Source organism: Lathyrus oleraceus, chromosome 1 (genome assembly GCF_024323335.1).
Source record: "Lathyrus oleraceus cultivar Zhongwan6 chromosome 1, CAAS_Psat_ZW6_1.0, whole genome shotgun sequence".
Taxonomy (NCBI): domain Eukaryota; kingdom Viridiplantae; phylum Streptophyta; class Magnoliopsida; order Fabales; family Fabaceae; genus Lathyrus; species Lathyrus oleraceus.
Window position 1 is genome coordinate 330,411,360 of NC_066579.1, and position 72,089 is coordinate 330,483,448.

Genomic DNA, 72,089 nt, shown 5'->3' on the forward strand with positions numbered 1-72,089 from the left:
TTAGTGATTTATTTTGTGAGGGATTTGCTATAACGATTTTGTAAGTTCTCCGTGAAATTATAAGGATTGGACCATTCTCACAAGGTATCATACATCAACAAGAGAGGATAAGGGGATTCTAATACACAACCTAACCATCTTAATACTTCTGTTTTAAAATCGTAATTTGTTTTCTGTTCTAAAACCACACCCCCCCCCCCCACCCACACACACATTTTTTGTTTTTCCTTTATATTGCATAATTTTTGACTTGTTCGAACAAAATCCATGTGGATTCGATCTTTTATTACTGCCACAATATCAGTACACTTGCCGAGAAGTCATAAGCATGCATCACACAATATGTTATTTTCAAAATTTAAGTATGGTTGATCGTCTATGAGATCTTTTCGAACCAACTTATTTAAGTGATCCGTGTGAATGTGAGTTATTATCCTATGTCATAGCCAAGCTTCATCATCGATACTCAGGAGGCATACATCATTTGAAGGAATTTTATTAAAATTTACTGTGTATGTATCTCCAATTTTTGAACTTCTAAATAGAGTTTCATTTAATTTAGATTTTATGATCCTACAATTAGAATTGTCAAAATTTATAATTTTAACCTTCGTCACATAATTGACTTGTGCTAAGTAAATTATGCTTTAGATTTTTAATCACGACAACTTCCCCAAAAGTTGGACTGGGGGGCTTACGAATGTTGCCAACCCCTAGATCATTTCCCTTATTATTATTTCCATAAGAGACGAATTCTCCTTCTTTAGGAAAGAACATGGAGAATAGAGTTTTCTCACCTGTCATATGCTTTAAATAACTGCTATCAAGATACCATTTATGTTTGAGACTATAAATTATTGATGCAAGTAAAGAGTTAGTTCTTAAATTTAGGTACCCGTATAGTCTTGGGTCCTCTGTTGTTAGTTTCATAAAAATTATCTTATGTGTCTTAGTGATGTAGGTATTTATAAGGGTGTAGCGATAAATTCATGATCATCAAGCTATGGATAAGCAAGACGTCAAATAGCAAGAGTCGTCACCGCACTTTTATTGTTTCCAAGGGAAAAGGGAAAAAGAACAAACAAAATCCAAAAGTAAGAAGTTTTCAAATCAAAACTAATAAAATGTCAGAGATTACAGGTAAGGGGGTTGGTTACACAGAGGGAAGGTGTTAGCACCCAAAGTGTCCTAGGTACTCCTAGGGGCCCTTTTTTGTGTGCATGTGTATTTTGTACAAAGTGATGTTTACAAACAAATAGAATGGGGGGATCGAAACCTCGTAGTTCGTGATACAAATTCCAAAGTGGATGCATTCCTTTTTAAAAAATTAAGTTTGAAAGGCACAAAGGCCTGAAAATGGTTTGAATGAGTTTGTTCTTTTTGGCTTTTGAAATTTTAGGTCAAGTATAATTAAGTTCATTTACAAGTTTGATTAAGAAAAGAAGTTTGGAAATGCAATGGCATAAGGCCAAAGTTTCTAGTTTGCAAAGTGGTCAAAGTTTAGAACAAAATGAGTTCAATCAAAGAAGATTTTTAAAAAAATGAGGGAGAGATTTTGAAATTAAAGAAATGGGGAGGAGATGAAGAGATTAATCCTATGCACAAAATTAAAAGTTAAGGGTTGAAAAGATCTGACCAATGGATAGCAATCCAATAGACAAGAATGTCAGTATAAACCCAAATTCCCTTGGACATTTAGAATCAAGTAACACACAAATGTACAATTATATCAATCTTGAAGAGCAAGACATCAAATAAAGATAGTCACATCAAAGCTTAGCCACTCCATGATCTTCTTCAAATTAGCCCAGGTAACAGATGAATTCCACAAGTCACAGGTTCAAAATAACAGCTTCACAGTGATCATGTTGCAGATGAACTCAAAGGGATCTTGAATGATGTATTAGATGAAGTTTCAAATTGAAAGCACTTGGTTTCATAGAAAGTTGGCATGGCCAAGTCCTTTAGCATAGGAAGGTTGCCTAAATTCTAAGTCCAATTGGTCCAAAATCAAGTCAACAGTCCACACAAAAGTCTTTTAGGATTTTTGTTCTTATTATGTACATTAATGGTCAAAGACCACACAAACAAACAAAATATACACAAACAAGATATATCACACAATATGATCCAAGTGGACAAAGTGGAAATTGCATTAACATAAACAATTAGAATGGCATAAATAATGGAAAATGAATAGAACTTCAAAAAAATAGTGCATTAAGATAAAGGACATGAAATTAAATGTTAGTTGTTAATGAGTTAGAAGTTAGTATTGTTTTTCTTTTGCTTTTTATTTGAAGTCATTCTTTGGAGAACACTCAACCCACTTATCACAAACATGGATCCTTGAACCAAGACATCTTCCAAAGGAAGGAAAAAAGACCAAGTTTCCACACAATACCATGAAAGAGGGGAGACTTACAATCTCACTAACTAGAATGCTATGCCTTTTTGTGGCACAAATTTAGCGCTATGTTAAATAATCGTAATTGGACTTATGTAGAAGTCACTACTATTTGAGGTCGGGCAATAGAATTTTGGTGTTAATGCATGTTAGAGACATAGTATAATGGATTATGCTCATGAAACATACCACACAAAAAAAGAATATGCAAAAGAGGTGGCCTAATCTCATCCATACTTATGTTGATTTTGCAACCAACTAGCCTTAGGACTTAGAGATATCATAGGCCGAATGAGATGAATGCATAAAGAATGGGAATGAGATGAAGATGGAGGGGAATGGATCAAAACTCAAATTGGTCAAAGGAGGACTTTTACCAAATTAATATCATCCATTTATTTTGGGAGATGGAATGTAAATTCCATCAATCCCCTAAATCCAGTGATATTAACTTGACAAAGTCAAATCAACCTTGACCAAGGCCCAACAACAAGAGTTAAACTTATACAAATCATCACAATAGGTCAACACAATTAATTGGTATTTATTCAAATTAAAAATACTAAAATAATACATTTAAATTAAATATGGTTTGTCAAATTCCTAAAACCTCTTCAAAACACCAAAGAAATGGCCATGATATTTATCATAGGTCAAACAAGGTCAAAGGTCCTTGGAGAAAAAATTTCAGAATTTTTAAAGACTTAAAAGTATTTTTTAAACAATTAAAAACAATCATAAAATCAATTAAATCATGAAAAATATTAATAATAATCCAAAAAATAATTTTAATTCAAAATATGAAAGAGGAAATTATTTGAATTTTTTTGGTGAAACTCTCATATTTTTTGGATCAATATTAAAATTAATATGAATTAATGAAAATAAGCTAATTAAAATAAAAATCAGAAAATAGCAAAAAACGTGGACCACTTGATCTCCCTCATTAATTGAGGTGGCAGATCAAGTGGATCAGCTCGCGCGTTCCATGGTGCACTACAGTCAACGCGGCATAGGCTTGGTATTTAAAAGCATCGCACGAGATTAAGATATTTCAAACTCATCTAATGGCTCTGAACACTTCCAGCTCATCGCCGGAGCCAAAGGCCGCTCATCTGAAGGTAGAGAAAAACAAGAAAGGGGGGTTTGAATTGTTTTGGAAATAAAAGTTTTTTCAGAAATCAAAACACACAGAATTTTATACTGGTTCGCTTGAAATTCGAAGCTACTCCAGTCCACCCGGCCAAGGTGATTTCGCCTTCAAAAAGGACTTAATCCACTAATCTTGAAAGATTATACAACCAATCGTCTAAGAGAATAATCTCTTAGCCCTCTCAAGTATTCAGACTGCGCAGAGTCACTTGAGGAAATAGTTTAAGCAAAAAAATAGATTGTAATGTACAGTGCTTCTAACAACAAGCAAGAATTACAGAAAAATATGAGAGCAAATGCTTTTCACGTAAGAACAGTAACTCGTGAAAATAAGAGAGAGAGTGAATGATATTTCTGTGTGTCTCAGGTGTGTCTCTCTAGAGAAGTAATCTGTCCTTTATATAGTAGTTGTGAAGGGCCGTTGGAGTGATGACAGAATCTTGGTCATTGAAGAATAATTAATGTCATTACTTCTGTTGTTTCTTTCTAAAAACCATTTTGTCCGCCTTTTTAATCCTTTATTTAAATACTTTCTTTCCATAATGAGATTCTTTTTGGTTACGCGTTCTGTACTTGTGAATCTGCATCAGAGTCTTGATGTACCAGAGTTAGTCTTCAGAGGATGATTAAGTCTGACTTCATCAGAGCTTCTCAGTGCTCTAGACTTCTTAAGTATCAAAGTCAAAATCCAGTAGTCTTGTTGGAGCTTCTGACTTCTTGTTGTCTCTCTTTGATCAGAATCAGAACCTTCTGGTCGTATTCCTTTCTGAGTGGCATCTGATCATCTAATACTTTATATCTAACATAAGTTTGTATCTGATGTATGGTCAAAATCCTGCGTAAATGTTCAGAATCCTGCACACTAAGAAAAAATCTCATTAGGGTGCCATTTTGGGTTTCATCCTTTGTTATCATCAAAATCTTAGAAATATATTGTAGAGCCAACTTTGTTCTTATAATCTCCCCCTTTTTGATGATGACAAAACAGTTCAGATTAAAGATGAAACATTTAAAGAAACTCTTAGATCAGATATTAATGTGAGCTCCCCTTAGTTAGATCTTGGATAGTTCAGAAGTTCTTACTGGATCTTCCATGGTTTGGTGCTTTTAGCTATTTTCCTGCATATCTTAAGTCATTTTAAAGAAAATGTTTGCAGTGTTTTGAAAGGAGTTAAATATGTTTTCATCAGAGCTGTTTTAGTTCTCCCCCTTTTTGTCAGAATCAAAAAGACTTAGCAAACAGACTTAGCAAAAAGTTGATATTAATAGATAAGCATTTACATAAGCCAGAAAGCAGAAAGCAAGAAACAGACATTGAAACACAGAAAGCAACAAGCAAATCGGGGAAAACAACAAGCAAATCAAAAAGTAACAAGCAGAAATAGCCTAGGTGCCTAAGGGTTTGGAGGAGGAGGCATCCTCTGGAGCAGCTGGGACAACATGTTCTAAATATTTACATTGACAGAGTCTTGTTGATCCAATCTGGCTCGAACTACCTGTTGTTCTTTCTGCAGCTCTTCAAGAGTCTTCAGGACCAGAGGGACGAATCTAGAGTTGGAGGACTCCCCCTGAGTCAGTGCATCATTTCTGGCTTTGGCAGCAGACTCTTCAGCAAGGTGTGATGCTTCTTCAACATCAGCTTTGGCTTTTGCCTCAGCTTCAGCAGCAGCAGCATCAACAAGATATTTGGCTTCAGCTTCTCTGATTCTCTGAAGTTCTTCTTGTCTTGCTTTCTCTTCAGCTTCCTATCTTGCCCGCTCCTCAGCTTCTCTGGCTAGACGCTCTTGGAGTCTGATCTCAGCGTCTCTGATGAAGTCATTGCGGACTTGTTCAGAGAGGCCTTTCAGCTTGAAGGCTTAGAGGTCATCCAACTTATCACTTTGTTCCAGTGAGTCCTTATAGCGGAGGGATCATCACTGATGCCAGAGTTGATGGTCAGAGACTTGACCTTTTCAACTGAAGACTCTGCAAAAACCGTAATTGCTTCTTCAAGGGTCGGAAGGGTGGTTGTTGGTTCGTTGGCAGAGGTTTGGGAGGATGAGGTGGGGGCACTTAGGTTAAGTGTGGGAGTTGTTGGGTCAGCGGAGGTAATGGGTTGGGGTATTTCAGAGTGTGGTGGTTCAGATGGTTGTGAGTCATAGTGGATTGGTTCTGATGGTGGGGGTTCAAAGGTGGTTGTGTTAGGGTTTTCTGGAAGTGGGGAAGTGACTTCAGGTTCAGGGTTAGAGTGTGATGGATTTTGAGAAGCCAGAGCACGGTCTTAGATCTGAGCCAGAGTTGGAGAGTGAGGGTCAGAAGGTTCAGTGTCAGATGAGAGGTCATAGTAAGGTGGGGATTGTGGAGATGGTGATGAAGATGGTGAAATGGTTTCATTTAGCATTTCTGCTTCTGAAACAGGTAGAGTTGTGGTGGCAAGGTTGAATTTTTGGGATGGTAGGTTAGAGGGTCTGGTGGTTGATGGAGGAGTATCAGCAATTGTGTATATAGGGTTTGATTGAGGAAGTGAAGAAGCAACATGTTTAATTTTTACAGAGGGAGGGAGAGATACAAACTTACCAGGAGATCCAACCAGAGGCACTGGGGGTCTTGATCCAGATGTTTCTCCCAGCTTCGCTCTCTTTGCCTGCTTGGTCTTCTCAGAGGGCTCTTGTGTCCTCTTCTGGAAGTCTGGTGGAAACTCGGGCAGCCAGTCCACCTGGAATTCTGTGATATCCACTCCTTGTTTGTACAAATCCTCTAGATAGTACGCGACTACCTCTAGAGGATCGACCTTGAAGAATAGGTAGAGTCCATTTGGAATCTCCCTCTGATCTTTAAGTGCTTCCTAGGAGGTGTCGAGTGTTGGTTTGACCCTCACTTGATCAATGATTCCCATGCTCTTCAGATTGCGAGCATTCAGAGGTCTATCAGTATCTATCATAACGTCTTCCATGAGTCTGAACTGAATCAGATGGTCCACGAGGCCGCTTTCAAACAACACATCAGAGATCAGTCTCCCTAGAGGGATGTAGTTTCTTATCTTCATATTGTTTCTGGTATCTTTCACGGAGTCTCTGAGATACTTGAATAGAAGTGCAGGAAGGCAAAGCTTCAGACCCTTGTGAATGCAGTAGAGGATGCATTTCTGGTCTGTGATGATGTAGTCTGAGGAGTTAGAGGCTAGACGTTGATGGATAGTGCCTAAGATAATCTTCAGCCATACCCAGAGGTTCTGATGCAGTTCCTTGTTCTTGGAATGCTTGTCTTCAGCATTCTGTTGGAATATTGTAGGGTTTATCTCCTGGGATAGATACTTTGCCCTAGGGTTAATGTTGTATATGCATATTCCTCCAGTCTTCTCCATGTTTAGAAGAGAAGCAATCGATTTATCTATGATAACTATCTTGACTCCTAGAACATATGAGACAATGTAGTGATCATCAGAGTCAGCGAAATTCCAGAACTCCTTCACCAGATTCATGTATACTAGGCCATAGAGTCGTTGAAAATAATTTTCCCACCCTTGCTTCTTCAGTTCATCAGTGAGGTCGACGCCATTTCTTTTCATGTTGTCAAAGTCCACCAAGGTTTCACACAGAACTTCCAAATTCTCAAACGGAGTTGCAAGATGAATGTGAGGCTCAGGATCAAGAATGTGAGGTTCTTTGTAGATGGGAGTGGAAACGACGTCGGTGACTGTAGGGTTTTGTTGACTAGAACTTAGGGCTTGCTCAGTTGAGTTCATCTATGGAGAGAGGTTGTACACTGACTGTTGCTGAGAATCCATGAAGAATGTTGAAGATGAGATGAATGTTGAAGAACTTTAGTAAGAACTGCAGAAAGGCCTTTGAGAGAGAGAGAGGAGAGAACTGAGAGAGAGGGTTAGGTGAGTTCGTGAGTGTAAAAGTGTGCAATTGTAAAATGTGAAAAGTATATATACCCAAATTAGGGTGCATGCAAAATGACACATAAGTGAGAGTTTAACAGATAACACATAAACCAAGTACACACGCTAGAGAGGAGAATGATTACAGCTCATAAATGATGTCTAATCCCAAAATCAGCACACTGCTCGAGGAGATATCAAGAGTCTGTTTCTTGATTACTGCTAGACAACTATCTAGAAGTTCCAAGGTCAGACGCATGTTGTTCCACGTGTTACTTTATCTGATCTTCAGGAATACCAAAGGGTAGGTTCCTGGAGATTTCTAACTCATATGACTTCTAACTGGTAGTAGCATCAGAGTCAGATACAGAATCCAGCTGTTTACTTCAGAGTCTTATTTTGCTATCTCAGAGGCACATTTCATTCAGGACAATTTTGAATGTTTATATTTTTTAAGATAAAAGAGAATCTATCTTCAGCAAGGGGTTTGGTAAAAATATCAACCCATTGATGGTATGTATCAATAAATTTTAACGTTACTACCCCTTTCTGAACATAGTCTCTAATGAAATGATGTTTTATTTCTATGTGCTTAGCTCTGGAATGCAAAATAGGATTCTTACTTAAACAGATGGCAGCAGTATTATCACCGAAGATATGAATGTTACTCTCAAATATTTGAAGATCTTCTAGTTGATTCTTCATCTAAAGCATCTGAGTAGTACATAGTGATGCTGAAATATATTCTGCTTTTGCAGTGGACAGAGCTATGGTTGATTGCCTTTTGCTGGCCCAGAATATCAGATTCTTTCCCAAGACCTGGAAATTCCCAGATGTACTTTTACGTTCCATTTTGTCCCCTGCGTAATCTACATCACAGTAACCAGAAAGTCTATACTCTGATGTTTTCTCATACATCAGGCCTATGTTAGAAGTTCCTTTTAGATACCTGAGTATTCTTTTAACAGTTGTTAAATGAGATTCTCTAGGATCTGATTGGAATCTGGAACAGAGACATACACTAAATAGAATATCAGGACGTGTAGCATTCAGATAGAGAAGAGAGCCTATCATACCACGATAGAGCTTCTGGCAAACCTTCTGGCTAACTTCTTCTTTTTCCAGAATGTAAGTTGGATGCATAGGTGTCTTAGCAGGTTTGCATTCCGCCATTTCGAATTTCTTCAGAATGTCTTTAATGTATTTACTTTGATGAACATAGGTGGCTTCTGAAGCTTGATTGATTTGAATTCCTAGAAATAACTTTAGTTCTTCCATTAAGCTCATTTCAAATTCTGCCTGCATTAGCTCAGAGAATTCTTGACATACAGAAGGGTTAGCTGAACCAAAAATAATGTCATCAACATATATCTGACATATCATGAGGTCATTATTAATTTTTTTACAAAAGAGTGTAGAGTCAACTTTTCCTCTAATAAAGTCATGTTCCAGAAGAAAATATCTTAGTCTTTCATACCAAGCTCTAGGAGCTTGTTTTAAGCCGTATAATGATTTCTTAAGCTTAAAAATATGTTCTAGACAATTTGAGTTTTCAAAACCTGAAGGTTGATTGACATACACTTCTTCTGATATATAGCCATTAAGAAATGCACTCTTGACGTCCATTTGATATAGTTTGATTGAATGATTTACAGCAAATGAAACAAGTAAGCGAATAGATTCTAACTTGGCAACTGGGGCAAAGGTTTCGTTGTAGTCAATGCCTTCTTGTTGACTATACCCTTGTGCCACTAGTCGAGCTTTATTTCTGACAACTTTGCCTTTTTCATTTAGCTTGTTTCTGAACACCCATCTGGTTCCAATAATGCGAGTGCCTTTGGGCTTAGGAATAATATCCCAGACGTCATTCTTTGAGAATTGATCTAGCTCTTCTTGCATGGCTTGAATGTTGACCTAGTTCGGATAGGTTCATCCTTGTTTCCCAGAATCAAATCTTCAGAGATGTTGGGGTGATTTTTTTATTTCTTTTGGATCGCTGGGGCTTTAGTTCCATCTGGACTTTGTTTATCAGATACTTCTGGTGCTTTGATCTTTTCGTCAGAACCAACAAGAGTAATCTCCAGATCTGCAAGTTTCTCAACTAGCTTTGACTTTTCAAGGTCAAGCTTATCATCAAATCTAACATGAATTGATTCTTCCACAATTTTTGTTTCTGTGTTGTATACTCTGTAGCCTTTAGAGCGTTCTGAGTATCCTAACATAATACCTTTTTGTGCTTTTGAATCAAACTTGTTCAGATGTTCTTTAGTATTCAAAATAAAGCAAGAGCATCCAAAAGGATGAAAATAAGAAATGTTGGGTTTTCTTCCCTTACACAGTTCATAGGGAGTCTTCTCCAGAATAGGTCTTATAGAGATTCTATTCTGAATATAACACCTTGTATTTACTGCTTCAGCCCAAAAGTTCTTAGCCATATTTGTTTCATGGATCATGGTTCTGGCCATCTCTTGGAGCGTCCTATTCTTCCTTTCTACAACTCCATTTTGTTGTGGAGTTCTAGGGAAAGAGAAATCATGGGATATTCCATTAGAATAAAATAGTTCCTCAAAAAATTTATTTTCAAATTCTCCACCATGATCACTTCTGACTCTGATGATTTTAGAGTCAAATTCGTTTTGCACTTTGGAACAGAAGCTAGTGAGTATAGGATGAGACTCACATTGTGCTTTAGGAATTATACCCATGTCCAGCGACTAAAATCATCAACAATAACTAGTACCATTACCAATAGTTTCCGAGCCTCTAATCCTTCCTTTCTGATTTCCTCCTAAACCTATAAAGCCAACATCTTTAAGTTCCAGTCTTTGGAACATAGACTTTCTTCCTGTCATGTGTCGCGAGCATCCAGAGTCCAGGTACCATGACTGGTGTCTTAACTCTGCTGCATAAGATATCTGCAACATAAACAATCTTATCCTTGGGTACCCATAATCTTTTGGGTCCTTTATGATTAGTTTTCCCATAGTTTCTTAGAACTTTTGGTTTTCTAGCATTATTAAAACGTTGTGCTTGTGTATGTGTGAAGTGATAAGAAAACGGAGATTTAGGCTTGTCATTAGTGGAAGATTTATCTTCACTAGGGTCATACCCAATTCCTCTTCTATTATTCTGACTAACCCCATAAATCATGGATGTCATTCTACTTCTCTCTATCCCATTCTTCAGAAACTTTTGAAAAGATTTTTCATATTCATAAATTATTGTGTTTGAAGTTTGTGGAGCTTGAGATAACGCTTCTTCAAGTTTTAAACATTGTTTATTTGTGGAATCTCTTTCTAATGTCAAAATTATATTTTCATCTTTTAGATCTGAAACTGTTATCTCAAGTTTACCACATTCTTCGTAAATGTTCAAAGTCATGCACACTAAGAAAAAATCTCGTTAGGGTGCCATTTTGGGTTTCATCCTTTGTTATCATCAAAATCTTAGAAATATATTGTAGAACCAACTTTGTTCTTACATCATCTTCTCCTATGACCCTGGCCGGACTGGTTCAGTCATCAAATGAGAAAGGTGTCTTCATCAACGTTGTAGATCTTTCAAATACCTAAAAAATGGTCACTAATTTCATGTCATTTGGATTTAGAATGATAGAGTTATGTATTTTTGAAGTTTGGAAAAATCACTTGTTCAATGCTATAGGTAAAAAATGACCTATAATGTATCCTCATATCACATGCTCACAAAAGTTTAATTAGCTCTTAATAAAAACATAAAAGTTGAAGTAGACACCTTGAATTGGATTGTGCAAATTGGGAATCTTTCATCTCATAAAGATTGAGCAAGTTATGGCCTTGGGAAGTTGACTTTCAAATTAGGGTTTAGACAAAATGACCTATAATCTTTCCACATAGAAAATGATTTTCCAAGCAAAACTAGCTCTAGGTCTCGACATGAAAGTTGTTTGGAATGTAATTTAGAGTAACGTTGCTCTTGGAGTCATTTTCATATGGTGAACATTGTAGGATATAGGGTCTAGTGAGACCCAGTTTCGATCAGATGAATTCATCTAGCCAACCACCATCAACCAACTTGCTAACTTTTAATTCTCTTGACTTTCCAGGAGCGTGGTAGATAATATATGCATAAGATGATGAATTTTGAAGTGTCCCTTGAAAAATTTGATCAATTGGTGAGATATCTTGTTGGAGAAGTTACTCAAGATACCCAGTCAAACTAGGGATTCCAAGGCAAATCACCCTCAAACTCTTGAAGAAAACTTGATCAATATGACATGTAGGAATCATTGGGACTCATATATGATGCTCATAACCATTCTTGGATCAATTCATGGTTGTGCTCTTTGTTATGAGGGTCCCAAACCCTAGATATGAACTTGATAGATCAATGGTGATCATGCCCTACCTACAAAAGAGTTAGGCAAATACAAAGACATATTTTTGGTATCACGCGCGCGACTGTCACTTTCCTGGGCCCTTTTCTAACGCATTTAGATCCATTTCGATGCCTTTAAAAGGGGAAATTATGCACTTTCAGAAGGGTTACAAAATTTGGCACTGAGAGCACGATTTTATAGCATCAAAGGGTGATTTTGAGAATATTGGAAGCCATTTGAGGCCAACCCTTCAAGGGAACTCATATTTTATTCTTATTTATTCAATTGTTATTGTAATTTTGACTATGAGTAACTAAGCTTCTCTAGGTTAGGTTGTGTGATGATGACCCTTATTCAATCTTATTGGCATTATATGTTGGTTTGACTATGTATGAATCCTTTGAATTATAATCTTATCCAGTTGTTTCTTAATCTTAATACTTTTTTTTAGATACTATGTTAATATGATATTAGACACATAGGGATTATTGACTCTTAGCCTATGTGTTGGACCTATGGCAACTGTTCTACTTACACTAGTTGAATAGGGATAGAAGACCCCGAGTAATGGCATAGGGAATTAATGTTTTGTACATCGCTTAAACCTTCTTACGCTGAAGGACTAGAGATAGAAAGCTCTGAGTAATGGTTAGTGATTTATTTCGTGAAGGAATGGCTATAACGATTTTGTAAGTTCGACGTGAGATTATAAGGATTAGACCACTCTCACAAGGCATCATACATCAACAAGAGAGGATAAGGGGATTCTAATACACAACCTAACCATCTTAATAATTCTGCTTTAAAATCGTAATTTGTTTTCCGTTCTAAAACCAGAACCCCCCCCCCCCCCACCCCATTTTTTATTTTTCCTTTATATTGCAGAATTCTTGGCTTGTTCGAACACAATCCATGTGGATTCGATCTTTTATTACTGGCACAATATTAGTACACTTTCCGAGAAGTCATAAGCATGCATCACACAATATGTTTTTTCAAAATTTAAGTATGGTTGATCGTCTATGAGATCTTTTCGAACCAACTTATTTAAGTGATCCATGTGGATGTGAGTTATTATCCTATGTCATAGCCAAGATTCATCGTCGTTACTCATGAGGCATACATCATTTAAAGGAATTTTACTTAAATTCACTGTGTATGTATCTCCAGTTTTTGAACTTGTAAATAGAGTTTCATTTGATTTAGATTTTATGACCCTGCAACCAGAAGTGTCAAAATTTACAATTTTAACCTTTATCACATAATTGACTTATGCTAAGTAAATTATGCTCAAAACTTTTAACCACGAGAACTTCCCTAAATGTTGGACTGGGGGGCTTACGAATGTTTCCAACCCCTAGAACTTTTCCCTTATTATTTTTTCCATAAGAGACGAATTCTCCATCTTTAGGAAAGAAGGCGGAGAATAGGGTTTTCTCACCTGTCATATGCTTTAAATAATTGCTATCAAAATACCATTTAGTGTTTAAGACTATAAATTACTCATGCAAGTAAAGAGTTACTTCTTAAATTTAGGTACCCATATAGTCTTGGGTCCTCTGTTGTTAGTTTCATAAAAATTATCTTATTTGTCTTAGTGATGTAGGTATTTACAGGGGCTGATACAGTTTTTGCTTCGTGTTCAGAGTGATTTTTGTAAAAAATTGAAGGAGGATGTTCTAATTTTCTTTCATGACTCTTGTAAATGAAACAGAACATAACAATGTGCCCTTCTTTACTACAACAATTATATTTTAAGGTTTTACAATGAGAAGTGGCTTTGAAATTACAAATGTTATCAAAGTTCTTACTATTATTATTCGGTTCTAAGCCAAGTCCATCTCTGTTGTAAGAGTCTCTTTGATTTCCTAACAAAATATTTAAGTTATCTCTGCCTTTGGTGAACTTGACAAGTGTTTTTTGGAGATTGCAAATTTCATTTTTCAAATCATCACATTCATTGCATTTGTCAAATTCATCGTCTTTATTTGAAGTGGAAGAACATTGAACTAGATCATTTTGTCTTTCTCTAAGGATTTCAATTTCTCTTTCAAGGTTTTTATTTTTAATTTTAAAAGAAGAAATAGTATTCTTAGGTGTGGAGATAATTTGTTCCAGTTTGCTTGGTTCTTTCTGACATATACGACAAAGATCATGATAAGAGAAGTAAGAGATTACCTCATCATCTTGATGATTTATCATGAGGAAAATATTGGATTCTTCTTCTTCATCATCTGAGGATTCCAAATCATTTTCTTCGCATGAAACAAATACTTTTCCCTTTTTTCGAGGCTTATTGACTTTCTCTCGATGTGTCTTTTAGGCTATGGGACAGTATGTCTAGATGTGTCCTTTATTTCCACAATTGTAGCATATTGGGATAGATGTTATGTTTTCTTCATTTTTCCCATGCTCTTCCTTTTTCTTCTTCTCATTCTTAATGAGTTACTTCCTTACTTTTACAAAAGTCTAGTCATTCAGACAGACACGACATGATGAGCTTTCACACTTTCTCTCTTTCACACATTGAAGCTTCAAAACTTTCCATATGACCAATTGCATAAGAATTTTCTTGAACTTTGGATATGAGGATTAAGATAACTTCAGGTTGAATGGCATTATCTGAGAGATAAAGTTTATTTCCACAGACTTTACATTGTTGTCGTCATCAAAACTCCAGAGAGGATCTTTTGTAGGATTATCAATTTTATACCTCCAAACACATAGATCCACATAGTGTATTTTTCAAATCAGTCACGGGGCCCGCCCTTACTTTTTTCTTTGCGCATGTTAGATTCCTTTCCTGATGATCAGTTGGATCCTACGTCATTTGATGCCTGTTTCCCAAGGGCAAGGAGCTTCTCCTCATAATTAATAAATGATTGAGCCTTATTCAACAGATCTTTCATGTTGTGGTATTCCATATGGCCTAGATTCTCAATAAAAATATTGCCCTACCTCAAGCCATTTTAAAAAATATAGGAGGCACTCATCGGAGCCTCTTTACAACTACTTTTATAAAGAAGTTGATATACACATGCAAACTCTCCTTCTTCCCCTAGGTGATCCCGCCGAGCACGACTATTGTTGTAGGCTATCTCTTCCGGACGGTGATATTCTTGCACAAGTCGGTCCATGACTCTATGTTTCCTTCAGGGAGCCTGTTTCAACTAAATCATAGTCAGTATGATTAAAGATAGTGTGAAGAGATTACACTTTGCATTATCATCAACATGATAGTTATCTAAACAATCATCGACATGTTGTACATGCTCATTCGGATATTCAGTTCCATCATAACTCTAGAGTTTTGGAGGTTGCTTAAATGACTTCGAGATTCATAATCTCGAATACAAGCAGAGAGATAATTCTTCTTTTGCGCTTTGATAGGAGGTCATTCCTCCTACTCTTCCTCCCTCCTAGGGTGACGAACCTTGGGAGGAATGTAACTTCCTCGTCCTCCTTCAGAACTGGGAGATTTTGGAATTGTTTCCCAGTGAGATGTTATCAGTTCGGGGAGGGAAGTTTGATTCCTCTGGGAAATGGCCTATTATACTATGTTACCCTTCGGATTTGTATGGTGCAAGCTTTCTTCAATGCAAAGTAATCTTTCTGCTAAGGCTTGCGAATTCTATTGTTGGACCATATTATAAACAATATTCAACATTTTGCTAGCACCTTGTATGCCGATGTTAGCTTGCAACATCTAAAAACCAGATAACGCTTTCAATCTATGTACCATTGGCGACACTAGAGGCTTGAGCGATGGTTCTCCTGGCTGAAGTTGTAGAGAGAATCCTAAGAACATGAGAGATTGAAAGACTCATTGATATGTCCTATGTTGGGCATGATCTTGAGGTGGCGGTGCAAATGGAGAATCAACGAGAACTTAATCGCTACCGCTTTGCGGGAGAGGCAGTGGATCCTTGTAAGCTCGAGCAGTTGCAGTCGCCGCTGCTTCACGATGTGTAGCATATCGAATAGACCTGGAACCACTCATCATTAATGGATCTAGAATGAGATTTGAGAAACGATACTAATCTTCAATTAGAGAGGATAAAAAACATAGACCTACATTTAAGATTCAAGAGATTTAAATTTCTAGGTCGAAGAAGCTTTAATTCACTGATCCGAAGGATGAATGTTTGAATGTGAAAAACGTGAGAAATAAATGTTAATTCCCATATACGACATCATTGTTCTACGCTAGAACCAAAATTGATCGATGAACGATTGATGTGGATCGCTACAGTGACTCGAGTTTCCAATGCGACAAAGAAGGGACTGACAGACATGCAACATTAACACTCCAACACCTAAGTCATTATGAGAGTGACACGAAACAGATTTGAATTCAATGTACTTATGAAATTTCACATTCTCCCTTTTATATAATAGAGGTTATAACGTCTTGTTAATCTAACGAAGGAAGATGTGAGAATTCGTCAAATTATTTTTTAATTAGGATTGTCTACTTCCTCCTTCAAGATAGTATCTATATAGTACATATGTCCGCACGTAGTCTATTGAGTACGGATGACAATTGTACCCATCTCCAGTGGGTACCTGTAAAAATTGCCCACAACGGATACGAATAAAATCCGTAATATGGGTACGGGCAATTACCTACTACAATAAGCGAGTATGAGTGCGGGTACGGATGCCTTAGTATCCAATCCGCCTCATACTCACACTATATATGTTTATTTATTTTTGTTTTCATTATTATGTACACATGTTAATCTAATTTTTTTTATTAAATACATCATTATTAAATTTCTACGCATTTTAAAATAAATATTTGTTTATTTCTTATCTCAACAATAACATCCATCCTCAATTTTTTTAAAGGTTATTAAAAAATTATAATGACATAATAAATTATAATTGATCGAAATTTTTTTATTAGAAATGTGGATAAACGAATACGAGGATGTGTATTTAGATATCCATAGGATATGAGTACGAGTATAAACCTTAATGTCCATACAAATATAGATTCGAGTACAAGTCTTTATTTAAATTGCAAGTTTGAAAACATTATAGTATCTTATCCAAACTCTACTCGTTAACATCCCGAATATCCATTTCGCTTAAAAATAATAATAATAATTATTGAACTTTCTGAATAGGCAGAAGGAATATTACTACTATAAAGCAAATAAAAAAATCTTACATGATATGGAGAACTAATGATCATGTTTCGCTTTGTTGTGTCCAAATAACATGATATCGACGGTGTCGGCGGCCTATTATTACTACGTGCTTTAGATTTACCGAACTGATTCATTTTGTCTCTTCCAAAGTTTGTTGTCACCACAACATTAGAAACAATAAGTTATCCATCTTGCACAATTATTGTCTTTTTAGTCTATTTAGTGGACTTGTCCCTCAACAAATACATGTTCAGACTATTGCTGTCAAGCTCTTCTACATATCAATAGTATACAGGGAGAATTTAATAAATGAGATGCCAAGTTATTTCTCGTTCTAGAATAATACTTTTCGTGATTAGTAAGCTCTAAGTTTCTCATTGAATAAAATATGACTTATAAAATATACTAATCTCTATGTTTTAAACTTTGTAGCAAACTTTTTTTTAATTGTCCTTTTTCATATAAATATTTTTTAAAAACAAATATCATTCATATTTTTTTCCAAAATCCATGTTTTTTAAACTGAAAATTCAAAAGAATTTTGTTAAAATTTTGCAGGAAAATCCATAAAAATAAATTTCTACAAATAAACTAAAAGATAACTAAAAAATATAATTACACCGATTGCCGTGGCGCCACCCACGATAAATTGCAATGGACGTCAATTGACGATCCCTTTTTTAATTTATGTGTAAAATATTAAATAAATTTAATTTTATAAAATCGTATTTTGTATTAGAATAGAGAATAAATGGTAGATTAAAGATAACGATATTAGAAGAACTTTGGTTAGGATGTTAAAAATTTCTGGTGATAAGAGAGAATAATATCTACAAAGTTAATACTAAGCATTCAAATGTGTAAGAAAGTAATACTTAGATGAAGTATTGTTCGTGCTGCTCATTTAATTTCGAAGCAGAAACTCATTTGATCTCAAGAAAATTACTCGGGATCTGATTAGGATATCAATGATTAGTTAAAAATATTTGATTCAACCTATTGCGATTTAATTGTGATTTAATTGCGATTTAATTGTGATTTAATTGCGATCGGTATTTGGATATCCAAATTACAATCTATGCAATTTTCATAAAAGAGGATCCAAATATATCTAGAAATATTTGTTTGTTTATAAGTTTTCGTTGTTTTTTAATTGAATTGTGATTTTAATGTAGACCCGTCTGTATTTAAACATCTTACTTATATGTAACTCAAGATCACGCTTGTATACATTAAACAATAAGAATTGTTCCTGATTGGCCGGGTGTGAATTTCAAATGGTCGTTGGATGTGAACCAACAATGGAGATGAGAATAAGAGGTGTACGTTTATGTGATGTCTTAGAGAAATGATACACATGTTTGTCATCAGGAGTGGAAATAGGTCTCGTCAGGCTTGAATTTGACATACGATAAATTTTTAAGGCTTGAGTCTGGCATATGGTCTATTAGAGGCTTTTTTTCATGGTCAGACTTATTAAAAGTCTGGTCTGACCTTAAAAAGCCTATGGTGGTATAAATGAAAGAGTCTGGAGGGCGGGGCGAAAGGCACACACTTATCTCCTTTCAAGTCTCCCTTTTATTAGTTTGAACACCTCTATATCGGATCGAGCACCCCTTGTTCAAAAATGTCGCCATAATCCTTAACATCTCTGCTCATAGCGCGCAATCATGCGTGAAATGTGTATTGAGCCATCAGAATTTAATTAAGGGATATTGGGATTCAACCTCACCTCCTAGATTTTAGAGAATCAACAATCCATTCCTGGGGTGGTTGCTAAATTATAGGAAGACTCAATCTTAGGCTCTCATGTTATAAGTACATTAGTATCATGATACTAAAAGGGAGTGAATCTAACAACAATGCATAATTACACATATGCAATAGCTTTTCATCTTACGTGAGCTAACTCTCAACACTCTAACAATCCTAAAGCCTCTGAAAGCTCTTATCCACTAGGGGTTGCCAAACATTTATACTTTAAACCAGTACAGTTGATGTTAAAACAAGATTTGATTATGCATTTAGCCTATAGTTTTGATGATAATAATGTATTGTTTCTTAGAGAACAATTTTGTACACTAATGATTTTGTTGTCTAATATGTAGCTTTTGCTAACAGGTTCTAGATTTGAAGTAATGACGTATGATGTCATCAGATTCTGCAATCAACAGACTCTGACTCTGAGGAGATATAAGTGTTTTACAAGATGTTGTCAAGTTCTAGAAATCTCTTAGACAACGGTTCTGATGAACATTCATGCTAAGGGTTTTGAATGTGACTCTGATTGTTAGAGCCTCTGAAGGTTTGTCTGCCTTCAAAATTCTGCGCTTAAGTTCTGAAGATTCTGGAGAATAAGATCTGAAGTCTCTGAAGATCAGGTTATGAGGAACTGTGACAAGACTCTGAAGATCAAGGTTCTGAAGATTCTGTCAACTTGTCTCTTGATCCTTCTAAGCATGATTCAATATCATTTTATCAGAAGCCTCTAAAGATTAAAAGATAAGATCAAAAGGTTTTGCATCAGGAAAATAGTACACAGTACAAGATCACCCTGTCCTCCACTACCTTGATTTTATGGGTTGTGGGCAGTACTATTGTACCATTTTTCCTCCCATACACAAACTGTTATGAAAGACACAACTGCAATTTAATAATCTAATTCTATCCTCCAACGGCTCTTTTATATGCCTATGTAGAGGATACTTGAAGATTGGAAGAAGTTGTCAATTCATTGCACTCATAACTTTTCTATTACACATGCTCTTGCTGAAAACATATTATTTTTGTGTATAGCTTTTGTAAACGCACATGATTTCTTGCACGTTGCTGTGTGAGAAATATTTGTTGTATTAACTTGTGTTAATCTATTTTTTAGAAGCATTCTCTTAAACACAACTTGTAAATCTCAAATATGTTTGAGTGGTTTCCTTGAGTGACTAGGTTTTAGTCAGATAGACTCAAGAAGACAAAGACAATTTGTCTTTGTGGTGTCGGTAATTAGGTTTTGATTATAATGGATTAAGTCCTTCTAGAGAAAGTTAAATCACCTTGTTAGGATGTACTGGAGGTAGCTTCGTTAACAGTGAACCAGTATAAAAATAACCTTGTTATTTTTCTTGTTCGTATTGTTGCTTTGTTGAGTTAGTTTGAAAATGCTTTTGTTTTTAGAAACCCAATTCAAACACTATTTCTTGTAATCTTGCCACCTTCAATTGGCCCTCACCGTGGTGTCTCGATAAAATTGACTTGGGCCACCCTCATATCATTCAAATGAAGTATTTTCTTTGTGCTCATCACACATCATGGTGAACAAGAATACAACCATATTGGCCAACAAGGAATTTGACGGCGAGGAAAGTTTCATAGTGGAGATACGCGATGCTATTGACGACCTTCATCGCTAGAACCAAACCTTGGAGGATAATATACTTCATATTTAGCAGCACCAACAAGAAACAGATATGGTGGATGAATTGGAATTATTGGATCCCTAACCTCTATCATATGAGATATTTGAGGCACCTATCCCAGAAAACCTGAAGCCACCATAATTAGTTATTTTTAATGGCGTAGTGATTTGTATGAGTACTTAGCCCCCATCAACACTCTGATGGCCATCATTGGGGAACTTGACTCCTTAAAGTGCAATCTCTTATCTAACACATTTAAGGATGCAACCACAAAGATGGTATATAGGCCTCCCCAGGATCCCTGTCACTAGCTATCAAGACCCGGTGAATAAGCTAGTCCACTAATTCGGCACAAGCATGCAACAGAAGCTTAGTGCCACCAATCAATTCAATACATCTGGGTCTAAAAGAGCCATTGAGGGAGTATTCCGCTCGTATCAATGAAGAAACAATCAAAGTATTCTATTTGAACCAATAAATTTTCTTAGGAGCATTTCAAAACAGTCTTAATGCGGGGAACTTCAACGAGTCTCTCGCCCAATGACCAGCGGCGTCCTTAGATGAAGTAGAGACATGAGCAGAATGTTATATCACGAGCAAGGAATGTAATGTTGGGAAGAAGGCCCATGATGCAAAGTGAAATTCTAGTTATCAGACTTTGGATGTCACACGGGTTGTTATGACATCCAATTCTGCACAGACAGGAATTATGCAGAACTTAACAGTAAGTGCAGTAAACAACACAAGTAATTGTTTACCCAGTTCAGTCCAACATGACCTACATCTGGGGGCTACCAAGCCAGGGAGGAAATCCACTATTAGTATTATCAATTCAAAGCTAAACTCACCCGTTTACAACTTATCACTTAATCCCTACCCAATGCAATTTCAATCTTAACCTAAGATCAGAGTTCCTACTCACTCCCCCTCAATCACCTCAGTGATTACTATCTTTAAACAATATTAAAGACAAGTTGAAGTCACACTTCAAACAACTCTTGATTGTGCTTCACAGCTTTAATCAAGATACACAGCACTCACGCTTAAAAGCTTTGAGCGACACAACACTTACAACTCAATGAACACCCTATGCCACAGCTATCATCTACTTGATAATGGCTTGGCTTACAAGATACGTCTAATACAAGACTCACAAAAATACAGCAGTGAAGTATGATGGACACACAAAATCTTCACGCCTCAAAATCCCTGAAACTGAATGAAGGAACGCCTTCCTTTTATATTACAGTACCCTGGGCTTTTGCACCTGTATTCTCCTGAATTTAAGGTCACGCGAGTTCCCATAAATTCAACATTTAGGTTACTAACAAATAGGCTATTTGTTAGGTTCATTGAATGTAGCTTGGTTGTTGATTTCCTGGATTTTCTCTCAGCTGTTGAATCCCTGAAGAATAGCCTGAGAAAAAGCTGAAACAGAAAACTGAACAACCTACAATATAGCATATGCTGTCAGGAATGAATGTCACGACATTCAGCTTGACATCAAGTCCATATGCTGAGTCTGTTTTTCCAGAAAACAGACTGTACAATTTTGCTGACCTGTACATGATCAAAATGACCATACTACAGTAACATCTTACATTAATAAATGTCAAAGTGTCCAACTTAACATTTACACATTTGGCCTTACGTTAGTTCTGTTATTCTCTTGAAGAACAAACTACGTTACATGCTGAAGTATAGCAGAACACCACTCTGTCTAATGTTCAGTAGCTGCTGTCAATGATGAATGTCATAACATCCAGTTTGACCTTCAGTCAGTAGGCCTTATGCCAGGTCTGGTCTTTCCTTGATAACCAGACTGGAAATAAATACTAAGTTCTAACAGAACACCTGCTGTTCTATTCCTTAGTATCTGTTGACAGGTATGAATGTCACAGCATCCAGTTTGACATTCAATAAATCCTGTGTTAGCTAGTCATGCAGTAACTACAATGTAGTCACACATACATGTCATGACATCAGTCAAGACATTAGTAACCATCTAGTGTTTTACCATATAATGCAGCCAATTAAACACCTACAAACTCCCCCTTTGGCAAATTTTTGGCTAAAACACTTTGATCCCCATAACAGAGTTCATAGCAGCGGAATCACACACCTAGCAGGAATTAATACTAGCTAATACACTCAGAGTGGCAGCACACTCACACACATGGAAGTTAAATAAAAACTTCACACAGCAACACACTTCAACACACAGCAGCTGCGGGGAGGAATCTGTCATGAGAGTCTGTTGTAGAGACCCACTCTGTTTGTCAGGGGTTACTCCCCCTTTTTGTCAAAAATGTTGCCAAAGCCAACAACATAACCAGAGAATAATGACAGAGTTACAGACTTGGTTTTACTTCACAGTTTCAACCAAGTTACCATCCACTTGATCTTGCTTCACAGCTTTGATCAAGTAATCACCCACTTTTGCTTTACAGTAGGTACCACCATATCAGATGCCATGATTTTGTTTCTGACATCCAGAACCACTCCTGCATGAACAACATCCTTGAACTCCTGCAGGTACATTGGCCTTCTCACAGTAGGGTGTCTCCTTACCCTCTTGTATCCACCCTTGTTGCAAGTAGCATAGCTATGATCTGTTGACCAATCATGGCCTAGTACAAATTGTTTAATAGGCAGAGATATTAAACAATTTATCCCAACCATCAGTGGTTGCTATAAGGTCTCAGAGAGACATATTCCCAGTTTTCTCCTTAAGTTTTCAAACTGAGTAGCATCCAGAGCCTTTGTAAATATGTCAGCCAGTTGAAGATCCGTGGCTACATGTTCCAAAGTGATCACCTTGTCTTCCACCAGATCTCTGATGAAGTGGTGCCTAATGTCAATATGTTTGGTCCTGCTGTGTTGGATGGGATTCTTGGAGATATTGATGGCACTGAGATTATCACAGAACAATGTCATGACATTTTGAGTGACATTGTACTCAGTGAGCATCTGTTTCATCCAAACCAGTTGGGAACAACTGCTTCCAGCAGCTATGTATTCAGCCTCTGCAGTGGACAGAGAAACACAATTCTGCTTCTTGCTGAACCAAGATATGAGGTTGTCTCCTAAGAAGAAGCATCCACCTGATGTGCTTTTTCTGTCATCAGCACTCCCAGCCCAGTCAGCATCACAGTACCCAGATAGGACAGGCTCAGACCCATGTGAATACAGCATCCCATAGTCACAGGTCCCATTGATGTACTTGAGAATCCGTTTGACTTGATTCAAGTGGCTCACCTTAGGCTCTGCTTGATATCTGGCACACACTCCAACTACATAAGAAATGTCAGGTCTACTTGCAGTTAGGTACAGCAGACTACCTATCATGCTTCTATACAGGCATTGATCAACACTAGGCCCTTCATCATCTTTGGTCAACTTCAGATGAGTGGAAGCAGGAGTCCTCTTGTGCCTAGCATTATCCATACCAAACTTCTTAACTATGTTCTTGGCATACTTGTTTTAGGAGAGAAACATAGAGTCCTCCATTTGGTTTACTTGCATTCCAAGGAAATAGGTCAGTTCTCCCACTAGACTCATTTCAAACTCAGACTGCATCTGGTGAACAAATTTTTGAACCATTTGTTCTGACATTCCACCAAAGACTATATCATCAACATAGAGTTGAGCTATCATGATTTTGCCTTCTTCATCCTTCACAGACAAGGTTTTATCTATGCCACCCTTTCTGTATCCATTTGAGGTCAGAAATTCGGTTAACCTTTCATACCATGCTCTAGGTGCTTGTTTCAACCCATACAAGGCTTTCCTCAACTTGTATACATGCTCAGGTTGGTTAGGATCACAGAACCCTTTAGGTTGTTCCACATAGACTTCCTCATTCAGATAGCCATTCAAGAATGCACTCTTCACATCCATTTGGAATAGCTTAAACTTCAGGATGCATGCTACCCCCAACAGCAATCTGATGGACTCAAGCCTAGCCACAGGAGCAAATGTCTCATCAAAATCTACCCCTTCAACTTGAGTGTATCCTTGAGCTACTAGTCTTGCTTTATTCCTAGTAATTACTCCTTTCTCATCAGATTTGTTTTTGTAGATCCACTTGGTATCTTGGTACCAATGATGTTGGTCCCTTCAGGTCTTGGAACTAGCTCCCAGACTTCATTCCTTTTGAACTGCTCAAGTTCCTCTTGCATGGCAGTGATCCAGTATTCATCAGTCAGGGCTTCTTTCACATTCTTTGGTTCAACCTTGGATACAAAGTAGGAATTTGAGTTTATTCCTCTTGACCTGGTAGTTACACCACTGGTGGGATCCCCTATGATAAGATCCTTAGGGTGGTCTTTCTGAATTCTGATAGATGGCACTTTGGTGATTGCATCTACTTCACATTCAGGAGGAGGTTCCTGTACTTCTTCAGACTTGACTGGACTGTCAGTTGAACTGTCAAGGAATGTTTCAACATCCTCCATGACATCGGTTCCTTCCTCTTTATCGTCCACAATGACATTTATGGATTCCATCAGGACATTGGTCCTGTAGTTGAACACTATGTAGGCTCTGCTGTTAGTGGAGTATCCCAGAAATATACCTTCATCACTTTTGGGATCTAGCTTCCTTCTCTGTTCACGATCTGTGAGAATGTAGCATTTACTTCCAAAGATATGAAAGTACTTCACAGTGGGTTTTCTTCCTCTCCATATTTCATATAGAGTGGAGGAGGTTCCTTTTCTCAAGGTGACTCTGTTGTGAACATAGCATGCGGTATTCATTGCTTCAGCCCAGAAGTGCATGGGAAGCTTCTTTGCATGAATCATTGCTCTGGCAGATTCTTGAATAGTTCTATTTTTTCTTTCAACTATTCCATTCTGCTGAGGAGTTATAGGGGAGGAGAACTCATGACTTATTCCTTCAGACGAGCAAAACTCATCAAACTTGGAATTCTTGAACTCCGTACCATGATCACTTCTAATCCGGACCACACAACTGTCCTTTTCCCTTTGAAGTCTTATGCACAGGTCTTTGAAGACATCAAATGTATCTGACTTCTCTCTGATGAAGCTTATCCACGTGTATCTGGAATGGTCATCCACCACCACGTATGCATATTTCTTCCCACCAAGACTTTCAACCTGCATAGGTCCCATTAGGTCCATGTGCAACAGTTCCAGAACTCTGGACGTTGTGGGATGTCCCAGCTTCGGATGTGACATCTTGGTTTGCTTGCCCACATGGCATTCTCCACAGACTCTTCCTTCATCAATCAGAAGCTTTGGAATTCCTCTGACTGCTTCCTTGGATATAATCTTCTTCATTCCCCGTAAGTGGAGATGTCCAAGACGTCTATGCCACAGCTTCACATCCTGTTCTTCCTTGGCTGAGGAGCATGTTGTGGAAAAGTTAGAGACTTCAGGTTCCCACAGGTAGCAGTTATCTTTGGTCCTGGTTCCTCTCATAACTTCCTAATTGTCACCATTTGTCACAATGCATAGCTCCTTAGTAAACTGAACATGAAACCCTTGATCACACAGCTGACTTATGCTGATGAGGTTTGCAGTTAGTCCTCTTACTAACATCACATTATTCAGTTTTGGCACTCCAGAACAGTCCAGTTTGCCCACACCTTTTATTTTTCCTTTGGCACCATCACCAAAGGTCACATAGCTGGAAGTATGAGGTTGAATATCTACCAGTAGATTTTCCATACCAGTCATATGTCTTGAGCATCCACTGTCAAAGTACCAGTCTTCTCTGGTAGAAGCCCTTAGAGCAGTGTGTGCTATCCTAGCATACCATTGTTGCTTCTTATAGCGCTTATGTGTTTTATGCTTAGGCCTAACATGCAAGGCTTGGTTAGGGCAACGGCGCCATTTTGTTGAAATGTATTTTTCGTGTCGGGTTTTTGTTATCGTATCCATAGGGATTGTAAGATATCACCGCCGTTCGATGGTTGTATTAATCGTAGCTCAATGTAACAATAGGGTTTTGTTTTTAATCAAGTTATCTTGCATAAAAAGTAATAAATTGCGGTAAAAGTTATGGTTTGATTAAATGAGAAATATTGTCAAAGTTAGGTTTCAATGATCACTTTGCATGTATTTGCTTGGTCAACAATCTTATAAACTCCTTTAGATGATAAATAATTTCACAAAGTCCTCTCAATATGTTGCTCTCGAACACACATTGTGAGTTTTGCCATTTTGATCCATTGTTTCTCTCGAACACAATCTATCAAAATGACAACTTTTTGGTTCAACCTTATGGTGAACAAAATCATTCATTACTATCTCTAGCTAACAAACAAGTTTGGATGAAAACCTAGGTCAAGAGTCGGTAAACATCTCTCGATCATAAACCAACACAAAGAGTTTTAAATAGAAACAAAGTTTTCATCATATATTTACCATTAAAGAGTTTACATATGAGGATCCTTACATTTACACACAAAGCTAGTAATCACCTACATCTAACCTTGACAAATGGATGACTTAGCTACTCATTTTCATGGTAGCTTGGTCGGCAAGTAAGGAAAGAAGGTTGATCAACATCCAAGTCGGATAATCGAAGTTGGATGGGAATCCACCTTCTTTTCGTAGAAGATGGTTCTAAGATGAAGAGAAATGAAAATTAGGGCATAAAAGCTCCCAAGAACAATGCTGCAAAAATATCTAGAAGAAAGTACAAAAGTGGAAAAATGAGGTAAAACTAAGGTATGGTGCTCAAAAGTGGCACCTGCTACTTATAGACCACTGCTGGGCTGTCATGTTCGCTAGGCGAGCAGAATGGCTCGCCTAGCGAGGGTCTAAAATGGGCACATAAGGCCCCTGCGCCCAGAGAAAATAGGGCCTGTTGAACTGTCATGTTCGCCTAGCGAACATACCTTCGCCTAGCGAAGGACACGCTTCAACCTTCGCCCCAGCGAGGTTGAGAGGTTTTGCTACTGGAATGCTCGCTGGGGACTCGCTAGAGCTTCGCCTAGCGAGTGAGTGTTGGCTGCGTTTTTCACCAAAACAGAACGAACTCGCTACCACCTTCGCCTTCAGCTCGCCTGGCGAATTAATTTGACAATTTACTGGAGCTTTTCGCCAGGAACTCGCCTAGCGAACCAATGCTTCGCCACAGCCTCGCCTAGCGAGCAGGCTGATGAAATGCTTGTATTCTTTGGTTCCTTTGCCAATTTTCTTGTGTCTTCATTTTCAATTAGTTCATGTCTTTCCTGCACAATAACACACAAATCAAAGGCACCAAGCTTGTTTATCAATGTAATGCATTCCATGTAAAACAAATGTGGTTTTGACAATTTTAGCAAGGAAAAAGAGTGAAAGATGCCCACATATGATAGCTCAAATAAGCACTTTTGGGCATCTAACAACTCTCCCCAACTAGATTCTTGCTTGTCCTCAAGCAAAGTATGCCTCTTGAAGGACAAGAGGATTTGCTTTAAGAAACTGGTTTCTCCGAAGTTGGATAAACGGCTCAAACACAAGCGAAATCAGCAAATACAAGTTTCCAACGGTTCGAATAAAATAATACATAAGAACTAAAACTTAAATAGCAATGCAAAATATTTATCTATCTACAACAATACTATTCTGAATGAATCATCCTATCTCTCCTCTTCGAATAAGGAATGAAGATTTTGCGCGTTTGCAACCGCGGGACTAATCTCACTCTCTAACAAATAATGAAGAAATCAAATAGATTCATACAATGTCTAACAATTAAAAATGGTACTGTGGAAGCATAAAGATCACTAAGGGCTTTTCGGTTGAAGCTTGGTTAGGTTAACAAACAAGGTCATTTCTAAGGCCATTGAAACGAAAGTGCCGATGCAAAAGAGACATTCACAGTATTATTCACACTACTCGACTTTGTTTCATTTGTTTCTTATTTGAAACCTTCACAACACATATTCCACAACTCAATTTTTATTTTTCACTATTTTTCTTCCAAGCAAGCATTCATTTTCATTTTTTCTATTTTTGTTCTTTTCTTTCACATCAAATATACAAAACAGATGTTTCTTTTCTATATTTTCTATACATATATTTTTCTATGCTTGCTCGGTTTTTCTTTTCTTTTTCAAGAGTTGTGGTACTTACCAATTCTTTTTCGTTCTCCCCAACTTATTTCTTCCACACCCTAAGTGAATGCTCTTAACTTTTTACGGCAAAAGAACAATAATCAAGATTTTTCGGGTTGTTAAAAAAAAAGATTTTTGAGATCTCGCTTTATTTCAAGCCGAGATTCAACTGTTTAGGCTCAAAGGGGTTAACAAATACTCTCTCTGCTCACAGGTAAGTTGTTTTTGGATGTAGTTGTGCTCGAAAGAAAACAAGTGCCTTGATCATTTCTAATTGCTTCCACAATTTCACAATAATAAAAGACAAAGAATGAATCACATGAATCAATAAAACTTATTAGAATCCAGCATTTAAGTGAACAATGGAGGTTTCCTCACAATTTCTGGTTTTAAGTTCTAGATGAAGCATTCATTCAATTATGTTGCAAAAAGACAATATTCAATTTACCAAAAAGAGTAAAGTTCCTAATGCATTCTAAAATTCTAGCCGACGGTAACCATGTACCTTAGCCTTATTCACTTGTTTATTCTTATCATTGCCATCCAAGCTCGGATGCACCTTCATTGGGTACTTCTTGAGGAGCAACCAATCTAGAAGGGTTTACCACTCAATCAACCAAAAATTTATTAAACACACAAAATTAAAAACATAATTAAATAACATTAACTGAAAATATAAATTTGTTCATGGGGGACAAAACACCCCAATAGTACAACACCAAAATCAAGATACAAAATCCGAAAATACAAATAGAAATAACATAAAAACTGAAAACACACAAAAACTTAACCCACTAAGGGCTCAGGACTCCTCCTCGCTACCGGCCTCAGAACCGGTAGCCTCATCATCAACATCATCATCAACATCATCAGCATCAGCGCCCACCCCCTCACCATAGACAGGCCTGTCCACAGGCCAGTTAGCGTTAAGCATAAACTGCTCACGCGCCAACACTGCTCGAGCACCGGAGGGGTCATTACCTTGCAGTTCCAACCTCTGCATACTGTTGTGCATATCAATCATAGCTCTCTGGGATTCCGCCATCCACTCAAAACTGTAGTCACACACCGCTCGGAGGTAGGGATCAAGTCCGGGAGTAGAAGCACTAGGACCATCAGAAGCCCGAGTACTTCCTGAGGCTGCACTGCCACCGGTAGTCTTTGCTCTACAGTATTTAGCCACATACCGATCATCGATAGGTGACGGGATCCTTACCTGCCCACGAGACGGAAGTCTCACCCTTGCCTGAACGCATAAGCTCATGATCAAACACGGGAAAGCCAGGGGACAATTAACACGAGCCCCCGACTTAAGTCCGCTCTCGACCACGGACTTCAGCTCATTTGCGATTATCCTTGCCACATCTATCTCGACATTGGTGAGGATGGAATGGACCAAATGTGCCACTGGGATCGGCACAGTAGAGGTGTGGGATTTTGGCTGTATGTTGGTCAAAACCAAGAGCAGTAACAGTTGAGCCATGGGAGTCATGTCCTCCCGGTGATACCTCACTGGAACCCCAGATGGGTTCGGCTCAACAGATTTCCCAGGTAAAAGCAAGGCGGCGGTAATGGCAGGAACATCTCGGTGAAGCCTTAGGTCGGTGTGGTATTGGTCTCTCTGGTCAGCTCCCAGCTGGAGCGGTTCCCCAAGGATTCGGTTGATAGCATCCTGGTCAAATGGAATTGGACGCCCGGCCACTTTAGAAACCCAAGTAAAGGGCTCGTCTTCGTTGGGCAGTGCGTTAGCATAAAACTCCCGCATTGTCGCAATGTCGTAATGCTCTAAGGGACTAATCAACCTATCCCACTTCTTTGCGTCTATCAACCCGGCGAAATTTCTGTAGGTGCCCTGTGGGTTGATCAGAAAGCGCTTCTCTGGAAGTATCTTCCGCTTCTCCAGAGCGATGTATCTGGCGGCCTGCTTCGGGCCGACAAACTTGTCTTGGTCAAACTGGATAGGAACTGTCCGAGATGTAGTTGCTCCCTTTCTTTTCTTACCCGCTCCAGATCTTGACTCCATCTGCAAAATATACAAAGAAACAACACACACCAACAAACAGATTAGCCATCAAAGCATAATTCAAAAGACTGCCTTGCTCGCTGCTGCTTCGCCTAGCGAAGTGGCAGCGAACGCTCGCCCCAGGTTCGCCTAGCGAGTGCTAGCGAACCTTACGGGTTTTGGGGTTTTCTGCATTTTCAAAGATTTTTCCCCCAATACCCATACTCTAAGGGTTCCCACATCAAACCTAATGATTTCTCAAGCAATTAATCGTTCTATGCTATTGGGGATTGCCTAATTGCATGCAAAACCTAAAATAAAACTAAATCCCCAATTTGAAAACCTAAATCTCCAAAAATTGCAAATTCCACAATACCACATGCAACCTCAATGTTCCCATACCACACTCATCCTAATTGCAATTCATATTTGGAAATTAAGAGTTCAAACAAAAAGAAAAATGTAGTAGGGCAAACCTTAGTTACACGGATTTGGAAATGTGAAGTGAGAAGAGTTTGCAATCGACCGAAAAGAGCAAGTGTTGGTGATAAAGATGCAAATGAGAGAGTTTGAGAAGCCTAGCACAAATTCCTCAGCAGAGCCGTTCAGAAAATTTTTTGAAGGTTTGGGGCAAAATGGCCCTGCTGAGATTTAAATAGTAAACAGTACTGCAGCGCTCGCTGCTGCCTCGCCTAGCGAGCAGCTAGCGAGCGTGACAGCAAGTTCATTGGCAAATGCAGCACTTGCAAGTCATCCAACATGGGTTTAGCACAGTGTACTCAATACAACATAAAACAGTAAATACTTACAATGTTGGGGTGCCTCCCAACTAGCGCTTGTTTAACGTCGGCTAAGCTCGACGGTGCGATGCTCACAGAGGAGCATCGAGCGGCTGAGCACAACTCTCGCGATCCACATGACCGCCGAGATACACTTTCAATCGTTGGCCATTCACGGTCCAACTATCTTTCTTGTCCATGTCTTCAATGACAATGGCCCCGTACTCTTTTACTTCTTTCACCCGAAATGGCCCGGACCATTTTGATTTCAACTTCTCGGGAAACAACTTCAACCGGGAGTTGAACAATAGGACCAATTGTCCGGGCACAAATTCTTTGTTACGGATCTTCTTGTCGTGATACTTCTTTGCTTTTTCCTTGTACAACCAACTTGAGTGGTATGCGGCATTGCGCATCTCCTCCAACTCAAGTAGTTGTACTTTCCTTTTGTTACCGGCCAACTCATGTTCAAAATTTAAAAACTTTAGGGCCCACAAGGCCTTGTGCTCCAATTCAACCGGCAAATGGCAAGTTTTACCAAATACCAATTGAAAGGGAGTTAGGCCAATTGGAGCTTTAAAGGCCGTACGGTAGGCCCATAATGCTTCGTCCAATTTTTGGGACCACTCTTTTTTAGAATTAGACACGGTTTTTTCTAGGATTCTCTTAATCTCTCGATTAGAGACCTCCGCTTGCCCGTTAGCCTGAGGGTGGTACGGAGTTGTCACCCTATGCGATACACCATAATGTTTTAGAATTGTTTCCAAAGGTGCATTGCAAAAGTGTGACCCTCCGTCACTTATCAACACTCGGGGGGTTCCAAAACGGGAAAATATGTTTTTCTTTAAAAATTTTATCACCGTTTTGGCATCCGCCCGAGGTGAGGCAATCGCCTCAACCCACTTAGAGACATAATCGACAGCAACAAGCATGTACTCATTCCCATAAGAGGGTGTCCTACGAAATCTATGCCCCAACAATCGAACACTTCCACTTCTTGGATATTTTGGAGAGGCATCTCATCTCTCTTACCAATCCCACCACTTCTTTGGCAACTGTCACAACTTTGTGCATGGGTATGTGCGTCTTTGAAAATAGTTGGCCAATAAAATCCCGATTGAATAATTTTAGTGGCCGTTCTAACCCCATTATAATGTCCGCCATAAGGCGAGTTGTGACAATGCCAAAGGATGCTCTGGGCTTCATCACCAGTTACGCATCTCCTTAACAGGTTATCGCTACCCAACTTAAACAAGTATGGGTCATCCCAAACATAATACTTCGCATCCGAAAGGAACTTCCTCTTTTGGTTCGAAGTTAGGTCGGCAGGCACAAAACCACTAGCCTTGTGGTTTGCAAAGTCTGCAAACCACGGCCTAACTTGAACCTTAAACAATTTTTCATCAGGAAATTCTTCCCGGATTTCTTTTTCAGACGCGGTAACCTCCACGTTCACTAATCGGGATAAATGATCCGCTACCAAGTTTTCCGACCCCTTCTTGTCTTTGATTTCCACATCGAATTCTTGTAACAAGAGGATCCAACGGATGAGCCTTTTCTTCGAATCCGGTTTGGTTAGCAGATATTTAATCGCCGCGTGATCGGTATACACAACGACTTTAGACCCTATAAGATAAGACCTAAACTTTTCTAGCGCATACACTATTGCGAGTAGTTCTTTTTCCGTTGTGGCATAATTTATTTGAGCCTCGTTAAGAACCTTACTCGCATAATGTATCGCATGAAAAGTTTTGTCTTTTCTTTGGCCAAGTACCGCTCCAACAGCATAGTCACTCGCGTCACACATTAGTTCAAAATTTTCATTCCAATCGGGAGCGACTATTATTGGAGCGGTAACCAATTTTTCTTTTAAAACCTCAAAAGCTTGCAAACAATCTTCGGTGAAGAGAAATACCTGGTCCTTGGCGAGCAAATTGCTCAAAGGCTTAGCCACCTTTGAGAAGTCCTTGATGAAGCGTTGGTAGAACCCCGCGTGCCCCAAAAAGCTACGGATGCCCTTCACATTCACCGGAGGGGGTAATTTTTCAATTACTTCAACCTTAGCTCTATCCACTTCAAGCCCCCTTCTAGAGACTTTGTGGCCTAGCACGATCCCCTCGGTCACCATGAAGTGACACTTTTCCCAATTCAGCACCAAATTGGTCTTCACACACCTTTCCAACACCGTCTTCAAATTTTCCAAGCATAGACTAAACGTCCCACCAAATACCGAGAAGTCATCCATGAAGACTTCCATTGTTTTCTCTATCAGATCGGCAAAAATGGCTTGGACACATCGTTGGAAGGTCGCCGGTGCATTGCACAGCCCAAAGGGCATTTTTCTGTATGCGAACACTCCAAACGGACACGTGAAAGCCGTCTTCTCATGATCAACCGGGTCAACCGCAATTTGGTTATACCCGGAGTAGCCGTCCAAAAAACAATAGTATTGTTGGCCCGATAGTCTTTCGAGCATTTGATCCATAAATGGGAGTGGAAAATGGTCCTTTCGAGTCGCGGTATTCAACCGTCTATAATCTATACACATTCTCCACCCCGTGGCAACTTTAGTCGGGATCAATTCGTCTTTGTCATTTCGGATTACGGTCATTCCACCCTTCTTCGGAACCACGTGCACGGGACTAACCCACGGACTATCCGAGATCGGGTAAATCATTCCCGCATCCAATAGCTTCACCACTTCCTTTCTTACAACCTCCTTCATCGTAGGATTTAAGCGGCGTTGTGGTTGAGCCACCGGCTTAAAATCTTCCTCCATCAAAATCTTGTGCATACAATAGGATGGACTAATTCCTTTTAGATCGGAAAGAGTCCAACCCATAGCTTCTTGATTGGTTTTTAGCACAATGATTAGACGGGCTTCTTCTTCTTTTGTCAAAAGGTTGCTTATGATGACCGGCTTTGCCTCGGTCTCATCTAGAAACACATATTTCAAAGTCGAAGGTAACTCTTTTATATCAATTGGCGCTTTCTCGTCAATGACCTCCTTCTTCAAGTTTTCTTCCTCTACTTCCCACGGTTGTAGGTCTTCCAAACTATCAAGTTCCTTTAAGCATTCCTCAAGAGCTAGCTCCTCTTCAACAGTGAAAACCTCCAATGAGTCGTCAAGAGCTAACTCCATAGGAGATATCTCATGAATATGCTTTGAAACCTCCATAATAGCGTCTTCGATCACATCGATGCGAAAGCTATCATTTCTATCCTTGGAATGCTTCATCGCCTCGAATAGATCAAATGTGACTTCCTCATTTTGAACTCGCACCTTCATTAAACCGTCATCAACATCTATCATCATTCTTGCGGTCTTCATGAATGGTCGGCCCAAGATGAGCGGAGCATCATCATCTTCCTCCATATCAATTACAATAAAATCCACCGGGAAAAAGAATTTGTCGACCTTCACCAAAACATCTTGGGCTACGCCATGAGGATGGGTCGTCGACTTATCCGCCAATTGCAACGTCATTCGGATGGACTTAATCTCGATGTTGCCAAGCCTCTTGATAATTGACAAAGGTATAAGATTAATGCTCGACCCCAAGTCAATAAGTCCCTTCCCGACATAAACGTCACCAATTTTAACCGGCAATGTAACTCTTCCCGGATCAACCTCTTTCTTAGGAAGCGTCCTTTGAATAATGGCACTACAGCTCGCATCAAGGACGATGGTCTCCGGTTCCGTATACCTCCACTTTTTGGTTAGTATGTCCTTCATGAATTTGGCATACTTGGGCATTTGTTCCAAGGCTTCGGCAAACGGAATGTTGATTTGCAATTGTTTAAAAATATCCATGAACCGGGCGTAATGCCGTTCATTTTCCCTTTTGGAAGGAGCATGAGGGTAAGGAAGGTTTTGGATAGGAGTAGCGCTCACTACCTCCTTTCCCTTTGCAACTCTAGCACTTTTCCATCTAGGCTTCTTCACTACCTCCCTTATTACCTCATCACTTTTATTTTCCTCAATCTCCACACCTTTTTCTTTTTCAACTTCACCATTATTTCTATTCTTTTCAACTTCTTCCTCATCACTCCACACTCCTATTTCACCATCAACATTTTCCTCCACTATTTCCTCCTCAATTTCTTTCTCTTTCTCTCTTTGTTCACTCTCAACTCTTTTTTCATTCTCACTACCCAACTCCCTCCCACTTCTCGTCATAATCGCCTTACAATGCTCCTTAGGGTTTGTTTGCGTATTAGCCGAAAAAGAAGGACCGGTTTGTTGTTCAGCGAGTTGCTTGGCAAGTTGCCCAACCTGAGTCTCGAGATTTTTTATGGCCGCGTCATTACTCTTTTGATTGGCCATTGACATTTGCATGAATTGCGTCAATGTCTCTTCCAATTTAGAATTGACGACCGGCGGTTGTTGAGATTGATACGGATTTTGGGGAGGGTTTTGACGGCTAGAAGAACCACCTCCATAACCTTGGTTATGATAATAGTTGCTTCTAGGTTGGAACCCTTGGTTCCCTTGGAATTGTTGTTGTTGTTGTTGTTGTTGAGGGTGCGGTTGATAAGGTTGTTGTTGTCTCGGTTGATAGTCCCGTTGATTGGCCATGTAGTTTACTTCGTCAAAACCGGGAGGTGGACAAAATCCGGTGTCATGTTCACCTTTACAAAGTTCACAACAAGCTATTTGTTTAGCTTTTGACGGTTCTCTTAACTCTTTGATTTGTTGCGTTAAGAGTTCCACTTGTTGTGAGATGAGCTTGTTTTGGGCAAGGATGGCATCATTCGTCCCTAACTCAAGCACTCCCGCCTTCTTCAAAGAATTTCCACGACTTTGACTCTGAAGATCATTTAGATCCATTCGATTGATAATGTTTGTGGCTTCTTCGGCACTTTTTGACATCAACGAGCCACCCGAGGTGGCATCCAACAACGTCTTGCAGTTTGGTTGAAGTCCATTTCTGAAGATATGGATTTGAGTCAATTCATCAAATCCATGCCCTTTACATTTCCTAAGCATGGACTTGAATCTCTCCCACGCTTCATTTAAAGATTCACTGGTTCCTTGAGAAAACACCGAGATGGCCGTCTTTGATTCCATGAATCGGTTATGGGAGAAAAATCTTTCAATGAATTTCTCTTCTAACACGTTCCAGTCTGTCATTACGGCTGGTGTTTGATCGAGATACCAATCCTTTGCTTTACCGAGCAAAGCGTGGGGAAATAATCGTCTGAACAACGGAAGCTCCTGAGCCTGATCCACTCCGGCAGCCAATGCTATCTCATAAAATTTTGTGAGAAAAGCAAATGGGTCTTCATGGTCCATTCCGGTGAATGGACTCCCATATAATAAATTCAGAGTTCCCGTTTTCATCTCAGCTTGCCTTCCTGTGTGGTTGGCAAACTGAGCGGTGTTCCTTGGACTATTGATACATGGAGTAGAAATAGGTGGTGGTGGTTGTGGCTCCATGTTTGGTATGAATGGGTGTGGATTTGTGGTTGAAGAACTTTCTCCTTGCTCTTGGCGTTGTCTAGCCTGTTGCCTCCTACGTCTCGTTTTGCTATTGAGCCTCCTTGCAGTTCTCTCGATCTCAGGATCAAAAAGAAGTTCGTCCACAGGGATTTGCCCTCGCATAAAACGTAAGCTGCACACTAAACCAAACAAATTACAAGCACAAGTCAAAAATTCACAAGCTAAAACTTAAACAACCATTGCGATGCTCGCAATATCAATTTACAATCCACGGCAACGGCGCCATTTTGTTGAAATGTATTTTTCGTGTCGGGTTTTTGTTATCGTATCCACAGGGATTGTAAGATATCACCGCCGTTCGATGGTTGTATTAATCGTAGCTCAATGTAACAATAGGGTTTTGTTTTTAATCAAGTTATCTTGCATAAAAAGTAATAAATTGCGGTAAAAGTTATGGTTTGATTAAATGAGAAATATTGTCAAAGTTAGGTTTCAATGATCACTTTGCATGTATTTGCTCGGTCAACAATCTTATAAACTCCTTTAGATGATAAATAATTTCACAAAGTCCTCTCAATATGTTTCTCTCGAACACACATTGTGAGTTTTGCCATTTTGATCCATTGTTTCTCTCGAACACAATCTATCAAAATGACAACTTTTTGGTTCAACCTTATGGTGAACAAAATCATTCATTACTATCTCTAGCTAACAAACAAGTTTGGATGAAAACCTAGGTCAAGAGTCGGTAAACATCTCTCGATCATAAACCAACACAAAGAGTTTTAAATAGAAACAAAGTTTTCATCATATATTTACCATTAAAGAGTTTACATATGAGGATCCTTACATTTACACACAAAGCTAGTAATCACCTACATCTAACCTTGACAAATGGATGACTTAGCTACTCATTTTCATGGTAGCTTGGTCGGCAAGTAAGGAAAGAAGGTTGATCAACATCCAAGTCGGATAATCGAAGTTGGATGGGAATCCACCTTCTTTTTGTAGAAGATGGTTCTAAGATGAAGAGAAATGAAAATTAGGGCATAAAAGCTCCCAAGAACAATGCTGCAAAAATATCTAGAAGAAAGTACAAAAGTGGAAAAATGAGGTAAAACTAAGGTATGGTGCTCAAAAGTGGCACCTGCTACTTATAGACCACTGCTGGGCTGTCATGTTCGCTAGGCGAGCAGAATGGCTCGCCTAGCGAGGGTCTAAAATGGGCACATAAGGCCCCTGCACCCAGAGAAAACAGGGCCTGCTGAACTGTCATGTTCGCCTAGCGAACATACCTTCGCCTAGCGAAGGACACGCTTCAACCTTCGCCCCAGCGAGGTTGAGAGGTTTTGCTACTGGAATGCTCGCTGGGGACTCGCTAGAGCTTCGCCTAGCGAGTGAGTGCTGGCTGCGTTTTTCACCAAAACAGAACGAACTCGCTACCACCTTCACCTTCAGCTCGCCTGGCGAATTAATTTGACAATTTACTAGAGCTTTTCGCCAGGAACTCGCCTAGCGAACCAATGCTTCGCCACAGCCTCGCCTAGCGAGCAGGCTGATAAAATGCTTGTATTCTTTGGTTCCTTTGCCAATTTTCTTGTGTCTTCATTTTCAATTAGTTCATGTCTTTCCTGCACAATAACACACAAATCAAAGGCACCAAGCTTGTTTATCAATGTAATGCATTCCATGTAAAACAAATGTGGTTTTGACAATTTTAGCAAGGAAAAAGAGTGAAAGATGCCCACATATGATAGCTCAAATAAGCACTTTTGGGCATCTAACACCTAGCATACCATTGTTGCTTCTTATAGCGCTTATGTGTTTTATGCTTAGGCCTAACATGCAAGGCTTGGTTAGGGAAACCATGAATCCAGTAGCAGAAGGCTTTTATATGACCAAGCCTACCACAGTGGTGACACCTCCACTGCTGGTATTTCCTCTTCTGATGATCATTCATCCTAGTTCCTCGATGTTGAGACATTGGCTTTGACTTCCGCTTGAACTTCTGAACTTTAGCCTTTGGGCGTTTGTGTTCAGTTGAGGATCTTTTCCCAAATCCAAGGCCAGATTTGGTTCCAGACTGCTGTCCCACCTTTAGAATCTCTTCCAAGGTGTCAGTTCCCTTATTCATCATTCTGATGGATTTAGTCATCTGATTCAGCTTGGAGGTCAGCAGGGTTATCTCACCATTTAGACCCTCTATGACAGACAGTTGCTTCTGTCTCTCATCTTCCAGTTCCTTGATGAGTTTCTTTTGCTTTTCTCCTTATGCACGCACTTCTGCACTGGTGGAACACAGTTTCTTATAGGCTGCAGCAAGTTCATCAAAGGTCAGTTCATCTGCACTTGAGTCATCTTCAGAGGCACAAACACTGGTTAGTGCAGTGACATGTTTGGCAGATTCTCCTTCAGATTCACTTTCAGAGTCTCCTTCAGACCATGTGATAGCTAACCCCTTATTTTGCAATTTGAGGTAAGTAGGGCATTCAGCTCTGACGTGTCCATACCCTTCACAACCATGACACTGGATTCCCTTGCCATGATTGAACTTCTCATCAGAAGTTGATCTTTTCTTAATGTCAGACGGGATGTTCTTGACATTGGGTCTACCTCTTTTATCAATCTTCTTCACGAACTTGTTGAACTGTCTCCCAAGCATGGCTAAGGCTTCTGATATACTTTCATCACCTCCAGTATATCCTGCTTCTGACTCCTCTTCAGCATTAGATACAAAAGCTATGCTTTTGTTCTTCTTCTCAGCATACTCACCCAAGCCCATTTCAAAGGTTTGGAGGGAACCAATGAGCTCATCCACCTTCATGTTGCAGATGTCCTGCGCCTCCTCTATGGCTGTGACCTTCATAGCAAATCTCTTAGGCAAGGACCTGAGAATCTTTCTTACACGTTTCTCTTCAGCCATTTTCTCACCTAGTCCACCAGAGGTGTTTGCAATTTCAAGAATATTCATGTGAAAGTCATGAATAGTCTCATCCTCTTTCATCCTCAGATTTTCAAACTTGGTGGTCAGCATCTGAAGTTTGGACATCTTCACCTTGGAAGTACCTTCATGAGTTACCATGAGGGTATCCCAAACTTCCTTAGCTAGTTCACAGTGGTGTACCAGCCTGAAGATGTTCTTGCTGATTCCATTGAACAATGCATTCAAGGCCTTGGAATTTCCAAGAGCTAATGCCTCTTGCTCCTTGTCCCACTCTTCTTCAGGAATCTGCACACTGACTCCATCTTCACCTGTCCTCATTGGATGTTCCCATCCTTTGTTGACAGCTCTCCAGACTTTGCTGTCTAGAGACCTTAAGAAGGCTATCATACGAGGCTTCCAGTCATCATAATTAGAGCCATCCAACATGGGTGGTCTGTTTGAGTGTCCTAAATCCTTGTCCATGGTACTAGAAAGTAACTTCCCTAGATCTCACCCAGAAATTCACAGGCAGGGTGCCTGCTCTGATACCAATTGAAATTCTAGTTATCAGACTTTGGATGTCACACGGGTTGTTATGACATCCAATTCTGCACAGACAGGAATTATGCAGAACTTAACAGTAAGTGCAGTAAATAACACAAGTAATTGTTTACCCAGTTCAGTCCAACATGACCTACATCTGGGGGCTACCAAGCCAGGGAGGAAATCCACTATTAGTAGTATCAATTCAAAGCTAAACTCACCCGTTTACAACTTATCACTTAATCCCTACCCAATGCAATTTCAATCTTAACCTAAGATCAGAGTTCCTACTCACTCCCCCTCAATCACCTCAGTGATTACTATCTTTAAACAATATTAAAGACAAGTTGAAGTCACACTTCAAACAACTCTTGATTGTGCTTCACAGCTTTAATCAAGATACACAGCACTCACGCTTAAAAGCTTTGAGCGACACAACACTTACAACTCAATGAACACCCTATGCCACAACTATCATCTACTTGATAATGGCTTGGCTTACAAGATACGTCTAATACAAGACTCACAAAAATACAGCAGTGAAGTATGATGGACACACAAAATCTTCACGCCTCAAAATCCCTGAAACTGAATGAAGGAACGCCTTCCTTTTATATTGCAGTACCCTGGGCTTTTGCACCTGTATTCTCCTGAATTTAAGGTCACGCGAGTTCCCATAAATTCAACATTTAGGTTACTAACAAATAGGCTATTTGTTAGGTTCATTGAATGTAGCTTGGTTGTTGATTTCCTGGATTTTCTCTCAGCTGTTGAATCCCTGAAGAATAGCCTGAGAAAAAGCTGAAACAGAAAACTGAACAACCTACAATATAGCATATGCTGTCAGGAATGAATGTCACGACATTCAGCTTGACATCAAGGTCCATATGCTGAGTCTGTTTTTCCAGAAAACAGACTGTACAATTTTGCTGACCTGTACATGATCAAAATGACCATACTACAGTAACAGCTTACATTAATAAATGTCAAAGTGTCCAACTTAACATTTACACATTTGGCCTTACGTTAGTTCTGTTATTCTCTTGAAGAACAAACTATGTTACATGCTGAAGTATAGCAGAACACCACTCTGTCTAATGTTCAGTAGCTGCTGTCAATGATGAATGTCATAACATCCAGTTTGACCTTCAGTCAGTAGGCCTTATGCCAGGTCTGGTCTTTCCTTGATAACCAGACTGGAAATAAATACTAAGTTCTAACAGAACACCTGCTGTTCTATTCCTTAGTATCTGTTGACAGGTATGAATGTCACAACATCCAGTTTGACATTCAATAAATCCTGTGTTAGCTAGTCCTGCAGTAACTACAATGTAGTCACACATACATGTCATGACATCAGTCAAGACATTAGTAACCATCTAGTGTTTTACCATATAATGCAGCCAATTAAACACCTACACAAAGGAACACACTCCCAACACAGGCAACTCAAGAAGGAATCAACACACATCTCCTATGAGAGATAAAGTGGCGTTCAATCAAAGTGGAAAGTCTAATGAAATTTTTACACCCTTGAATTTGCACCACAAGCAAATATGGTGAGAGGTCTTGCATATGCACAGTATCCCCTAAGCATCAGATCCAAAGACAAATGTCATGGAACCTGATCCTCACTGTTGGTACAAGATTCATAAGGTTAAAGGACATTAAATGGATGGTTGTTACAAGCTCAAAAATGAGATAGAGAGTCTCATCCAAGAAGGTCGTCTAAAGAAATATATCAAGGGAAACTTTTCTATAGGATCAGATGAATATAATTCGGAGAGGTGAGACCAGACATACAATCCAGGATGCGAGAAGAGTAAGGAGCCAACTAAAGGATGGGAGAAATGATCCATTCTACATACCCGAAACACCATCGCGAGAGGATTTGATGAATGTCAAATTTACAATCTCTCTCGCAAGGAGCAGGCTCTCCAGGTCCTGGCCATTGATGGATTACCCATTAACTCTATGGAATGTGAATCATAATCTCTAGAGTCCAATATCTCCCTTTGCAAAAAGGATGCCACTGAAATTCACCCTCACAGCGGTAACCCCATGGTTGTCACTATTCAATGCGGAATTTGGGAGATCAAAAGAAATTTATCGACTAGAGGAGATCTGCATACATCCTTTTCTATGATGCATTTGAGAGGCTTCATCAGAATCGAAGGACCTAAAGCCATTCCAAATATTACTAATGGGTTTCTCTTACGAACCGGTAAAAATGGAGACATGTATAAGCCACCATAAAACGTTTCTACTAAGAAAGTCTTGACCAATTCAAATGACAAGACTGTCAAACATGCATAAGAGGGAAAATGGTCCATGTGGTGAGAGGCCTCATTTAGGTCAGTTTGGTTAATTTTATTTTTGTTTAGGTGAGTTATACTCTAGACAATGTTTGTATGGAAAATAATATTTTCATAGGGTCATTCGTTTCTGATGCTATTAAACAAATACACGGTATTTAATGAGGCCTCCCTTTATTTATAAATTTGTTAGATTGTTGCTAGTTTACTTGCAGGAAACAGAGAAATGGAGGAACCTCCACATGACTGTCTCTTAAGGATATCAAACACATTGGATCCCTGATGACTTCACGACAAGTGTACCGATAGTGTCGAAGTAATAAAAAGATCAAATCCACGGGGACTATGTTTGAACAAGACAACAATTGTGTAAAGTAAAGGAAAATAGTAAATGGGGGGGAGGGGGATCAGGTTTCAAAACGAAAAACATACTACGAGTTTAAAATAGAAATATTAAAATGGTTAGGTTGTATGTCGAATTCCCTTATACTCTCTTATTGATGTATGATGCCTTGTATGAATGATCGTATCCTTATAATCTCACGACAAATTAACAAAAACGTTATAATCGATCCCTCACGAAATAACTCACTAATCATTACTCAGAGCTTCCTATTCCTAGTCCACCAGCGTAATTAGGATTAGGCTATGTACAAAATGTCATTTCCATATGCCACTACTCGGGGTCTCCTATCCCTATTCAACCAGCATAAGTAGAATAGTTGCCCTAGGTCCAACACATAGGCTCAGGGTCAGTAATCCCTATATGTCCAATATCAGATTAACATAGTATCTCAAATAAAAATCATTAAGATTAATAAACAACTGAATAAGATTATAAATCAAAGGATTCGTACAAAGTAAAACCAACATATAATTCCAACAAGGTTGAATAAGGTTCATCATAACACAACCTAACCTAGAGGAGATTAGGTACTCATTATTCAGAAAATAATACAATAATTGATAGATGAAAATAAAATAAGAAGTTCCTTGAAGAGATGTCCTTCAATGTCTTCAAATGCTTTAAACATCACCACTTATGCTCTCTAAATCATGCTTCGGTCTCCAAAATTCATAACCATTGTCAAATTGCTGAAAATCCCCTTAAAAAGAGATCAGAACGGGTCAGAACGCATCAGAAAAAACCCAGAAAGGTTCTCATCACGCGCATTATAGATGCATCGTGCGTGCGATGTAACTCATACATCTCTATCGTGCACGCGATGTCGCACGATGGTGCGCGTGATTATGCCATTCTTCTATACTTGGCTATTTTTCACTCATTTTTGGGTCTTTCTTCTTCCTTTTGCCTCATCTTTTGCTTGTTTTTCACCGATTCTTCACCGTATTATATGCAATGATAGACTGTCATCACAACCCCAAACTTGAATCCTTGTTTGTCCTTAAGCAACTCACCTGTAACTGGATATTTCAACAGACACAAGTCGTACAATAACAAATGAACCTAACCATATTTTTTCATTACCTGACCATTGTTCCAACTATCAACTTCCATCCAAAAAATTCGGAAAACATCCTCAAACATTGACGAGTACTCAACATGTCTCTCATCTTACTTTAACTCACTCAATTGATAAGGGTCATCTCTCAATCAACATGTAAAATAAGATATACTTAGTTTGATCATGTTCTAAAATAGTTCATCATAGAAATCATAACACACACATTATAGGACTTTTCGGGTTGTAACTTGGCTTATGTTTGTTTGGGTATGATATTTTTAGGAAAGTAGGTTTAAACCTTTGAAGGTGACTAGTTCTCCTTCTATTCTCATACCCATGTGTTCCTTCTTTTTGGTACTAGAGATTCAGTCGTTCTTTTTAGTTCTTTTTTTTTTTTTGAAGAAGTGACTTTTTCCACTTCTTGTTTTCTCAATTTTTTTTAAATTTTGACTATTTTCTCTAGTACCCCAACCTCAAACTTAGATCTTTACTCACTTCCAAGAGCAATCTCAAACTTAATCTTTTTCGTACAACTTTAAGAGCTAAAATTCTACCTAACTCCAAAGAGAAGGTGGAAAAAAAGAATCTTTCAAGTTATATGGCTAAGAGTTGTAGGCTACGTCATTGAAAGAAAGTCTTAGGCTCAAAGTGGATAGAAAAAGGATATTCCTATTGCTACAAGGTGGCTAAAAGGGTTCAAAGTTATAAACATAAAATTGCCTCTGTGTGTGCTGGTCAAATCAAATAACTTAATCGAAAATAGATCAAACCAGATAAAATAAAATTGCATGGATACACTCAAAAGAAAGAAAAGTGAACACTAGAAATATTTGGCTCAAACCTTATTAGATGAGGTATATGTAGGTTGAGTATAAGTCCATTGATTCTTTTCTCATCCTTCGCCTTCAAGTTTCTAGTTTCTATTGTAATTACCAAGTTCCTTTTAGAACATTTTTCAATACTAAAGTGCTAAACTTGCAAATCTGGAAAAAAAACACAACTACAAACTTGTTTATTAAAGAAAACATGCATCATCATGGAAGGGTTATACTTGATTAGCTAATTCCTCTTTTGGATAGTCTTGAATAAAAAAAGGTAAATTCTGCAAAACAAAATTGATTATAAATGATGGGTTGCCTCCCATTAAGCGCTTCTTTAAGGTCCTAAGTTTGACCTTTTGATTTTTGTGTTAGGGAGGCATATATGACATAAAAAATACACCATCCTTATTCTTCCTTTTGTTTGGTAGGAATTCTATCACTTTCAAGAATTGAAGAATTTTCTTCCATATTCTCTTTATCTTGATAACATCGAACAAAGCATAAATATCATCCAATACTTCATTTATTTCTTGTCTTTTATCAGCCTTGTTGCTAGATGTAGGACTATTCTTTTGTTGAAGATCTTGTAATTGAACATCTACGTCTAAATGAATTATTGCATATGGAGCTTCATCCAAAATTATATTATCTTCATATTGCTTTATTTTTATTTTCCCACATACAATTTTCACCCTCGCTTCTTCAATTCTTGCTTCTATTTCTTTATCAGATGGTGTGCAGTTTTCTTCTTCTTTCTCTTTCTCAATTCCTCCTTCATCAATGACCTCACGTTCCTTTTTTAATTCTCTTTCAATTTCCTTATCTCTAGGACTATCTAAATTGTTTCCATCGAACTCCCACTAGCGCTCATTTTAAATGCTAATTGGCTAACTACTAGACCAAGATGCATAGCTAAGTTCTCAAAGGACATTTCCATGATACTTCGTACGGTCTCTTGAAGCCTATTGATTTTCTTGAAATTAAGATGAGTCATCTTTATAAACTGAGTTAAGGTTTCTTCAAGTTGAGATAATGAATCCTCCTCCCATGAAAGATCAGTATTGATGTAAGGTTCTGACTCTGAATAATTTCTAGCACTTTCTAGAATGAGCGTTTTTGTTGCAAGCTCCTTTGAAAAAGATCCAAACTTTGCAAAGGTAGCATGGACATCATCTTGCATGATCGTCTTGACCTTGCATACAAAATATAAAGAAGAATACCTTAGTAGCAATGCACTAGATAAAAAATTTAAACAAAAATAAAACTAAAAAGAGAAAGAATAGAAAAGAAAATTATAGAAGAAACAAAAATAACTACCTACAAAAAAAAATATTTACAATTGAAAAAAAAATTTAACGTTGCACAAGCGTCGCCTTGTTGAAATATCAACAGTCCCCGGCAACGGCGCAAAAAACTTGATGACTTCTCGGAAAGTGTACTGATAGCGTTGAAGTAATAAAAAGATCGAATCCACAGGAATTGTATTCGAACAAGCCAACAATTGTGAACTGTAAAGGAAAATAGTAAATAGGGGGTTAGGTTTCAGAAGAAAAAAAACTATGAGTTTAAAACAGATATATTAAGACGGTTAGATTGTGTATCGAATACCCTTATCCTCTCTTGTTGTTGTATGATGCCTTGTATGAATGATCGTATCCTTATAATCTCATAGTGAATTAACAAAATCGTTATAATTAATCCCTCACGAAATAACTCACTAATCACTACTCTGAGCTTCTTATTCCTAGTCCACAACATTAAGCAGGATTAGGCGATATTCATAATGTTAATTCCCTATTCCACTACTCGGGGTCTCCTATCCTTATTCAACCAGTGTAAGTAGAACAGTTTCCTTAGGTCCAACGCATAGGCTAAGGGTCAGTAATCCATATCTTTCTAATATCAGATTAACAGAGTATCTCAAATAAAAAGCATTAAGATTAAGAAACAACTTAATAAGATTATAATTCAAAGGATTCGTACAAAGTCAAACCAACATATAATTCTAACAAGATTGAACAAGGCTCATCATAACATAACCTAATCTAGAGGATATTTGATACACATTATTTAGAAAATAATACCATAATTGATAGATGAAAGTAACATAAGAAGTCCCTTGAAGAGATGGCCTCCGATGGCTTCAAATTCTCTAAAAAGCACCACTTATGCTCTCCAAGTTGTGCTTAAGTATCCAAAATTCGTAACCCTTGTCAAGTTGCTGAAAATCCTCTAAAAAAGAGCTCAAAATGGGTCAGAACGTGTCAGAAAAAGCCCAGATAAGTGCCCATCGTGCATATTATAGATGCATCGCACGCGATGTAACTCATACATCTCTATATCGCACATGATGCCACACGATGGTGAGTGTTATTATTCCAGTATCTACGTTAAAAAACACTCTTTTACACCATAATTTTCACTAAGCCCCATTCTTCCATACTTGGCTATTTTCACTCATTCTTGGGTCTTTCTTCTTCCTTTTGGCTCATCATTCGCTTGTATTTCACCAATCCTTTTCCTAATTATGTGTAATGACGGGCAGTCATGAATCCCTATGTGAGAGTCCTTGTTTCCTCTTAATTCTATCAAACATGTTGGAGACTTATATAGGTGTCCTTGCCGCCTCTTAAGGTATTATCATATTGGATCCTTATATGGGAGTCCTTACTTCCTCTTAAGGCTATTAAACATGTTAGATTCATATATCGTAGTGCTTGTAGCCTCTGAATGCTATTAACCATGTTGGATCTCTATATAGGAGTTATTTCTGTCTCATAAGGCTATGAAACCAAATGGATCCCCATGTAGGAATCCTTGCTTTTAAAGTCAAGAGATATGTTGGTCCCTATGCGGAATGCATGACTCCTTTGGGCAAGATAAGTAGGTCTAGACAATAAATCATAATTATGGATGAACTATAGCAAAAAGAATAAAGATCATAATATTAGGAAGCTCTTAAGTGCGATGTTCAAATTTACACAAAAATCCATTGGGCTAATTTCCAGGGTCGCGAAAAAAAGGGAGAAGTATACAAATCATTGGCCCTCTTCAGAAGACAGATTCTCTTCATAATCTCCCCTAGTAGAGGTCTCCATCGGGTTGGTGTCCTCACCTGCCTTATCACCCTCGAGCTCAGCTTCAACGTCCGTGGCAGGCGAGGCGATGAGGTGAAAAGGATGAGAGACTTATGAGAGATCCTCACACTTGCCATTACGAATAATCTTGAACATGTCCATGAGGATTAAGCACATCCTAGGTTGAATAAAGGTTATTTTCTCCTTAGCCGTCTCAAAGTAAATATCAGAGGTTTCTTCTAAGTCGTCCTTTAGCATATATACCTGGTCTTATAGCCTTTTTGGGTGCTAAAGGACTTTTCTAAGGATTCCCGTAGTGCTTTCTCTTTAGTGGCGAACTCATGGGATTTAGAGTTTGCATCTTGAAATTTATTTGGCTGAGTTTCTTTCTTCATATGAAATTTTAAAATTATAGCATACCCTTTGGTCAAGTCCCTTTTTTATTTGGAAAGCTCCTCCTTCAACTCGTTATTTGCTTTATCGTGCTCCTCCCTATTAACTTGCTCCATAAGAAGAACCCTTATCAGGTGGGCCTTTTTGAGGTTAGATCTCTTCGGGAAGGGTTGATTATGAACCTCCTTATAGTCCCCTAAGAAGTCCTCTAATAAAGGAAGGAGAGCGTCTGTAAACTTAATGGAATCAAAGGAGTCATCACTCTATAGATTATTCTTAATGGGTGAGGCCTTCTTTGGAAATGATGTAGGCTCTCCCTCTCCATCCATAATGGTTAGTTAAACCTATTTACCCTTAGGAAATGAGTTAGCCTCCATCCTTTAGAATTTAGAGGGTGGAGGCCAAACCGAAGCCTCACCTTCAGGTTGAAATTTGACCCCCTATTTATCAGGCCTTCAAGGAGACTCTGAGAGTTACCTAGATCTTCACGTTGAGCCTTCTATCTGGTGAGGCTCCCCCTCATCTCCTTTGGGGAAATCTTAGATATTTTCTCTACAACAAAGAGGAGGATAAACAGTCAACATGAGTCATATCCGTTGCAATAAAGGATAACATCACTAAAACTTGCTCATATATTTACCTTAGGAATCATCTCCTTTATCATCCAAATTAATCATGGTATGAGACTCTATGACCTTAAACCCATCCAAGGTCTGCACAACCTCATCCTCATAAGTAATGAGGCAAGTATAGTCATACAAATTGATATCCACATGATTTTCAATTCGGGCGTGGGGAAACATGGGGGCTCCATCCGCCCTAGTAGTGACTACGGAGGTACCGTCCTTCCTCCTCATACTCACAAATTTCTCCCTCCAACATTTAAAGTGGTTGAATTAAGGTTTTAATACGGCTCTCCAAGTAGGTCGGCTAAGGCTACCCAACCTCAGGAAACACGCCCCTTGGTGCAGTAAAAATTAAAGAACATTCCAACAGTTGGGTCAACCCTTAGCCACTGTCAAATGATCTCAAATTCCCTAATTAGGCTCCAACCGTTGAGTGTGATTTGGGATGGGGTCATGTTAATCCCCATAAGAACATTTGTCGCAAAAGAAGAAAAGGGGATGTGAACTCCAATCTCACAAATGGAGGGTAAGTCAAAGTAAAATGAAGGAAGTAAAAGAGGCATCAGAGGCAGCCATGTTGACCTTCTCTAGTTGAGACAATGCCTCGAGAATAACTCCCTCTTCGTCATTAGAGGAGGAAAACATAATTTGTTGTCGTTGGTGGTATTGATGAATCCAACCTTACATCCTTGGACTCAGGGTTTGAGGTAGTCATGATAGTACTATTTGTTGGGAAAATAGAAGGAAAAGAGGATTTACTATCACTTTCACCATTTTTATCACTCTCGTAAATAAGGAAACTTCACAGCTTCCAAACATGCCTAACTCCACTAAACCATAACCAACAGTCTCGTCAGGATGCCTAGCAATTTTATAACTGTTGATTCTTAATATTGGCAGCAATTTTGGTAAAACAAAGAGTGTTCATAAGATGTTATGTGTGATGTATTAACATAAGATATCCTATGTACCTGCTGAAGTTCAAGAACATAATCATGCAGGATTGTTTCAGAATGTCATATGCAATGCCATGAATTCTGATATTGTGTTCCTGCTGGAGTTGAAATGAAAAACATAATTATGCAGGACTGTATCAGGATGTCATACACGATGTCATGACACATGATGTCTTCATGTACCTGCTGGAAGCTATAAAAGTAAATATGGAATTATGTAGGATTTTTCCAGGATGTCAGACCCGATGTCATGACATCCTGTACATAGAACATTCAGTATGAATGTCTGGTGTTTTGTGATTGCATAATTAATGGCAATCTATGTTGATTGAAGATCTGATTAGCTGGCGCATTCAATCATGGATTACAACCTGATTTACTTATTTTCTAAGGAGATCTAACCAGCTGTTATAAAAAGATTTGATTGGAAAATAGATTTAGGGTTTTCAAGATGTCCAAGCCCAGCTGAATGCTTCTATAAAAAGGGACTTAGAAAACCTGTTTTATAACACAACCAATATTGAGCGTAATATAGAGAGTGAGCTAGGGTTTGTGTTCTGTTTAGTCGTAAGACTTGTAAGCCATTCAAGTCATATTTTGATGATTGAATTGGACTGATTTGTGGTTATAACTTGTCACTCTAAAGCTGTTAAGCAAGAGTGTGTGTCTACTTGATCAAAGCTGTGAAGTAAGATCAAGTGTGTGTCTTCTTGATCAAAGCTATTAAGCAAGATCAAGAGTGTGTCTTCTTGATTGAAACTGTGAAGTAAAATCAAGAGTGTGTTATTGAAAAGTGTGTTCTTTTCTCAAGGGATTGTTGTTTAAGATCACAAGTGTGATTGTAAGGAAGTAATTGGGTTCTCATATCTAAGAGTGCTTAGGTAGAAATTGCACGGGTAGAGATTATGTGAGAAAGACTGTAACTTGTTGAAGTGTATGGAGAGTCTTTGAACTGATTATATTTTAGTGAATTTCCTTCCTGGCATGGTAGCCCCCAGACGTAGGTGAGTTGCACCGAACTGGGTTAACAATTTCTTGTGTCTTTTACTTTACCATTATGTATCTTTATCCTGTTTGTGTTAACAGATATTAGTGTCGTAACATTACCTTCGACATCTTATATCTGATACCAAAATTTTAATTGGTATCAGAGCAGGCATCTTGCTCTGTTTCTGGGTGAGATCTAGGGACAATACTTTCTGGTACAATGGAGAGAGATGGAGGATCTGTTCACAGGCCACCAATTTTGGATGGTTCTAACTATGACTATTGGAAACCTCGAATGATAGTTTTTCTAAAACTCTGGATAACAAGGCTTGGAAGGCTGTGTTAACAGGCTGGGTGCATCCTGTAATTACTAAAGAAGGAGAAGCCACTACAAAGAAGAAGCCTGAAGAACAATGGTCCAAAGAGGAGGATGATCTAGCCCTTGGAAATTCTAAAGCTTTGAATGCAATATTCAATGGGGTAGACAAGAATATTTTCAGGTTGGTAAACAACTGTGAAGTGGCCAAAAATGCTTGGGACATTCTCAAGACCACTCATGAAGGCACCTCTAGGGTAAAGATGTCTAGACTTCAGCTGCTCACCTCCAAATTTGAAAATTTAAGGATGAAAGATGATGAGAATATTCATGAATTTCATATGAGTATCCTTGAACTAGCCAATGCCTCAGGAGCCCTGGGAGAAAAGATGACAGATGAAAAATTGGTGAGAAAAATACTCAGGTCACTACCTAAGAGATTTGCTATGAAAGTGACTGCCATAGAAGAATCTCAAGACATCTCCAACATGAGAGTTGATGAGCTGGTTGGTTCTCTTCAAACCTTTGAGATGGGACTGAATGATGGAACTGAAAAGAAAACCAAAAGCATTGCCTTCATATCAAATACAGAAGAGGAAAATAGTCAAGATGTAGATGAAGAATGGGCCAATGAAGTTGCAATGCTGGGGAGACAGTTCAAGATATTGTTAAAAAAATGGATGTAAGATCCAAGGCAAATGTCAAGAACATCTCATCTGACATCAGTAATGGAAGAAGAGCAAGGTCAGATGAGAAGCCCAAAGAAGGAAAAGAAATAAAGTACTATGAATGTGATGGGTATGAACACATTAGAACTGAATGTGCAACCTACCTCAAGAAGCAGAAGATAAGTCTTGCTGCCACCTGGTCTGATGAGAGTGATACAGAAGAGGCTGCAAATCTGGTGACTGCATTAACAGGAAAATGGGGTTCTGATGAAGACTCAAGTGATGGAGAAGTGACCTTTGAAGAGTTGGACTCCACCTACATAAAGATGTGTCACAAAAGTGTAGAGCTGTGTAAACAGGTTGAAAGCCAGAAGAAGGGGATAACTCAACTTGAGAATGAGAAGGTAGAACAATTGGAAACCATCTCCAAATTGAGAACAGAAGTTGTGGCTCTGAAGGTCAAGCTAGATGCAAGTCAACAAGTTGAAATCCAGAAGATAGCACAGTTGGATAATGAAAAGGCAGAACATGTGGAAACCATCTCCAAGCTAAAAACTGAAGCTATGCTCTTAAACTCAAAACTAGAAGAGATAACCAAGTATGTAAGATTGTTGAACAATGGATCTGAGTCCTTAGACAAGATTCTCCAAACTGGACTAATCACAGGAGACAAATCTGGATTAGGGTACCATAAATCTAAGGCTGAGAGCAGCTACACTAGTTGCAAACCTCAAGCTAAACCTAAATGCAGCAATAGTAAGAGCATTCCTGAGATGTCACATCATCAGAAGAGAAAACAGCAGAAAGGGAAACACCAAAGATGGAGATGCCATTACTGTCGGAAATTTGGTCACTTAAAGCCCTTCTGCTATAAGCTGTATGGTTACCCTACCCCTGTTCATCAACTGACTCACTATCAACCCAGACCCAAACAGCACAGGCCTATTAACAAGAAGCAATGGGTTCCTAAGACTAATGTTACAAGTCTAATAGCTCACATTCCCCTCAAATAAGAGTAGTATTTTGATAGTGGATGTTCTAGACACATGACTAGAAACTCAGACTGGATAACTGATCTTCACCCCCATGACATAAGCTATGTAACCTTTGGTGATGAAGCAAAGGGTGAAATAAAGGGGATAGGAAAGCTTGAGTGTCCTAGAGCTCCTAAATTTGACAATATCCTACTGGTTAAGGGCTTGACTTCAAATCTAATAAGCATCAGTCAGCTAGGTGATCAAGGTCTGAACATCATCTTCACTAAAACTGAATGTCTGATCATTAACAAAGACAGTGAAGTAATTATGGAAGGAATCAGGATCAAAGACAACTGTTACATGTGGATCTCTCAAATGGATTATTCCTCTAAATATACCTATGACAAAAAGGAAGGGGTAGAGATGAGTACAGTTGCTAGAAGAACCTTCAAGAGTGAGGAAAGACAGGTATGTGGGAAATGTCAGACAAGCATGTTACACTAGAAGCTAAGACCTAACCTCAAGGAAGAGAAGGTCATGATGGCCCAAACATCTGAAAAAGGGGAACATGTGACTGGTTATATGCAATCTGAAATTAGTGAGAGCTTTGTTAGAACTGAGCCACAAGAGACCAGGTTTGCAAAGAACAATGTGAAGAAGATTGAGATGGAAAGTGAAAGGACACCAACTCCTACACATTTGAAAAATGAAAATGATGTTTATGATGAAATATATCAGATGGAAGCAGCTACTCTCAACTAGGTTGGATGAAACTACTAAAAATTGCATACAATGTCACACACGATGTCATGACATTGTATTATGACAACCTGAATACTGCAGCAATGTCCAAAAATCATACTCAGCACAGTTGGACCAAGTTCCTTTTCTATTGTCAACTCTCTATTAAAAAATTTGTAGAAGACAAAATCATAGTTCCAAAGATTGAAATGCAGCTAGCTGACAAGGGTGCAAAGAATTTGGATGGTACTCAATCTAAATATGAAAAAGGGAAATTAGGGATTTGGACTCTTGTGAAATTATGGCAATTAAAGTGGCAAGAAAAAGAAAATAAAAATAGTGTCTGCCCACTTAAAATAAAGAGCCACATTAATGATAAATCATTCCCTAACTTTGGAAATAGTACCTATGTCACTTGCACACGCTACCTAAACACAACCATCTTCATCTCCATCCAACTTTTCAAGGAAACTCTGCTAGGGCAAAGAAATTTTTGTCAAAAGTTCAACAACATGTCTCAACATCCTTCCTCATCTGGTTCAAAACCCCATCATCATACAAGAACTCCCTCCATGGAGTTTCTAGATGAAGACGTGCTGGACGTTACTCCTCTTTGTGTGATACCAGGAGACGCACCAGGCTCATCTTCCATGACTGGAACTAGGCAAGGTAACATTTCTGAAAACTCTCCTAATAAAGAGGACATGCACTTCACTTATCGTACCATAAGAAACCTAGTCACTAGGATTCTGAATGAAGAACATGCAGCCAAAGGGGCTTCTACCCCTTTGTCCAGAAGGGATCCCTCTCCTGAGGTAGAACCCCAAGCTGAAAAATATGATGACTCATCTCGATCAGAAAAGGAAGTGGCTGCAGAAGGATTATGTTCTATAGGCAAAAACTTACCCAGCAAGAAACCAGCAAGTGTGTTTCATGAAACTACTGAGGATATTATTGATCTGGAGGAAGAAAGTTCTGAGGAAGAAGATGACACTTTGGTCAATCTTGTGAAAACAAGTGTAGCTAAGAAACTGAGAAAAAGGAAGAGTGTGGCTGAAATAAGGATAGCTAGAAGAGAGAAAAAGGTTGCTGGTGTAGGTCCCTCTAAGTCTTGGAGTAAAGTAGAGGTCAGGAAGAGGAAAGAAAGTGAGAGTTCTGAATATGATGAGGATGTTGAAGACGATGTCCCAGACATCTCCCCTGCTAAAAGGAAGGCTATGAAGAAGTCTCCAAACAAAGTGGCTGCTGTGCACCTAGATAATATCTCTTTTCACTTAGAAGATGGTGCTGCCAAATGGAGGTTTATCATTCAGAGGAGGGTAGCAGTTGAAAGAGAATTGGGAAAAGATGCTGTTGAAGTAAAGGAAGTCATGGAGTTAATCAAGAATGTTGGATTGATGAAGATTGTGGTTGATCTGCCCCAATGTTATGAGGGGTTGGTAAAAGAATTTGTTGTAAATATCCCTAAGGAGATCTCTGAAAGGAGCAACAGGGAATTTTGCAAAGTTTTTGTAAGGGGTAAGTGTGTGAGTTTCTCACCAACCATCATCAACAAGTTCCTAGGGAGAGGAATTGATGGAAGAGTAGATCTAGAGACCACAGACAATGAGGTCTGTAGGATTATCACAGCTGGCCAAGTTAAGGAATGGCCTAGTAGGAATCACCTATCAGCTAGTAAACTAACTGTCAAATATGCCATCTTGCACAAGATTGGTTCAGCTAATTAGGTGCCTACTAATCATATCTCTACCATCTCCATTAGTCTTGGAAGAATCATTCATGCAATTGGAACCAGGATTAACTATGATTTTGGAAAGTATATATTTGATCAAACCATCAGACATGCCTCCCCAAATGCTATGAAGTTGCCCATTGCCTTCCCATCCATTATTTGTGGTATTATCTTAAGTCAACAACCAGGCATACTCAATACAAATGACATGCCAAGCAGAAGAAAACCCCCTCTATCCATTCATTATAAGCTGTTTGAGGGAAGTCATGTAAATGATGTTGTCATGACATCTGCCAGAAGAGAGCCTGCATCTCAAGGAAGCTTAATTGATCAACTGAAAGATACCTGCAAGGAGCTGGATAATGGAATAAGAGTAGCCAAGGCAAGAAAAGAAGCTTTGGAAGTTCTTATCAGGAGCCTAGAACAGGAAGAAATGAAGAAGGCTGGTGAAGATTCAGATGCCAATACCTCAAGAGAGAGGTCAAAAGCTCAATCCAATGGCAGTTCTGAAGGCTCTGAAGGTGAAGGTGATACTTCTTCTTCTGATTGATGGTTTCCCCCCTTTGTGTTGAAGACTTGTATGAAGACTGTGTGAAGAATGTTCTTGGTGTGGCTGTTGTGACTGTTTGTTTGAAGTTATTCTGGTGTTGCTTGGATGCTAAAGTTTTATTGTTTTTTTTTGAAAAATGTGTAATTTGTGGCAGTCCTCATTGATGCCTGTTTGTAATATTTTGGGCTCTTGATGAGTTCCTTGGATTTGTTCATTATCTCAGCTATCATAGTTATGCATGATGATGGTTTGTACTTCCTGAATATTATGTTTTAACATTCTTAATGTTATAACATCTGATCTAACATTCTCTGCTAGGCTAATAAACATTTATTTTGTCTAATTGGTCACCTTTGGTCAATTTTGACTAAAAAGGGGGAGAAGTGCTGATGTGGAAGTTGTGAGATGTATATAGCTGAAGGACAGCTATTATGGAAGGAAGTGCGCAGAATGTTATTTTGTTTACAGATGTCAAAGGGGGTGTCTGATGTGGTGCACAAGTGTTGATGTTGAAGCAGATGTCAGAATGACATTCTAGCTGGTACAGGTGCTGTGATTATAGTAGTTGTTATGGAGGTTGTTTGTTGTGTGCACAAATTTAGGGGGAGAAGGAGTACCCTTGTGCATTTGTGTCTCTTACTAGTTGCATCCATAACTAGTAATTCTGTTTTTGTTGCACAAATTTAGGGGGAGGAGAAGTACCCTTGTGCATGTGTGTATTACTAGTAACTAGCTAGTAATTGTGTTGCTTTTGCTGCTGTTTAAACTATTGTTATGTTGTTTAACTGCTGATAGTTTACCTTGTGAACAAAAAGGACAAATATATGTTTTAGCCAAAATTTGCCAAAGGGGGAGTTTGTTGATTCTTAATATTGGCAGCAATTTTGGTAAAACAAAGAGTGTTCACAAGATGTTATGTGTGATGTCTTAACATAAGATATCCTATGTACCTGCTGGAGTTCAAGAACATAATCATGCAGGATTGTTTCAGAATGTCATATGCAATGCCATGAATTCTGATATTATGTTCCTGCTGGAGTTGAAATGAAAAACATAATTATGCAGGACTATATCAGGATGTCATACACGATGTCATGACACCTGATGTCTTCATGTACCTGCTGGAAGCTATAAAAGGAAATATGGAATTATGTAGGATTTTTCCAGGATGTCAGACCCAATGTCATGACATCCTGTACACAGAACATTCAGTATGAATGTCTGGTGTTTTGTGATTGCATAATTAATGGCAATCTATGTTGATTGAAGATCTGATTAGCTGGCGCATTCAATCATGGATTACAACCTGATTTACTTATTTTCCAAGGAGATCTAACCAGCTGTTATAAAAAGATTTGATTGGAAAATAGATTTAGGGTTTTCAAGATGTCCAAGCCCAGCTGAGTGCTTCTATAAAAAGGGACTTAGAAAACCTGTTTTATAACACAACCAATACTTAGCGAAATATAAAGACAGAGCTAGGGTTTGTGTTCTATTTAGTCGTAAGACTTGTAAGCTGTTCAAGTCATCTTTTGATGATTGAATTGGACTGATTTGTGGTTGTAATTTGTCACTCTAAAGCTGTTAAGTAAGAGTGTGTGTCTACTTGATCAAAGTTGTGAAGCAAGATCAAGTGTGTGTCTTCTTGATCAAAGTTGTTAAGCAAGATCAAGAGTGTGTCTTCTTGATTGAAACTGTGAAGTAAAATCAAGAGTGTGTTATTGAAAAATGTGTTCTTTTCTCAAGGGATTGTTGTTTAAGATCACATGTGTGATTGTAAGGAAGTGAGTGGGTTCTCATATCTAAGAGTACTTAGGTAGAAATTGCACGGGTAGAGATTAGGTGAGAAAGACTGTAACTTGTTGAAGTGTACGGAGAGTCTTTGAACTGATTCTATTTTAGTGAATTTCCTTCCTGGCTTGGTAGCCCCCAGACGTAGGTGAGTTGCACCGAACTGGGTTAACAATTGCTTGTGTCTTTTACTTTACCATTCTGTATCTTTATCCTGTTTGTGTTAATAGATATTAGTGTCATAACATTACCTTTGACATCTTATATCTGATACCAGAATTTCAATAACAGTAGTTCCATATGGCTATACACTTATCACAAGTTGAGGGTTGAAGCAGGTTATTATCCTCATCTAAATCCCTAATAATTACCATACAATATAATAAAAGAGTACCTATGTGAGAATTGAACTTGATCTCGTGGAGAGGCAGAATGTATCGAAAGTACAAGGAACGATTTACAAACTCTAACAAGGAAGTGTTTGATAAAAAGGAAAAAGTTGGTTCTTATCTCCTTAATTATAAGACGAAACTAGGGGTAATCGAAGGTCCCTAGATTTTCAATTAGGTCTGAAAGGTTTTTCACGTCTTAACACATGCCAAGGGAAAAGGCCAATTGGGAATACTAAGGTGAAGTCATGATTGATGGAATTAAATGCCTCACATAATTTTTCCGTCTAGAAAACGCTTATGTATTTACCAGCTGACATGTGTCTGTTAGCCGAGAAATTCTAGCCGAAGAAATTCAACAAAGAATGGTAATAACCATGTTTGAAAATGTTAAGTGTCAAGTGTAACACCCTGAGTTCAACTATTTGATTTAATCGAATTTTTTAAGTTTTTATTCGAATTAATTATCATGTTAAATTGTTTATGATGTAGTTGTGGGGTTAATGTCCTTGAAATAGAGGTATAAGGGGAGTATGAGTTGGGCATTGGTGTTTAAAATTGTAAGAGTTTTAATGAATTTTTAGAATAATATTTATTTATTTAATAATTAAAATAATAAGGAAAATTAGATGTGTAGAAGAAGTGGGGGCATGGTTGTGAATAAGGAAGATGTGAAGGATATAATGGGGAATGCAATGGTAAGTTTGAGGGTATTATAGGAAGAGTCTATTTTGGAAGGAAAGAAGTCTTTGAACAAAATAGAAAATTGGGAACCTAGAGGGTTAGAACGTGTTTTTAGGAGTTGGATGAAAAGAGGCAAAGAGGAAGAGCAAAGGCTTAAGGTTGATGAACTCTAGGAAATCAAAGGGACTTTTGGCTGGAGATCAGGTAAGGGGGGAGATATGCTTCTTTAATGGGTGTTAGAACATGTGGGGTAGATGGAGGAACCCTTAACCTCATTGAGATTGTGTATTGTAGATCTAAATTCTGATGTTGTATTATCACTTTTGATTTTTTGATGAACTAGGGTGAAATCTATGTAATATATGTGTGAATATGCTATTTTGATATTGTTGATCATGATATGCCATTGATTGATGTTTTGAAGGTTTTTAACCTTGATTGTGTTGATGATTTAAAGATGATGATGTGTGATAATGTGTTGTAACATGACGTTGACTCTTGAAAACTATGAGTAAGATGATGAATTAGGAAGCTATAACTATAGAAAAATGAGTTTTAATTGTTAGGTTTTTGTGGTATGAGTTTCTGGTGCATTGGGAGTGTTTAGATGGTTAAAAAGCAGTTTTTTGGAAAATTTTGACGTATGTGTCGAACTATGAAGGTCATGTGTCAACCTATAAAGGTCATGTATCGACCTATAAATGTCATGTGTCGACCTATGAAGGTCATGAGTTGACACATGCAAGCGGCACATGAGTCAGAATGTACCGGCTTTAAAAATGAAGCACATATGCCAACATGTAAGTTGTATGTGTCAACATATAGGGAAAAAATTATTCTATGTGTCGACCTATGGATCGTATGTGTCGACACATAAACTATTTTTTCGCTTAAAAACTTACTTTTTCAGCAAAAAAAAATTCTAACGTATTTCAAAGGGCTAATAGGCTTCCTAAGGCTAAATTACACTCATAGTAGTCAATTGTCAACCGTAGAGAGGCTTATGATGATTTGTTTGTTTAATTAGTGAATCATTCCAATGAATGTGATGGTGTGTTGTTATTCTTGGGGAAAGTGATACAAATGAATGCCATGTAATAATGTGTGATGAATTGTTGTTGTTTGTTGATGTTAATAACATTATAACATGAATTGATGATTGCATGAAGAATGATGTGATACATGAATGATGAGATGTGTGTAGGGGAATCCTTTATGGTGAACCTTGATATGTTAATGCATGTTAACTGGGAGTCATACATCATGGTGTATGGACTTCAGACCAGTTTTGCTGAGCCTCGATCCTATGGTGATGGATCTGGTGCGAGTAGTTAATTCCCATTATTGGGGATTGTCGCATCTCGAAAAATACGATTCCTCGCGATGGTCACGGAAAATATTTAGTGTCCGAACAGAGTCGCCACCGAACTTTATTTATCCCAATGAAGGGATAGGAAAATATCGATAAAACCTTTAGGAAATGGAATAATGGTCGTCGCAACCATATTCGGGTTCGGGAGTGGATTACGTAAGGGGAAGGTATTAGCACCCCTTACGTCCGTTGTACTCAACAGGAACCTTTTAGTTCTAATGTGTGTTTTGAGTGTTAATTTATGTTTGTTTGTTATCTTGAAGTTATAAAATTATTAAAAATAAAAATGGAGGGGAACCTCAGAAAGGGAAAGGGGAGTTTTTTTATTAGTGTGCTCGCGAAGATACAACAATCTCCTGCCTACATATCCTTATAGTATAATAAGGAAATCAGATCATTCGTAGTTCGGGGAACTACGGTTGGTTGGTGTTTTTTAATGAACAGCTGTTTAGATCGCGTTCTAAAGGCTAAACGATGGCTTGTCTACTCTCGGCGGAGGCTTAAGCATTAGTTTGTTGTGCGCATCAGAAAGGATTAAATAGTGTTATTTTTGAAAAGAGTTTCAGTCGCACGGGGGTGACAAATTGAGTTGATATGTTGGACGTTTTGATTGGTTGAGATATTTTGGTTGGATGACGGTCACTCGGATGGTCGAGTAAGACAACTCGTATCCTAACAGTCGAGAAAGGGAGTAGAAGACTCTAGAACGCTTTCTTTTTCATCTTTAATTATAAAAAAGGATTTTAATAGTAATTAATGTGTTTTGACCGGATGACGAATACTCAAATAATCGAGTAAGACAACTCGTATCCTAATACTCGGGAAAGGGAGTAGAAGACTCTAGACTGCTTTCTTTATCATCTGAGCGATTACGAAAATAAGTTTGCGTATGGTTGATGTATTTTTAGAATGAACGACAAGTACTTGAATGACTGAGTAAGAAAACTCATATTCAAGCATTTGAGAAGAGGAATTGAAAACTCAAGACCATCTCCCTTTTCGTACAGTTTGTTATGAAAATGATTTGATTAAGTTGTTTGTTTGTAAAAAATGACAATTGTTCGACTGACCGAGTAAGAGAACTCATATTCAAACAATTGAGGAGTGAAATTGAAAACTCAAAGTCAACTCCTTTTTCATTTAGCTTATTGTGAAAATATTTCGATTTAATCGGAGTTTGGAAGTTAGTATAGGAACGACAATTATTTGACTGACCAAGTAAGAGAACTTGTATTAAATAATCGAGGAGAAAAATTGAAGACTCAAAGTCATCTCCCTTTTGGTTTCTTATTATAAAAGGATTTGATTTGTTTGTACTTAAATGAATTAGAAATGACGACCATTTTACTAACCGAGTAAGAAAACTCGTATTCAAATAATCGAGGAGAGGAGTTGAAAACTCAAAATCATCCCCCTTTTCATTTTCAAATGAAGTGTTGTTTAGATGTGATTAAGTATTTTAACTTTCAATGAAAATACTCGATGTTGGATCGAGGTTTTAATTTTGTGTTTACGAGTGGAGTGAATTTTATTTTAGTGAATGATTCATCTAAATGGTTTTGATGAAGACAATATTATTCATTCAAGATGTTATGCATGCTCAAAAAGGAAATGGATCAAGACATTGAAGCGAGAACAAGATTTCATATTATTTAAAGTCTTGAAGATTTATCTTGGATTGATCAAAGGTATAACATTCATCTCTTGATAATGAGTATGCAAGTGTTCAAAAGTGTCTCATGCATGCTATATAAGTTTAAGGGTGTTAGAAAATATATGCCATAAGTTTCATGCTTTTAAAGAATTGTTTTTAAATCTTTTTTAACAGTGTTAATCGGTTAACACTTTGGTTAATCGATTAACCAGTTGGAATTTGGATATTTTTTTAATTTCTTTAAACATGCAGTTGTTGGTAAATTATGGCGTTTTGAACCGCCGTAATTTGCATCGTTTTGAAGCAGTTTTTTACTTTTGAATATTTTCTGCACGTTGAGGTGTGTTAACCTATTAACACATATGTTAATCGATTAACATTGATGCAGTGGCTAAAAATAGGCAACTTTTCATGTCTTTGTGGCTAAAAATAGGCAACTTTTCATGTCTTTGTGTCTAAAACTTTTCTCAAATGAATCATGGCATCCCCTCATCATTGATACCTATTTGTAGAGATGTTTTAGCACTATATAAACATCATAATGTCAAAATTTCAAACATACCTCCTTTGCATAAAACTTCAAAAACAATCATTTACATAAACAATTCATTTTCACAAAGTGTTCATAAAACTTTCAAAAGTGTGAAACTTGTGCATCAAACTTTCATATATTATTCATCTAAGTTTCATCATACACTTGAACAATTGCTTGTACATTATTAAAGTGATTGTTACATAAGGAGAAGATCAATCAAGAGAAGATTGATAGTACTACACTTTATTCAAGTCATCAAAGAAGATTTATTTCTGTTTGACTTGTGATCCAGGATTGTTGGACACAAGGGTTAGTGTTGAAGAGGATTGTTCTTCATACACTTGTTTACCTATAGGTTAGATAGTAAGCATCACCATTGGTGTGAGTAGGCTGTACAATAATTCTAACTATAGTGAAATCTCTTTCGAGTCGAAAGGGGAGTGGATGTACCTTCGAAGTGTGAAGGGAACCACTATAAATTCCGGTGTCTTTTACTTTCCACAATTTATTTTTCCGCACTTAAACAAAAAATAACCAAGAACCGGAAACAAAATCGAAGAATTTTTTACCACCTAATTCACCCCCCCCCCCCCCCCCCCCTCTTAGGCGCATTTACAACTTACAATTGGCATCAGAGCAAGTTTTAGGTAACTTGTTCCTAAAGATTCAGATGGCTTCCGCAAACAATGATCTTGTATTTAAAGATGGTGGTAGTAGTAACAAGCCTTCTTTGTTTTCTGGTCAATATTTCGACTTTTGGAAAATCCGTATGAAGGCACATTTAGAAGCACAAGGAAGTGACATATGGGAGGCGGTTCAAAATGGTCCTTTTGTTCCTACAACGGTTGTTAACGGCGTCGGCTCATCAAAGCCTAAAACTTCATGGGATGATGATGATAAGAAAAGGGTTCTCTATGATAAAAAGGCAATTAATATTTTACAAAGTGCACTTGGAATGGATGAATTCTTCCGCGTCTCAACATGTACAACGGCAAATGAAATATGGGATACTCTTGTAGAAACTCACGAAGGAACGACCGAAGTCAAGAGATCTAGATTGAACACGTTAAGTCAAGAGTACGAGTTATTCCGAATGCAACCAGGAGAATCAATCCTCGACTTGCAAAAAAGATTCGTGCATTTGACAAATCACTTGAAAGCACTTGGTAAGACACTAACTAATGATGAACTTAATCTTAAAGTGCTTAGGTCTTTAACAAGAGAATGGCAACCCAAAGTGACGGCGATTTCCGAAAAGAAAAGTTTATCAACAATGACATCCGCTACTTTATTCAGAAAGCTTCAAGAATATGAGACGGAACTTGGACTATTGGAGAAACATGAGGTCCAAGAGAAGAAATCCAAGAGCATTTCCTTAAAAGTTGATTCCAAAGTTGTGAAGAAAGAAGACAATCCCGAAGAGGACGAAAACTTTATGCGTCTTGTAAAAAGACTAGGAAAATATTTTGGTGCAGAAAATAATATTGGAAACTCTAGTTACACAAGAAGAAAGAAGTTCTCAAAGAACAAAGAAAGAGAAGCATCAACATCCAATGAAGACATTACATGCTATGAATTTGGAAAACAAGGCCACATCAAACCGGAATGTCCCAAACTCGCAAAGAATCGTGACAACAAAGGAAAGAAGGATTACAATAAGAAGGCCTACATTGCTTGGGATGACAATGAAATAAGTTCTTCATCAGATTCCGATAGTGATCAGAGCGCAAATCTAGCATTGATGGCATCACATCATTCCGACGATGAAGGCGATGAGGTTAGTAGTAACTTTTCAATTTTTGATAATGATGCTCAAGGCGCAATTGATGAACTTTTAAGTGAGTGCAAAATTCTATACAAAACCATTTCATCCCAAAAGAAACAAATTTCATCCTTAGAAGAAAAAAATATTGCTTTGGAAAAATATATTGAAAGTGAAAAACAAAAGTTGATGGATGAAAAACAAAGTCTTGTATGTAAGAATTGTGAGTCTTTATCTTTTCAAATTGTTCAACTTAAAAGAGTTTTAGAAAGATATGAAAAAGGTCAAATTGGCTTGGAGGAAATTCTTAAGCACCAAAGGTATTCTAATGATAAAAGTGGATTAGGATATTCTAAGTTTTCCAAACCAAGCACAAAAGAGACCATTTTTGTTAAAGCAAGTGAACAAGTTGTTAAAGAGAAAATAAACAATTCTAAAAGTGTGCATCAAAGTCATAAAAAGGAAATGATTGCTAAGAAGAAGAATTATGTTCCTAGATATAGAAGTCATTTTCAACCTACTTGTTTTTATTGTGGAATCAAAGGCCACACACCTAATGCTTGTTATGTTAGAAACTTTAGTGTTGCTCAAGGCCATTATGTATGGGTTAAGAAAGGAACTAACTATCAAGGACCCAAAGCAATTTGGGTACCTAATAAAACTTAATTGTTTTGTAGGTTTACTTGGAGACCACTTCAAAATCTATGCTTTATTGATAAAGTGGTTGTTCTAAGTTTTTGATGGGAGGCATAAACTAACTTTCAAATCTAGTTCCAAAGTCCAAGGGTTGTTTCACATATGGGGAATACCTTAAAGGAAGAATTCTTGGCATTGGCAAAGTTGAAGCACTAACTTCCACATCCAATTGAAGATATACTTTAAGTTGACAAACTAAAGCATAAGCTTCCAAGTATAAATCAACTTTGTAACAAAGACTTCAAAATCATGTTTCGGCAAGAATAATTATTTGATGAAGTCTCTCATGAGGTAAAACTCATAGGTAAACATTATTATTTTGTTTTATTTTTAATTTTTCATGATTTCTTTACATATTTCAAGTCTTTTCCCATCCTTTTTGCTAATGACAAAGGGGGAGAAGAAATATGTGTTTGTGTTTGTTTTTCTCTAACAAAGTGCAGCTAGAAAAGACTCTCTAAAAATCATGAATTTAGGGGGAGCATTGATCAAGGGGGAGCCTTTTATGTTAGAGAAACAAAAATAGAGCAAACTTTAAAAATTGGATTGTCATCATCAAAAAGGGGGAGAATGTGAAGGCAAACCTCTAAATGGTTTTGATGAAGACAACATTATTCATTCAAGATGTTATGCATGCTCAAAAAGGATCAAGACATTGAAGCGAGAACAAGATTTCATATTATTTAAAGTCTTGAAGATTTATCTTGGATTGATCAAAGGTATAACATTCATCTCTTGATAATGATTATGCAAGTGTTCAAAAGTGTCTCATGCATGCTATATAAGTTTAAGGGTGTTAGAAAATATATGCCATAAGTTTCATGCTTTTAAAGAATTATTTTTAAATCTTTTTTAACAGTGTTAATCGGTTAACACTTTGGTTAGTCGATTAACCAGTTGGAATTTGGATATATTTTTAATTTCTTTAAACATGCAGTTGTTGGTAAATTATGGCGTTTTGAACCGCCGTAGTTTGCATCGTTTTGAAGCAGTTTTTTACTTTTGAATATTTTCTGCACGTTGAGGTGTGTTAACCGATTAACACATATGCTAATCGATTAACACTGATGCAGTGTCTAAAAATAGGTAACTTTTCATGTCTTTGTGTCTAAAACTTTTCTCAAATGAATCATGGCATCCCCTCATCATTGATACCTATTTGTAGAGATGTTTTAGCAATATATAAACATCATAATGTCAGAATTTCAAACATACCTCCTTTGCATAAAACTTCAAAAACAATCATTTACATAAAATATTCATTTTCACAAAGTGTTCATAAAACTCTCAAAAGTGTGAAACTTGTGCATCAAACTTTCATATATTATTCATCTAAGTTTCATCATACACTTGAACAATTGCTTGTACATTATTAAAGTGATTGTTACATAAGGAGAAGATCAATCAAGAGAAGATTGATAGTACTACACTTTATGCAAATCATCAAAGAAGATTTATTTCTGTTTGACTTGTGATCCAGGATTGTTGGACACAAGGGTTAGTGTTGAAGAGGATTGTTCTTCATACACTTGTTTACCTATAGGTTAGATAGTAAGCATCACCATTGATGTGAGTAGGTTGTACAATAATTCTAACTATAGTGAAATATCTTTCGAGTCAAAAGGGGAGTGGATGTACCTTCGGAGTGTGAAGGGAACCACTATAAATTCCGGTGTCTTTTTACTTTCCGCAATTTATTTTTCCGCACTTAAACAAAAAATAACCAAGAACCGGAAACAAAATCGAAGAATTTTTAACCACCTAATTCACCCCCTCCCCCCTCTTAGGCACATTTACAACTTACAGTATTCAAATAGTCGAGGAGAGGAGTTGAAAACTCAAAACCATCCCCCTTTTCATTTTCAAATGAAGTGTTGTTTAGATGTGATTAAGTATTTTAACTTTCAATGAAAATACTCGATGTTGGATCGAGGTTTTAATTTTGTGTTTACGAGTGGAGTGAATTTTATTTTAGTGAATGATTCATCTAATCGATTAATTAAAACCGAATAGGTCTCATTGTAAGAAGGCCTAAGAGTAAGCCATGTGAGGTTGATGGCGATGCTAAAAGCAATTGACTTACAAAGGCATTTAAAATGGGCTCGACCTTGAATCGAGAAGTTCTATTTGTTTTAAAAATTGGTTTGAATTGATGGCATGAGAATTATAATCTTTTTGTATTTTTTAAGTCTTTATTATTTTTAGGTTCATTTTAAGATGAGATGAAGAATGTACAATGATATAGCATAAAGCGAAGTAAAGTAAATATAAAAAAAATATTAGAAGCGGAATTTAAAAGAGTTAGATGTTAATTGTGGAAATTAAGAATTAGAGTTAATCGTTAAATGTTAGGTGTTAATTGAAATCAACATGAAATAACAAGAGAATTGCAATAAAATATTAAATCTAAAACAAATAACTAAAGTTTAAACAATTAACAAAAGTATCATTAAATTAAAACTCAAAACAATATTAAACAATCGAAAATCTCAATTCTAAACTATTATCCAAAATATTAATTTTAAAATATTAATAAAGATTAAATTCTAAAATCATTCTAAATTACATTAAAATTCTAAAACAATTCTAAATCACCTTATAATTCTAATTAATCTACAATTATTTCTAAAAAAAGGAAATCTAATTAAATTCTAAAATATTTTCAAAGATTAAATTCTAAAATCATTCTAAATTAAATTAAAAATTCTAAAATAATTCTAAATCACCTTATAATTCTAATTAATCTACAATTATTTCTAAAAAGAGAAATCTAATTAAATTCTAAATTATTTTCAAAGATTAAATTCTAAAATCATTCTAAATTAAATTAAAAATTCTAAAATAATTCTAAATAACCTTATAATTCTAATTAATCTACAATTATTTCTAAAAAAAGAAATCTAATTAAATTCTAAAATATTTCCAAAGATTAAATTCTAAAATCATTCTAAAAAAATTTCTAAAATCATTCTAAATCACCTTATAATTCTAATTAATCTACAATTATTTCTAAAAAAAAGAAATCTAATTAAATTCTAAAATATTTTCAAAGATTAAATTCTAAAATCATTTTAAATTAAATTAAAAATTCTAAAATAATTCTAAATCACCTTATAATTCTAATTAATCTACAATTATTTCTAAAAAAGAAATCTAATCAAATTCTAAAATATTTTCAAAGATTAAATTCTAAAATCATTCTGAATTAAATTAAAAAATTCTAAAATAATTCTAAATCACCTTATAAGTATAATTAATCTACAATTTTTTCTAAAAAAAGAAATCTAATTAAATTCTAAAATATTTTCTAATTAACATTTTTAAAACAAATCAGTATGGGCCTAAAAAGAACCAACCAATCGCATGGGGGGTATGGATAATGAAGTGGGGTGTATGGTCCAAATAATGAGTGAATAAGGGAGATTGGGCTTAAGGTCCCTTAAGCCACATCCATGGGAATAAAAAGTCCCAAATCAACTTCCCAGCAAAACAACATCATCGTCGCTCTCTCCCTCTTCCATGGCCGATTGAAACCCTAAAGCCTCCGCCGCATCGGGGCTTATCGCCGGCGGCGACAAAGTCCTCACCCTACTCGCGATCACCCTACTATATTCGTCTAAATCTCTCTCTGTTTACAACAATCGTTACTTTTTAACCGAGTTTTAAGGAGATCCAAGATATCAATTCAAACAAACAACCAACAGATCTATATGCATCAGCAACCATGAATCAACATGAGGTTTTTTTCAAAAAAATCTAAAGGTACAAACACCACGTAAGAGATTCAAGCCAGAATATATGAACGAGCTACGGATTCTCCGAGGCACAAATCATGTTGAACAAGGGAAAAGGTCACGCATACACTCAATAGCACCAACCAAAAGCGGAAAAAAAACAAGGAATAGAGGTCAAGCATTTACCACTTTGAGACACTGCAAGGACAGATGAGTAGGTACGTTTTGTTTGCTCTTCCTGCTTCTGTTTTTATTTTTAGGGATTTTTAGAAAAATGTTATGTTGTTCTTGCTGTTGTCGTCTACCGTTGTTGTTCTGGTTTTGGTTTTTTGAAGAATTGCTTTGCTGTGTTTATGTTGTTCTTGTTGTGTTTGTTGTTCTGGGTTTGCGAAAAAATCGCTCGATTGTTCTTGATGTCCTTCTCCTGTCTGCTTTATGAAGAAAGGATTAAGTCTTAAAAATTCCTTCCTCTTTTCGATTTTCTCATCCCAGATTATGTGGGATTTGATCTGTTCTTGTTTTAAGCTAATGTCAAAAGTGCTTTTTGGATGTTTAGGTTAACCTTATGGATAAAGTTTTAATCTGAGTAATTTTTTAGTTGTTTTTTAGTTCTCTAAGTGCTTTTGAAAAGTTCTTTTAAAATAAGCTATTTTCTTCTCTGCAGGTTACAGCTCTGAGGTGGCTTTGATGGAATGAGAAGAAAAAGTAGGCTGTAAGACAGTACACTTGGAGGCGCGCTGGTCTTGGTCATTAGCAGCACTTTTTCATTTAATTAGAAATGTAATTACTTAATTTTTTCTTTAAAGACAAATGTGTATTTGTAACTTATTGAATTACAAGTCTAGTGGCCATTGTAACTTGTTGGATTTGAAAAGAATTGAATTATTAAAGTGTATTTGGGCTATTTGCAATTTGTTGGATTTGAAGTCTCATGGCCATTGTAACTTGTTGGACTTGACCTTTTAAGCTTTCAAAACTTAACTCAATATTTATTCATGCTAATCAATTTCAACTTTTAAAAATAACACACTTTTAACTTAAGTATAACGACTTAATCTAAAAAACAACATAATTCTAACTTAGGTACAAAGAAACTAAGTATAGTGATTTAATTTAAAAACAACACAATTCTATTTTAAATACAAAAATTTAAATATGGAACTTTTAATTTAAAAACAACACATATTCTAATTTAAACACAAAAATTTAAATATGGGACTTTTAATTTAAAACAACACATATTCTTATTTAAACACAAAAATCTAAATATGGAACTTTTAATTTAAAAAACAACACAATTCTATTTTAAATACAAAAATCTAAATATGGAACTTTTAATTTAAAAACAACACAATTCTATTCTAAATACAAAAATCTAAATATGGAACTTTTAATTTAAAAACGACACATACATGTTTCTAAAAAATGCAAATTTAATTTGGAAACCCATGAAGAACTTAGAACTTGGTATGAATATTTGGGATGTGTAAATGGACTAGTAATAGTGATCATAGAAATAATAACATGGCTCTTAATACTTACTAATAAAAAAAATGGGTTTTTGGATTAGTAATGTGAAAAGGTTCAAACCACATTTTAGATTATGAACACGCTTACGCAAATGGATCTTTGAAACAAAGAGATCTCATGGGTAAACCACAAATAGCCGGACAAAATTGGGGTATGACAGGGATTAGTGAAGCATTACCTAGAATAATGGTAGCGATTTTGGTGTGCTCCGGTTCCAAGAGGGAATCGATCCTATGATGGGGATCACGGAGTGAGATGAACCTGAGTGTTCATATTTGGTAGCACATGCATGTTGAGTCAGTATTGAGTGCATTGCATATGTGTTGCATTGTGTTGATTGTGGATGATGTGTTATTGGATAAGAATACTTGGTGTGTTGGTGTTGATTGAGCATTGTGTATGTTGATGTTATGTAATAATTTACTTCCACTTGATTTTCACCTTTGATTATTAAAGTGTATCATCACCCATTCTGTTTGAATGTTGCGTTTACATGGGCATCGTGCAGATACTAAGCAGTAGTTTTTCTGTAGTAAGTGGAAGGTAGCTCTCGGAGTGTCTTCACGTAGTTGTCATTTCTTTTAGTAGGGTCTTGCTTTGGTCAATGTAACATCGGACCGGGAATGTTTTGTTTTAATTTCTTTTGTCATTGTGTTTTCAATGAGGTTTAAATGGTGATGATGTGGACATCATGATATTTGTTATTGCATTATGAAGTTTGAAGTTATGAGATTTTATACCTTAAATTGCAATTATAAATTGTCTGATTAATTATGTTGCAATGATACCTGTAAGACCCCAATTTTGACCCTAAGATCCCTCATGGCATCATAACATTGCATTTGCTTAGCCTCAAGGATCATGAGCATCTTGGTTCCCTTTGCCTATGGGAGGGACTCCTTGTGATTGGTTTGAGATCACCAAGCATGCTTGAATTATACATCATTGTTTCTCTTACTTTTGTTTACTAAAAAACTAAAAAATATAAAAAAAATATAAAAAAAAATATATATAAAAAATAAACGAAAAAAGAAAAAAAAGAAAATAAATAAATAAATAAATAAAATATAACAAAAAAAATTTGGACTTGGGCCTCTCTCATTTGAGCCCACAGGTCCACAAAAACCAGGTTATAAATTCAGAGTTTCAGTGAAACAAAAAGACATTCTATTCCTATTACCCTAGCAGGAAAAAGAAAGTGAGAGAAGAGCTAACAGAGTTCAGAGCAACCTCCAGAGGCTGAAGGGAACTCATCGGCAAAGAACCAATTTCCTCTCATATAAACCCTCAGATTGCTCTGCAAACCTCACGGGTGCAACTCAATTTCAATCGATCCTCCCCAATCAGGTATGCCCTATTTCCACTACTGTATACTTTCAACCTGAAATTTTTTGATACCCTTTTAATGTATGTGTTTGACAAGAGGTTTAGGCCTCCTGCCCTTGGTTGCTTTTTGTGAGCTTTCTTGTGATTTTTAATGGCATTATTCATGTGGTTACATTTTGATTTGGGGGCAACCCTTGATTACCCTATTTTTTTTCTCTAACCTGTTTGTTGAGTTTTTTTTGTGAGGGCTCACATGACTCTTGCAGAGATGGCCTGATGTTCCACTTTATTTGTGGGATACCACCTGGAGGTTTATTCCGATTACCTGTGCTTAATGGCTTGAGATATTTGTTTGTGACTGCTTATTCCAAAGGATGGGAGCTACTTGGATCATCAATATGATCTCAAGAGGGGAACTCCTAATGTGGTTTTATTTTCTTTTCCCTTATCTCTTGTATGTTTAGGAATTTAACCCTTCTTTTTTTCCCCATTCTAACCCAAGCCAAAACTTTTTGTGCAAACAATAACTTTTGTTTTCAACATTAGAAACCTAAGCCTTATGCTTTTGATTTTCAAAACTTATTTTTCATAACACTTATTCTGAATTGAACCTTTTAATCCACTTTAACCATATTTTTGTAAATACTTTTAATTGGTAAATATAACCCATTCAAATACTTTTTGTGGTTTCAATTGCCACCTTCTTAATCAAACCCCTTTTTTATAACCATTAGCTATTAGGTTTGAGTTATCCTTGAGGTAGATATAATACTCACCTTTATCCTTAGTGATGGACAATAAATCTTCCATGCTTATTATAGGGTTAACCCCTCATTAGCACGTTGAAGCTATCCTCACATGGTGGATTTGTGGTTTTAGGTTG